The following is a 69,713-nucleotide window of genomic DNA, read 5'->3' as shown; positions in this document are numbered from 1 at the left end:
TCTGAAACAAAAACGATAAGGATACCGATACACAAACGACCTGAACCAACCAACCATGGGAAAAATACAAAATAAAAAAAATAACCACACTGACGTCACACACGCACATTTTTCTCAACGCTTTCTAAGAAAACAAACAGTTACAACTGTTAAACCGAAAATCCATCAATTTCTTGATGATATAAAATCATTCATATTTCTTGCTGAAAACAAGTAGGCTAGCTTTGAAAAACACAAATGGCTTAGCTGATATTTATAGCCTCCTGTGCTGAAACGTTCCGCTGCAAACACTCACCTTTCAAGTCGATTACGATATGCGGGACATATTGCAGTCACTCCATTCACAGGAAAGTCGCTCAGTCACGATGCAACGGGTATCCACTCGCTGTCTTCGAGTGCATTGATTTACTAGTTAATTGTTTGCGTTGAAATGCCTGCAAACAGTAGCTGTGTGTCACCTTGCTGGGTGCTGTCGCTCTGCTGCTTCAACCAGGCGTATTGCTGTTGCCCTATTGTCTCCTCAGTTTCTGGATGCCACTAATGACAGCAAGAGGGGAGGCAGAGTTCCTGCCCACCGCGCCTACTAGCCAATTGGATATTCGACCAAGAGAGAACCAAAGCAATCGCTCTGTCGGGGAGGGGTCCTCTGTCTCCATACAGATTTTTCTGTAGTGCCTCTGCGCAAAAGGAACCTGCAAGATGCGGGACGCAGTGCTTCACCACAGTAGGCCAATTAAAATCATTAAACGCTTCCCAGAAGCGAATTTGTTTCAGTGTTTATACCGTTATAACATCATTATTGTATTCATCTAATGTGCTTGTCAATTAAATCACAATAATGACTGGAAAATAAAAGCCTTCATAGAGTTCATTCATCTAAAAAACGCATGATTTTTTTTTTTTTTTAAAGATTGGGAATAATCGCCATATGCATAGTGCAATCATTTGCTTTTTTGGTAAAGGGCATGCTCTTGCCGATTTGAGTCAACAGCAGCTGTCATACTTAGGATGAGCTCACACAAGGTAAACCCAACTGAGACATATGCGAATCACCACAACAGGACTCGCGAAGGCCAAACGAACGAGAGTATGATGTGCTACCCACGAGCAATTCCTACAGATTTATCCAAATGTAGGCCTACTGCAAACAGATAAGCTGAACATAGGCATACAGTAAGATTTATCATTGGCCTGCCTCACTATCTCTTTAGGAGGATCAGAAGTTTTATGCAAGTCCCATGTTGGGAAAACCGTGATGACAGCTGGCAATGTTCTCCATGCTATGCCTGGTTGCTTCAAACAGAATGAATTCCTGGAGAGAGATGCTTTTTTGTGGACAGTTGTATAATTACACTGTTCCTGACTAAAATGTGCTCATTAATAGCATCTTGTTTGCTTTAACAGGGCGGGTAATGAACTGCCCTACATTTGGCCAAATATGCGTGGTCACTGGCTAAAATTGACAGAGACAGAGGCAGTGCCAAACGTGAATGGGATAAGGCACATAAACACACTTAATTAATATTTGTCGTTTAAAGTCGACACACTTTCTACGGGACACTAAGCAAGGTAGTCTAAAGATAAATTGGTAAGCTATGATTCATGTTCGGCCCGCTCGCTCTCCTCCCTCCGACGCAGGAACTACGTCATTGTGGAGAATTTGTATTCAGACCGTAACAGGATTTGCCTCGTGCGCTTGAACGGGACAGCTCCTCCAGAGCTACTGGACGCTGCAGTATCCTACTTCTAAAATTACATGCACAACATGCAATCCATAAGCTGTTGGGAAAAATAAGGACATATTTAATATGCTAAAGAATAGTGGTGTAGATTGTGCTTAGCAGAGGTTGTGCCATTTAAAAGAAAACATAACGGAATGCGGATGCAATCAAATGGCGTAAAAGAATGACAAATGAGCACCAGTTAGCCTACTTACTCTTCCTAACGGATGTCATTGAGGATTAATGTGTAATAACAGATATTTATTGGTGCATATTCAGTCTGAAGAAGCCACAATTAAGAGAAACATATAGTTATCTGTCGTTTAAAGATGGCTTATCTTTTCATGGATATATTCAGAGTTGGCTTTATTAATTAAAACATAATTTGGTGTGTGCATGTATATTTTTTCAGTTTCATAACACAGGCATTCACAACATGTGTGAGTCAAGTGTGTCTTTAGTCTTCATTCATGCATATTCAGCCTTTCATGTGGCAGGCTGAATATATAGGTTACAGACGTACTGTATCTGGATCAAATCTTCATGGAAGTCCCATGAAAAAAAACCTTGTAGAAAATATTTGCAAAATGCATGAGTGTTCTGAGCATCTGTAATTACATTGCTGCTGGCTTATTCTCGCTCAGTTTGAGCCCTCTTTGTTTGATCAATTCCCCAGAAGTTTGCATAATGAGTTCCCCAGGTTCTTTCCAGGGAGCACACAATGTTGATCACCCACGGGGATGGCAAATATACAGGCACAGTGCTGCAGTAAACACACTGGCAGATTCACATCCACTGCCTCTCTGTGTTGTGCACAGACAACACACTCACCAGTCAGAGCAATCACATTAATCAGATGATAGGAGACATTCGGCAAACAATCAACTATCAGAACATCAAATGAATGGCCAATGAATGGTTCCTGGAATAAAAACATCAGAGACACACATGCATTAGCCTACTTACTGGCTTTTTACAAAATAATCAGGTCGTAATGATATCAACAGGGCAACAAATCAACACATGGTTAGAATCCTTTGCACTGAAATGTTATATCAGTTTAGAGAGGTTTTTTTTATAATGTTCATATTGTATTCCTGCTGTGGGTATATAGCATATACAATACTGATCTAGTCAGCCAGCAAAGAATGGCTTATAGACAAAATAATGTCAATGTGTAGCGCAATGGTTCTCAAACTTTTTCTGTCGTTCTCCATTTTGGAGGTGGGGAATTGTCAAGCCCCGTCTGACCCCGTCAACTGGGCCATTAAGCCGATAACCCTCACCAGTGGCGATTTCAACAACACCGTTGCATTTCCTGCTGGACCAGATGCTATTTGAATTAATATGTCGGTCTGTTTATGACTCCTATGTTTGTGTGTGGCTATTTTGTTTTGAATCTGATCTTCATTATTAAAAAATAAGCACAAAAAAACAAATTTCCTCCTGTTCATCACGCCCCGCCTGACATGTCTCTATTCCCCACTATTGGGGCCCGCCCCACACTTTGAGAACCTCTGGTGTAGAGCACTGTGGGAGGTATCATATCACTCCACTCATATACCCTCTGATCTCTTGAGAGATGGAGAGCGTTTGTGTTGCTGTAAAACACAATGACATCGGGCTTGCCATTTCATTTTAACACTTTACACTTTAATTATACAATTACATTGAATCACTGTAACTCTAAATTTAAGCTATAAATTGTGGAACAGTTTGGAAAATATTCCAGATCCACCTGTAGACTCTTTCAGTGTCACAGTTGATACCATCAACTGTCTTTTTCTCTGTAGTATTCTATTTGTATTCCCGCCAGGCACATGTATGTGGTGTATAAAAACATCTACCTGTCTGTCTGACGGCTGACAGCTGAAGAACACTGAATAAACCATCTAAATGCGTCAGACATGCACTGATGTCAGACTTCCCATGTGATCCCACTACAGGGTGGGTCTCATTGTCCACTCAGACTGTGCATGCGTTTGTGTGTGTGTGTGAGAGAGAGCTGAGGTGATCCATCATCATGACTACAGACTGCTGCGAGGGCAGAAGTAGGCCTCCATTTAAGGTCCTAATAAATTAAAACCGCCTCTTTTCCATCAAGCTCTTCCATCTGACTTTGACCAAGGACTCGCATCTGTGTTAGTAACCTGTCAAAGCAGGAGTGACCACACAGGTCAAAGGTCACTGATGAAACGTTTAGCCAGTGTTCTCTCCTATCCGCTCCCTCCACCATCCACCCACTTGCAAACCAGGGCTCTGGACTGAGATCCACTCTCCCATCCCCAAATGATGTGTACATGGCATGCCCTGCTGGCCCATTGCTTTTCCCCCTAAGTCTTTATCTCCTCAGCCAGAGATCTGCTCCGGGTGATATCAGCCTGGTTCTACTGCCGTCCCACCCCTCTGTGTGTCTGTTTCCGCTGCCTGGCCGGCACCACTCGGGGAGCGATGTGATGAAGACTGATGGTGTTACATAATTGTCCTCGCGCTAATGAGCATTTGCACAGCGAGAGGGGTCCGCCGCAGGGGGGAGGCTGGAGTCAGCAGCGCCCGAGCCGCGCCAGTGTGTGTGTGTATGTGTATGTGCGAAGTGGCTGACGAGGTGTGGAGAGTTGATGAGAGGTTCTGTGGCTGGCATCCAACGCCCGCGGAGACATGAGCACATTGTCCGGGGCTCACCCTAGTAAGTCCTCAGCCCAGACCACGCTGGAGCCATGGAAGAGAACAATGGGCGACCCTTGGGACTCCCTGTTTCCGACCCCCAACCTGCTCTCCATGGTGGGGTTCTGAAGAAAGAAAATAACTAAGTAATAAACACCCCACCCATTTCACAATGTGTTATTAGAGTAGAGGAAACTCACGGAGTTACATAACTCAGGCATGCAGGGGTATGTAGTGTTCATAAACAGAGCACCCATCTCTCTCTCCTGACACACTGTCGGTAGGTACGGAGAGTTCTCATTCTCTGTAGCAGGGAGGAAAGACGAGGGGGAAAAAAGAGCTTTCGTTATGACCAATCCCATGCCGCACACAGATGAGCATCTGCCATGCAGCATATGTGCCGCACTCGCTGGAGTTCACAGCTGCCCACCGAGGTCAGAGTGACTGAATTGAATAGGCGCTTCACGTGTCGCGTGCACCAGCACATAGCCACGTGCGGCAGCGGCGCGCAGGGCGCTAAATAATAACCGAGCTGGCCCCTCTCCTCTCGCTGTCTGACCTTGGCGGGGTTTAGTTTTGTGTTATCGGCTATCATTCAGACCATCAAATTGAGCATCAGGGGCCACGCCGGGTGGCTGGTGATTCAGTGGTGCTGTGGAGGGAGACAATGACACACACACATATACCCACCTTAACATGCACACACACACACACACACAAATGGATGGGCATGTGTGTGTATGGCTGTCTGAGAGGCTGGTGGTAGTCCCTGAGTCTCCAGGTTCTGACAATTTGAATTGTTTGTTCCCAGACTGGCTTCCCTGCTTAGCTCGACTCGTCAGTCAGAATATTAATGGCGTATTTTCATCTCCAGGTTCACAGGCCTCTATTCTCTCTCGTCCTCTATCTTTCAGTGCAACTGGGAATGAGAATGCACAGCGCTCCTTGTGAAGAAATGACAGGAGAGAGAGAAAGAGACACAGTGAGAGAAAAATAGACATGAGTCTGAGAAAGAGATGGAGAGAGAGAGTTAAAATAAGACCTTGACAGACAGCTGGAAATGCTACGGTCTATCTACTTCTACCTTATTCCCAATACAGATTCTTATATTTCAAAACTTTACAGTGTGCATACCCTCTTCCTTTAATATTCTCCCTGTCAATACCCATAGATCTCTGTCTGGTACTTCTCAGCCTTGTGCTGATGAGCTAAGGGGATGAGAGAAGCCTGGGGACAATAGCTCCTTTCTGCTCGAGCCGCCGAGCCCGAGCGGTCTTGAGCACCCGTGGTGTCTGACAGCGGGGACACTGAGGAGGTACACGTGAGAGTGATGCCATCGCACCCATTGTTGCACTCCTCCTCCCTCTATGTGTGTGTGTGTGTGTGTGCCATTGTGCTTCGTGTCATATGCCCTCGTTGCGCACAATAGGCCCAAGAGATGCGGCCAGGGGACACAGCCTTCCAGGGGGGCTGGGAGCAGTCGTTCTGCAGCACGTGTGGTCATGGTCCCAGCATCGTGCTGCTGCATGGCAAAGAGCAAGAGATGGTGTCTGTCTGCGCCATCACTTTTTTAAGGAGTTGTACATCTACTTGTTATGCAGCAGTTTAACAGCAGCTGGTGTGATTGACTGTTTTTATCAGTGATGTGCTACTGACAGCTATGACTCTAATGGTCATAAACTTCTACAGAAACCACCACATCACAAACTGACTTGTTTAAGCAGGAGGCCCTCTCTTGTGTGTGAGCATATGGCTTTGGCCAGGGCGATATTAACCCAACTGTGTGCTTGGTGGCTACACACACATAAGCCATATTGGCCAAGCACCTTCTGGCTGGCTACGTCATCGTCAGACCTGCAGCTCACGCCCACTTATTCAAAAAATAGCAACCTTACCAGGACAGGGCATAATGCATTATAATGCACTGACATATTGAAGTGACCCCAGTTTGGGAGGAAATAGAGTAGCTTTTTCAAAAAGAAATTATTAGGATCCTTTTTCAGAGCCTTCTTGTTATATCCTTTCCTGTTGCTACGGGAGCACAATCACCAATCACGTGTAGTCCCAGTCGAGCCCTATTTTGTTACGATTTCATGACATGGCAAGGTGCAAGAGATTATGTCTGTCTGTGTTGGTTCTTACATGTGTAGTTTGTTCACCACCCAGGATTACAATGCTGGACTTTTGCATCACCTGTGGTCATGTTTCAAACCGCACCATTTGGCAGTTCATCCACAGCTGGTTTGAGGTATAGTTCTACAGGCCATGGCCAACAGCTATGACTGTGATGATGATCAAGAACAAAAGCCACTACATCCCAAACTAACTCATTTAGGAAGGAAGTCCTCTCTTGTGTGCGACCATATGGCTTTGGCCTGGGCGATATTAACCCAACTGTGTACTTCCTGGCCAAGCACCTTCCCTTCTGTCCTTGGCTGACTACGTCATCACCAGGCCTACGGAGGTACAGTATCCCCCCCTGCCAAATGAGCAGCTCACATATCCCAAAAAAATAGCAGCCATGTGCCCTTTCCAGGACAAGGCGAAAGGTGAAAATGTATTCTAATGTAATGCCATGTTGTAGTGAGGGAAATGGGGAAGCTTTTTTTAAACTAAATGATTAGGATCCTTTTTTGGGCCTTCCGGTTACATACCTCTCTGTTGCTACAGGAGCCTGAAATCATGTGTAGTCTTGGTCAACCCCAATTTTGTTATGATTTGGTGAAATTGCTCATAATAGCTGGTCTGTATGCATGTGATCCCTCACTGTTAAATGCAGCAGGCTAAATGTTTGCCTAATCAGCTGTGGAGAACAGAACAAGAGACAAACAGAGCTCCCCAAACAGAGACAGATTAAAGCTTTCGCTCTGCATACACGTCATTTTCCCTTATTGGTGTTTAATTGCATTTTGTCTCTCCTCAGCTCTTCGCTGTAGGGGTTGTTGTATCCATGCGCTGCCGAACAAAAGGAGCAAGGATGTACGTGGACCGCTTTTCAAGCGAGGCCACTATCTAAGACACACACACACACACACATTTAGCAGCATGCACGACCAATGCACACTGCAAAAACAGGATTATCCAAGGCGCCAGCAGGTGGCAGGAGCATGCCAGGGAGCCCAAAGCGCAGGGTGCTCCTCTTATCTCTCTCTCTGCCTTTGTTCCTCTGCCCAGGGCTGAGCTCCGGTGCCACGGTTCCATGCCTTTCCGACGCCATGCAGAGAGGCTGTGCTCCAACAGCCAGTGTGCCACTGAGCACAGCAGAAATGAAATCAGGGGAGCTGCGTGGAGGCAAGGTGTGGATATCAAGTTTTATGACTGTGGTCTGTGTGAACCAATGGCTTCTGTTTCACACCAAACCTCCAGGGGAACTGTTTTCTAGCAGGGACAACAGGGATCGCAGAATGCATAATGAACCATGATGATCAAATTTATATGAATTACATACACAAAAGACCAGAACAGAAAATCAATGCTATGGAAATGTTATAGTTCCTTTTTTACTTTTACCTGATAAACAGGTTTTATAGGGGTCAGCCAGGATGTCTAATTTGGGAAAGACAACAGAAAGAGGTTTGAGGACAGAAAGAGGACTCTTTGATGTTGGAGAGAACGACAACATCCTGAATTTTCATGAGAGAGAACACTAACCACAAGATCTATAAAGGTGCAAATATTTGGAACAGTATGAGAGTGGCCAGATCTGACTCTGACATAACCAGAACTAATCTAGATTCTAATTGGTAGATTCTATGACATTGCTTCTTTGATATAGATAGATAGATAGATAGATAGATAGATAGATAGATACTTTATTGATCCCCAAGGGCCACCCAGAGACTACATGAAATAAATCTGTACCTCAGGCTCATCTATATGATCTTGTAACAGATTCTGCTAACAAAGGTCAAGAGACACACTTGTCAAATGCTAGTGTTCTACCAATTATCCACCAGTTCTATGTTTTACAGTAAATGTTTTTGGCTATGTCTGTCATTCTGAGGGAGAAGAACAGTTAAAGTCATTGGAGGATATCATGTCAATACATGTAATTATAAAATATCAACTGTCAACACCTTTTCAACATCTGGCAACAAAGTACACAGGGCCATACCAAACGTTCTGGTATGATAACACGACCACCATGAAACTGTGCCACCTGCTGGCAATTTGCAAATAATGCATCTCACTTACATGCCAAGGCATGAGCCTAGTTCATCATTTTACAACCCTTACATATATGACACATAATCTTGTCACAGATACATTTCTATATGGGGCATTAATGGTTTCTGTTTAATTTAACAAAATATAGCTATGTGTTTACACAACACAATCACAGTATTATTGCCACTGAACATTTCTCCTGGCCATCACAGGAACTCAAAAGCCTTGTACTGCACAAGCTCAAAGGTCAGCTTTGTCATGTTGTCATTGCCTATCCTTGTGGCATATCAATCAACACAAACATACAACATAAAAGGACAGAATGACTTGCCTAGAAATCAACAGGTCAGAACACTTGAACAAGAACAGTTTGGGTAGTAGGCTAGTGGCCTAGGCTAGTTATCACCATATTCAACACCATGAATGAAGGCCCAATTTAACCCCTGAATATCATCATGTATGAAGTATGTATCATAGTCTACATATTTTCACTAAGAGCCCAAATATTAAACGTTTGCCTGGCTCTACCTTCCAAGGATGCGGGGTCATCCGAACCGCCGTCATCACAACTATCACACCACATTCTCGGACACCACACACATGCTTCAGATGCATGCTGGGTAAACGGTGTCGAGGCAGCTGCCATTTTGTTGGTGTTGTCGGAAGCACAAAGTAGTGTTTAAGTTAAATGCTGAAAAAGAAGAATTTTATGTGAATAGCGAACTATTCTCTGTCAAAATGCTTTCTGCTGCCCAGTTACTCGACGAGTTAATGGGCCGGGATAGAAATTTGGCCCCTGACGAGAAAAGAAGTAATGTCCGCTGGGACCACGAGACTGTGAGTGAGCCACTTAACGTTAACTTGATTTAGCATAGCTAACGTTAACATTTAGTTGACGAGATAGTAATATGCACGCGACAACAGAGAGTGTATTTCATGTGGTATGTTAAGTCTGAACAGAAGTGAAAATAAGTCAATCGGCAAAATATCTTTAACGTCAGTCAGGATTAATGTAAGTTTATATATTACTTAGCCATGGTTCTAGCCACCTTGCTATCGATACCTAGTTAGCAGCTAGCACAATGTGTCTATCCCTAAGACCTTGCGATTAGGGTAAGACTAACCCACGGAATTAAGATTGATGCTGTGTTATTGCTAAAATAACTGACATTGCTGTGTGTTTAATCACGTTTTTGAGTTGGTAACTTTAATCTTAGAGCACTGCTAGTTGTTAAAGAAAATTCTGCACCTCTGTTAACATTTGCTATCGCCATTAGCATGCTGTCTAACAGTTAGCCATAGTTGCTACAAGTACAAGTAGTTGCTACATAAGCTAGTAGTGATGCCGTTATTGGATAGCTCTCTCTCTCTAGCAAGTGGATTTGTTAGCAAGTTATGCTACAGTTGGGCAGGCGATTGAGTGGAGACCTAGCAACCCAGCCTTGACGACGAGATGCAGCGAAACCATCAGCCTGCCATGTTAGGCAACCATTCCCGCCCATTGTGCGACCTTTGTAAACGACCAGGCCCGTGTTCCCACAATACCGACATGTTAAACTTCCCAAGCAATAATTACATTTTACGTATGATTCGGTATCTACCATTGGTTAGCTTGCTAACTAACTACAACAGTTGGCGGTGCTGCGAATGTCGGTCGGACATGATCCCCATTTATCGTTACATGTAACGTCATTACGCTTGGCTTATGATTGAACTGAAAGTAGATAATACGCCGATATAGTATAATTATGCCAAGTTAGTCAAACTGTAACATAGCATTAGTGACACTACGCCCAGCACAGATGTCAAATGAGCCGATGCAACAGTGCATCTGTCGCTAAGTTCCTTTTAGTTTGGTTGCTCAGCGTTATGTTCATGGAAACATGTCGACTCACCTGTTATACAACCGGCTCGGTCACTCGCACGAGAGAACGCACAGATTTAAAAGTTTGGAATTGTATTGTTGGGATTGTCAGTTGTTCTTATTTACACTGATGTATTTAAAGTGGACCCAGTGTCGTATTTCATTGAGAAAACCACAGCTTTATGTGGTGTCAGGTAAATTCTTACTCAAAAGTGATTTAGGGAAATGAACACAGAATCGGTGTTCAGCAGTGTTGTATTTCTATTTGTTCGGTTGGCTAGATTTCAGGCACATTTTCCTGGTTTTCTGTAAGCACTTATGCCTAATTTGATGCTTAGTTATTCAATTGTTTTCTCTCTTGTAGGTATGTAAATATTACCTGTGTGGATTCTGTCCTGCCGAGCTATTCACAAACACCCGATCAGATCTGGGTAAGTAAAGGATTGACCTTACCGTACACAGTACAAAAGCACTCACAAAATATATATACTGAATTGAAGGGACATCAATTCCCTCATGTTTATTACTTATCATGTTACTTACTGTGCTTCACAGGTCCTTGTGAAAAGATCCATGATGAAAACCTTAGGAAATTGTAAGTGGTGTGTTGTGTCCATAGGTGTTCACATTTTAAAGAACCTCTCTGTGGGTGAATGGGAAAGAATGACGTGTATTTTGTGTGCGTCAGGTATGAAAAGAGCTCGCGGTTCATGAAGGAAGGCTATGAGCGGGACTTCCTGCGGTACCTGCAGAGTCTGCTGGCTGAGGTGGAGCGAAGGATTCGCAGGGGCCATGCCAGGCTGGCTTTGTCACAGGCACAGCAGGCCGCTGGGGTAAGTTCCCCACTTTCTCAATGTAATCTGGTGGCAAAACAAGTGTTACACAACGCAATCTTATGTCATGCTATCAAAAATAGATGGTATATAGTAGTTTGACTTTAACAACAAAAATGACGAGTGAAGGTTTTAAGATGTGTTAACTTTGCTTCTTTTTTTTAAAGAGGTTATGTGTTCTTGTATTAACAACATGCTTATGCGTACTCCTTAATAGCAGGGACCTGGTCCATCAACAAAGAATGAGGAGAAGGCCCTGGTTCTGACAGAGAAGATTGAGGAGCTGGTCCTGCAGGTAAGCCTGTGTGCTGTGTGAATGGGATGGTGCTGTTGCTAGTCATTATATAGAGCAGCTGCAGTAACAGAAACCACCATGGTGTTCCCATACTCCTCTCATACTCAGTCTTACCCCTGGACCTCCCTGTCCCGAAATATCTTCTCTCTTTCCTGACCCAATCAAATACCTTTCACTGAGATAGGTGCAACTAAAATACTTTTGGATTAATTACTGTAGATATGCTCAGCTAATGGAGATTCTAGGAGATTGAGAGTGCAAGCAGGTTTTCCAGAACAGGGAAAGATGGGAAACATGTGATGCAAGGGAATCTCAGCAGCCGGATGGAGAACCACTGGGGTGTATGATCTGCTGCAGCTGACCTCTGTTTCACTGGGGTGGGCTGTGTGATGTGCTGCATAATGGTGGGGGTGGGTGGGGGTGTGATGTGATGTGCTGTGCTGTAGCTGACATCTGTTTGTTCCCCGTGGCTTTGTGCCTGTGCTGTGCAGATTGAGGAGCTGGGCTCGGAGGGTCGGGTGGAGGAGGCGCAGGGCATGATGAAGCTGGTGGAGCAGCTGAAGGACGAGAGGGAGCAGCTCAGCGCCACCCCCTCGGTGAGTCCCACGGACGTAAGGACTCGCGCCATTCTCCTGTCTCAACACCTCTCATCCGCTCACACACACATACTCTGCGCCATTCTCCTGTTTCCAACCACCTCTCATTCGCTCCCACACACATACTCAGGCTTAAATATAGTCCATAGGGCACTACACAGCTGTGCTGATGGCGCGTACTGTTAATACCGGTACACAGTCTTACACAGGCCAACATATGCTCACCCATTCAGTATGTACAGTTTGGAGATGACTCTATATTTTAGTGTTCAATACTGATAACAGCAGATGCTAGCAAGGCTGACTTTACTTTCTAAAACCTGCCCAATAACAATACATTTATTTCAATGTTTTTATGCTTCAGTACTATTTTATCTAGCTCACCTTGACTGCCTTAAAGTATTGTTTTTGCCGACCTCTCTCCTTATTCCCCCCACCAGACGATTGAGAGCTTTGCGGCTCAGGAGAAGCAGATGGAGGTGTGTGAGGTGTGCGGAGCCTTCCTCATCGTGGGCGATGCCCAGTCCCGGGTGGATGACCACCTGATGGGCAAGCAGCACATGGGTTATGCCAAGATCAAATCTACTGTAGAGGAGCTAAAGGTGTGTGTGTGTAGATCACTTTGATGAGGCCTGCGACTTATACTGTTGGTGCAGACTAGTTGTCATCTTTCAGGTGGGATCGTATAATAATGTGGGTCACACTGCATAGGCTTCAGTCCCACAATATCATCGTGAGAAAGTGTCTGAAATAGTATAGTGAAAACTTTGCAGGCTCTCTGGAAGTAGTTTTTATGATAACCTAGGTCTAGAGTGGCTGGGCCTCTGTTCTGGTCTGGCTAACCTACTGTGTTTGGACTACACGTATGTGGTGATGTATACCCTGTTATACTGACGGCCTTCTCCCCCTCGCAGGAGAAACTGCGGAGGCGTTCCGAGGAACCCGAGCAGGACACCAAACTGCGCAAGGAGCGCGAAGACCGGGAGCGCGAGCGAGAGGAGCGTGAGAAGAAGCGCAAGGAAGAGGAGGAGAAGGAGAAGGAGCGTGAGAAGGAGAAGGAAAGGGAGCGGGAGCGGGAGAGAGAGCGCGAGCGTGAAAGGGAGAGAGAGCGCGAGCGGGACAGGGACCGCGAGCGACGGGGCAGACGCAGCAGCTCTCACAGCAGACACTCCAGCCGGGCGTCAGACCGCCGGAGGAGTCGCTCGAGAGACCGCAAACGTTCCAGGAGCAAGGACCGCGAGCGCAAACGCAGCAGGTATTACTGCCACTTGACACACAGCAAGCACTACTGTTGGCCATACAGGAACTGTTGATTTTTATTTAGATTCAGAGTAAATGTGTGAGTGTGTTGTGCTTAAGGCTGTAACGATATTCGAAACCGAAATCGCGACATTCATATCAACGATACTGTGTCGCGGTGTGAAAAGGCAGAATCGCGACACCTTTCTAGTGTTTCACGCAGTGCTTTGCATCTTACGCGGCCGCAAAAGCAACCCACATCTCCTATCGGTAGCCTAGGTTGTCCAAAAACAAACAAATAAATAAATAATAATTTCATACCTCTCCTTGCTTTCATTGTAGACTATGTGTGCAACTTTACCAAACAGTATAGAAGTAAACCCCCTCTCCTTGCCCCGCTCTCTCTCGCGCTTCCTCCCTCTCCCTCTCACTCTCCCTCCCTCTCCTGCTCAATGAACACGCACGACTTAAATAAAACATTCACAATCGTGAAAGCAAGGACGCATAGAAGACGACTAGCTAAATTACTATTAAATCAGCTTAGCATCATTAGCATGTTGCACATATTTGTTTAAAACTCTTGCATTGAAGTTGACTGATCATCTCAATACCAACGTTTCCCAAAAGGGCCTGTCCCAAGGAGAACAAGTATTACCTTGAAACTTAAACACACATGGGAAAACTGAACAGTCCAATCAGTAGATTATGATAGGCTAAGCTAGCCAACTATGCTACTTTGTTTACAATATTTCCAGGCTTCAACCAGACAGCTGAATTAAAGAGGTAGAGTTGTAAAAAAAAAATAGCAGGCCTAGGCTATAGGCTAATCTGCATAAAGTGTGCTGTCATAAATATCAGTCATTCAGAAAAATATTTTTTATATCAGGATATAAAATAATAGATATATTATATTGTAATCCTCTGGTGTTCTAAGGGAGGCTATTAAAATGTTATTTAATAAAAAATCGAGATTCGTATCGAACCGTGGGTCAAAAATCGTGATACACCAACCTCACGATTTGGTTTGTATCGTTACAGCCCTAGTTGTGCTATATAGTCAGTAGTCCAAACGCTGTATGAAGAGTATGACATCAGTGTTCATATTGCAGCAATTTAAGGTGGGACAACTTGTCCTTTTAGTTCTCGGAAATTTGCCATTTATGAGTACGGTTGGTTAATGATCTAGAGAGAAGCCAAGAGAAGTGTCACGTTGGAATAGATTAAATGAAGAGTGGTGTGTGTGTGGCCACAGGAGTCGCGACAGAGAGAGGAGGCGCAGCCGGGACCGATCCGACAGGAGGAAGCGCTCACGCAGCAGGGAAAGGAGGAGGTCCCGCAGCTCGGAGCGCAAGTCCCACAAGCACCGCAGCCGGAGCAGGGACAGGGAGCGTGAGCGGGACCGCGACAAGGACAGAGAGAAGGACAAGGACCGATCCTCCAAAGACAAAGGTCAGAACCAGCTCCAGCTTTCTCACCTTTATTTTAACAAGTAGCTGTTCCACTTCAGACAACTAGACCACACTGGTCCAGATTTTCTTAGGTAGCAATCTGATAAGCCAGATCTAGCCTAGAGACTTGAGTGTCTATTGACATGTCATTACATACATAATGTGTTGTTCAGCCACATGTGTATGAATGAATGGCCAACATAACTTAACTGTAGCCTACATCTGACTAATCTCCTTCAATAACATGACGCACAACTTCATGTTCATACATTAATTTGATTAAAAGGCCATCACCATTGTACTATTTATTTAGCATTGCAGGCATACAGTGATATATCAGTATGTTACACTTACTGTATCTGAGTTCATCAGCTGTGCTGTGGTGTGCTGTGTTGGTGTCTCCTCCAGACCACAAGGACGGTGAGGAAAGGCGCACCAGCAAAAAGGCGCCGTCTAGTGACGACAAGGCCAGCGAGCTCCCCAAGGCCGAGTCCATGGAGGTAGATGCTCCCAAAGCCGAGCTCAATGGCACGCGCGAAGACATCCAATCTGAAGGTGACACTCAGTCCAATTAAAACTGATCTGATAGGACCTCAGATCAGGCCCAGGTAAGTGCAGAGTCCCCCTCCAGCTTGGCTCTCTCCTCCCCCCCACCCCCCCCCCCCCTCCCCACCATACCCCCACTGCCATCCCTAACAACCCCCTCCCCCCACACACACAACCTCCTCCCTCCCCTCCCTTACCTTCCCTCCTTTACTTTCAGTTATGTCTTTTGATTTGTCTTCCTGTTTTTTTTGGCTAGTGCATCGTAAGTATGCACTGAAGATGGAAGAAGGTAGACAGAAACTCAAAGCCAGAGGGAAAAGCCAGTGTAGCCCTGAGAAACGTGCTCGGAGGTACTTCGTTTTGTATCGGTCATAACATACATGTGTCTCTCTAGACCAGTTTCTCTTCCAAATTTTTAACTCTTATGATATGACTTTTTGTGGCCATTGCTTTGTGCTGTCTCAGGCTGAACTGCTAATGAAAAACCCATCTATGCTGACAGTAAACAGTAGTTCATAAAGTCATATAAGCCCCATTATATCAAGCATTACAAAATGGTTTGTGTGTCTATACATGCTCAGACATATATAGGCACACAGCATTTTTTTAAGTCCCTTCTCCCATGTCAATCAGTATTTTCAAACTCTCAGTACTGTTTTTTAAAGGTGTATCTGAAAACGAGTCTTTAAGACAAACTAATGACTCATTAATTCATTAAACTGCAGTCCCGCCTCTCTTTCCTCCCAGTGACGACAGGATGTGTGCCGTCTTTTTTTGTGCTTCATTGCCTTGCATTTTAACGCAGTGTTCTTAAACTGGACAAGCCAGATAGCATTGTGGGAGTGGAAGTATAGGGCTAATGAATAATTGCAGCTGACTTCCATACCTCATACCACAGCGTTGGTGTTGTGAGCGACTCTTCCCCCCCCTCTCATGAAAAAGCCAAATTAAAAATCAAGGATACTGTCAAACTGTGCAGGTACTCACCCAAGGTACTCCTTTCTTTACCCACATCCATATTTATTCTGAATGCTGTTGCCTGTGAACGTGTTTTCAGAAGCTTGATGTACTTTTTATTTTTGTTTTGTTGTTGTTTTATTATGTTCTGTTGACACAGTTAAGATTTTACGTTGTGGTTTTGTGTTGAGAAGGCTGCCCACCAGAAGATACACAATTTTTAAACAAAGAAAAAGTTTAAAGATCCCAATTTATATCCCCAAATCTGACACTTGGGCCTTTTCCTCCTGAAAGAATAAACAGGGTGTTAAAGCTAGGGACTGTAGCTCCAGCACAGATAGAATTGTTGCCGAGGCCCAGTCCTATTTGATCAATCTATAGCTTTCAGTTTCATTATCACAGCCTCTTCCCCATCTGTGGCGTAACAAACGGCTAAATAAGTAAGTGTTTAACAATTGTCCTCTGCCACAGTAATTCACTTAGCTCTCTGCAACTGTGGGGCTGTATCGTGAGATGGATGTCTGCATGCTGATTGCACAGACGAGGGGATATTAAATGGGCTAGTCTTAACCTCCAGGTTGACATCTTCCACCTTAGTACCTCAGGCCTTCCTCTCAGCCTTGTGCTTTCCTCCAAATGATTTTAACATGGCAGACTACTTCTCTCTCTTTCTTTCTTTCTTTCGCTTGTTTCTTAATCTCTCGCTCTCTCTTCTGTTCTCTCTATATTCCATTCTGTCTATTTGTTTTACATTTTGAGCATCTAGTGCAAGCATTAAAAAAAAGGGTTGTTACGGTCTAGCTCATGATGAGCTATGCTCATCATGTTCTGATGCAGTCAGTCATGTCCTCCGCTCCTGGTTCATGGGTCATGTGGATTGCCCTGGTGTCCTTATGGTGACGCCTCTGTGAAATGCCAGTGTTCCTTTTTGAGCAGATTTCCTTTTTTATTTAATTTTTTTACTTTGAAGTGGTTTGTGGTGCATATTGAGCAGCCTGTTTGCCTGATGCAGACATGTGGCGTCTCCCGTTCTAATCTGGTTTTCTCTCTGAACGTTTGTGCACGTCAGGAACCCCTGGATCGCCCTGACAGGAGAACAGAAGAACCGAAGACCTCCCCTGACCAGAACACGCAACTCTGCTGCTTAAAACAAGGTGACCCACAGATGTGTAGTGGCCTGTTGACAGTTTAAAATAATAATAAAACCATAAAACAAAACAAAAACAGATTTAGCAAAATAAAAACATGTTTTAAGAGAGGTTGCCCTTTTTTGCAGCTACATTGACAGGACCTGTAGTGTTCATTTCTGTTAATAATGTCTTTCCCGTCTTAACTACTGCTATGAATTAAAAATGAAAGTACACAAAAACCAGGTAGAGGAGAAGTGTGTTTTAAGGTCTACACTTACTTTGTTCACCAGCATTCAGGATAAAAATGAAAGCTGTACCCGTGGCATGTTTTATTTTATTTTTATTCTTTTCAGTTTGTAAAGTAATGGTATTCATGTCACTATTTTTGCCCTTCAGTCTCGGTTTGAAGCATTTGTACAGTGTTAGGAATGGACAGCAAGAAGGTTCCATTTTTCTCTTCCCCTCTGTAAGGCATACCCCAATCAGTCACGTTTAGTTTTGAGAAGTGAGTTATTTTATTTTTTCAATTTTGTTCAAATCTTAAGAACATGTATTTGTCTTGAATAAAATGTTTGAAAATGAACAGTCTCTTAATTGTCTACTTGAGTATTAAACTGGTTTGGGGTTTGACTTTGTAATGTACCACACGTTAGATGCTACTAACGTTAATTAAGCAATAGCTTACACACACACACACACACACACATTGTGATGTCACGAGAGGCTGCGTTCGGGAGGGCCGCTACGTTCCCCTGAGATGGCTGCAGTCACGGACAGCTTTGGCTCCATCAAACACACGATATCCCAACACACCTGAGACCGATCAGGGCCTGATGAGCTGAAGGGCTTTTTAAGGCCCAGAGACACAGTTGGTGTCAGAGTGGGGTGTGGGAGACAAGCTCAAGTTGTGCTCTCAGAGGAGCTACAGACGCTCGAAGTGGCACTTTCCACGTGAAGTACTGGAATACTTACCGCCGGATTGGCCACGGGCTGCGGTGCTGTCTAAAGTAAGGCTGAAGACTTGTTTTCAAGAAGAGATTTACCTGAGGGAATCGGGACTATGACTTCACGTTTGAAGAGACATTGTTTAAGTTTTGACGGTTGAAAGATCAACCTTATCCTTAGTTACCTTTTTGAACTTGGCATACCTTTTTGTTAATTCCCAAGAACTTTATTAAAAACCTTCGTTGTACTCTAAATGTGTGTCCTTGCACTGCTGAACTGTCCCGCCGAGAGCCGTGTAGCCTCATGATATCACAACACACACACACTTGTGTGGTTGCTTTCAAGCACACTGAATTTGAAATTCAATTTTCACAACTTATGAGTATCTCAAAGCTACGTTTGCCATGAACTAGAACATGTAACCCTCTTTTAAAGACGCTCATGCCTGCTTTACCTGTGAAATAGGCCTGTGGAAGAATGGACTACGCAGCATAGTAAGCAGAGCCAGGTGGGGGGTATAGGCCTAGACCACCCCCAAAATCCATTTTTTCTAGTCCCCAGCCGTGGCGCAACTGGCTGTGGCACCTGCACCGTACGACGGCGACCCGGGTTCGATTTCCGCCCCGTGGTCCTTTCCGGATCCCACCCCGACTCTCTCCCACTCGCTTCCTGTCACTTTCCACTATCCTGTCGCATTAAAGGCAACCAAAAAAATTGTTTAAAAAAAGAAATTGTTTTCTTAGCCAAAACAAACATCTTCTGTTGATTTTATGTTGGCCAAGTTATTTAGGCTATATTTATGGATATGTATTGCGATGCTACGCATGTCCTGTGTCAGTTGGGCTGATTTCTACTATTGCAATTAAGTTCTGTCCATGCACATCGAACCTATTTATGTATATGGTGGATAACTTCATGGTAGTTGGCTACTGCTTTACTTGAAAAAAAAAAAGTATCTTTGCATTGCATATACCAAGGTATGAGCTTCAGATGTTCTACAAAAAAAATCTTTACATAAAATTAACAATTTGGTTTCATAATGTACAAGTTACTATTGAATATAAGGCTATAATATCTATTTTACTTTTTGTATGTTTGTGTCACCGCTCTCAGAGTCTGTGCCCCAACCAGGCCACCCCATCAATCTTTTAAATTATTTTCTCCAATTTTAGTGTGCATTGGCCGCCTTGATTATGGCACCTATGTGAGGCGGGACATAACATTACCATGTAGTTGATCTAATAATTACTTTGCCGCAGGTCGTGGTGTATATCCACTGGGTTTCCAATTCCAGCAACGATTTAAAACCATGTGTAGGGTTTTTCCTGAGAAGTTGAGGGACGTTGTAGTTGTGTGACCTATGTCCCCTGCCTACTGTTCACTATGAGCGCTCTCTAATTTAGCCGGCAGGGGGAGTATTTCTATTGGAGAGGGGAGCAAGTGCAAGTTCAGTGGTCACTCTGATTTACACACTTCTGTGTATTAGTAGGGTCTGCATATAATAGCAATGTTCTGGATCACTAGGAATAGTCGAGAATGAACTAGACTGCGCAGAATTTAGTCCCCGTCATGCAACTGCACTCTCACACCGGGCAAAGGAAATCCTTCCCCACCCTTCCCTTTCCTCAAGTCCTGCTCCCTCTACCCACGATGAGGGAACTGCTTATGGCATCGAATGTTGTTCTCTGTAAAATCATTTCCACAATAAGTGTTATCCACAAAATTATTTTTAGCACAGAAGTAGCCTAACTTATAAACAACAATATTGACCTGTAGCCTAATATTTGACCCGCTCAACTAATAATTCGCAAAAGATTTCCTACGGACACCGGTGTTTAAAATTATCGATTCACACTTGTGCTCAGGGTTTCTATCTTCCTGTGTTCAGTGGAACTGATACAATATTGATTAACAATAACTAACGTTTTTGCTTTGATGTTACTGAATTACAACATAACCAACGCATCACAAACTTCCCCGCGACTGTCCGTCAAGTTGTCTCCTCCCGTTCTAGAATGACGTCAGGGTCTCAGCCCGCTACTCGCAACTTTTCAAAAGCGTCCCAGTCAGATTCAGAGCAGGCTGAGATCTATGGCTGAGATTGACTGTTGACGCTGGATGACCCGGCTCCGAATGGGTGGAAATTTTGTGACTGCTATAAATTACAAAATATCCCTGTACATTCTATACAAAGGAGATGTATTGATTTTGTTCATCAATATTACGTGATGGAAAGATCTGAGGCATCTACGAAAACGTGCCTTCGTTGAAGACGTGCAACTGTGACTTGGCTAACTTTACAAGTAGCCCACTCTCAAGAGGAAGTCTTCAAATTTCTTAACTTCAAACTTACAGTTTCTGAATGTTATTGTAGTTTGCTGTTGTTTCTGGCTATGGGCTGTTTCTTTTCCGCAAGAAACGGACTTATTTCATCCTCATCGATGCCTGGATGTATCAGGGACTAACAAAATCAATTTGGATAACACAGCCTTGGGCATAACGTTACTATGGGAGAGTCCGCGTGCAAATGGGAATATAACGTTAGCCGTCTCAACAGATATGGTTCTTCGGCAAAACTGTTGTACGCTCTCAAGCTGGCATTTTGTCAATAGGTTTTATTTGTCTTTACAAGAGACAGTACTTGCGTCCTAAAATAGTTAAAGCAAATAAGTGAACGCAGTTATCACCTCAACAAGTTAACATGATTTCAGAGGAACGGAGTAACCACATCGCCAAACAGGCACTCAGTTTTCCTGTGGGTTTGTTGATCCGCTCACCGAAGAGACGCCTGGCCAAGCTCGGAAGAAAGTCAAGCAATGGCTCCTTACAGTAAGTTCAAGATTAGTTAATTAAGTTTGTACATATCAGGGCACCACAGCATAATAGAACTGTGGATCCCTAATTGCGTCAAACATTACAGAATAAACCATTCTGCGGCAGTGTCAGTTTGTCGTTTTGCAGTGGAACTCGAAATGCACTTGATCATTGATCATGTGTTAGATTTTAATATTAGATGGGCAATTAGATGTACACCTGCTCTAGTTTCAACATTAATAATACTCATTATCATGCTTGACATGTTAAGTCTATGTACCACACGTGTCTATGTACCACACGCCATGGAACTCTAGGAGTTGTCAGCTTCATATTTGAAATACTGTAGAGGCAACCTGATAGTTTTTGGATTTGTCTTCTCCCATTCGTCTCTCCTATTGAGGTCTTAAATGGTAATTTATGCATAATATGTGGTGCTGTTGACTTGAGTTTGTGTGTGGGTCCATCTACTGTCCCATGATGGAATGCTTTTAAGGGGAGATGGACAGAGATGATGCAGAAAGTCAGACAACACTGTGCAGACACACGCCACCAAGCTTTTAGGCCTCAACTGCTATCTCTCTCTTCCCCTGCTCTCTCCCTCCATCCCTCTCCCCCCGTCTCTCTCTCAGGTCCCACACGTCTGACAGCACCACACGCTCGGTGGAGAGCTCCACAGGCGTGCGGCAGCCGGCCAAGAGCAAGATCCGTCGCCACAACAACCGGCTGTCCACCGTGTTCAACCGCAGTCCCCTGCTCCGGGACGGCGGGAGCAGGAGCCTGGGCGGAGTAGGGGATAGGAGCGACCCCCACCCGGTCGCCGATGACCCCGCCGAGCTCTCCAGCCAGATGTCCGCTCCGGGCATCCTGAAGATCTTCGGCAGCGACATCTGCCAGGGCGCCAACTACAAGAGCGTGCTGGCCACGAGCCGCTCCAGTGCCAAGGAGCTCATCAAGGAGGCCCTGGAGAGGTGAGAGAGCGGCCACTGCACTGGGCTACACTCTGGACATGTCACGGGGGGTCAACCTGGCTCAGGTCTTAACTGGTCAGCTGCTACTTGTTGTGTGTCCTCCGGGTGTGCTCCCTGAAGGGCTCATGTGAAAGTGGCCTTTTTAACGAATCACTGAATACCTAATTGCTCTGGTGCTTACACACTCCCCACAGTAGCAGGCTTGCATCCTTTGAATGCCTGACTTTGCTGTTGGCAAGGGAGAGTGAGGCCAAAGGCTTTGAACTCACTTTCAAATTCAATATTGTATCCATTGCTTTGACTGGTATTTCTAAGGCTTGGTCCTCCATAACACTGAATTTGTCTTTGTCCTTTGTCTAAAACATGATTGAGCACAAAAAACGGAATGTGTTTGCTCAGTGCAATCAGGCTTATTCATCTTATCAAAACTTAAGAGCAACTTTAGCTTTGTTATGGTCTGAGTCTGCACTCCCTGGAGCTGCATTTGGGAAACCTCAAATCACAGTGTGCTCAGTGAGGGCCTTGGCTCAGCACACTGGTCCTGATGTAAGCAGGCCCTGTCGCTGACCAGCACGTTCTGGCTGCTCTAATCCCCCTAACAGGTACAGTCTGGAGAAAGAAGACTCGTCCGACTACGTGCTCTGCGACGTGATTGGCCAGACGGGCGCTGACCACCAGTGGAAGACGGAGTGCTATCGGGTGGTGGGGGAGCACGAGCGGCCGCTCATGCTGCAGGCGCTGTGGAAACCCAAGCAGGGACTGTCCAGACGCTTTGAGATCCAGAAGAGGTCCGCTGTGGAAGAGCGCAGCGCCCGGGAAACGGACGACGTCACTGCAGGTAGGCCACCTCGACTGTCTGGGCCCTCCACCTGAGTTCAACTGAGAAATGCCAAATGGAGCCTCAGACGAGAAGCCACTGGTTAGGGGATTAGCAGAGCTCCTCTTGCGTCAAACCACACCAGCCTTTTTTAACGCACTCCCTTTAAACTCTGATAATGGGAGCGCTCTCAATAGATTGTGACACCTTCTTATCCTCTTGTGTCATTGTCCCCTACAATTGGGCTGTTCAGGAAGTAAGAGGCCCCCTCATAATTGCACTTTATTGGTCGGGGTGTGTGTGTGTGTGTGTGCGTGCTTTAATGTGTCCCACGACAGTGTGTTTATCTTTCCGCTGGTGCTGGCTTCCTGAAGCCTGGGGAATGTGTGGTGGTCCTGTTGACTTTGGCTTGGGGCTTGTTGCGTGTATGTGTGTGTGAGTGTGTGTTTGACAGTGTGCGTCTAACTCAACTTTTGAGGAAAAAGCGAGTGGCCTCATTGCAGTTTAAACAATGCAAAACGAGTCAAACGCCCACTTCCATCACCGATAACATGCCCCTCACGCTCACTCAACACCCACTCGGTCCACCCCAGCCTCCGAGCAGAGCAGATCTGGCAACTTAATGGCCCTGGCTGAGGTGGGCCAAGTGAGTGTGGCGTCAGGCTAGTCCCAAACGCCTGCTCATGCGAGATAAAGAGAGAGAGAGAGAGAGAACACCTCTTGTTCTTTCACTCAGGATTTCCTCCTCAGCTTTTATTTTTTTAACCCGCTTTGGCAGGCCTGGCACTGATGAAGTCCCGCTGCCGTTTGCTTAGGAGGTGTTATCAGGTCACCCCCCCCTCTTCTCTTTCCCTCTCACTGTCTCTCTCTCTCTGTATCTTTCACCTTTTTATCCCTCAATGTTTTGCTTTGTACATAGCCCCTTGAATGATATTTCTTTCTATCACTTGGCCTTGATGAGTGTGGGAACTGAGTTTCAAACTGCTGGGAAGCCTTTCTCTGTCCAGAAAGGGGCTATCAGGTCAGATACACAGGTGGGCCTGATAGCTGTGGCTTTAATCACCTGTGGTTTGCGCGCAGTCAGCTGGCCATTGTTGTGAAGGCCATGCCTGTGGTAACAGAGCTGGGCTAGTTGTCCCTGATTGCAGGCGTCCTGTTTGTGCTCTGCCATGACCTACCATTGACATCAATGCACTCAATTCCCCCTCTTTTGGTATAGAGTTCGGAATGTGACCATGTGAGTAATAGAATGTAGTCGAAAGAATCTGCACTAATGTAACAGTATAACATCTGTTCATTGACAATACAGCAAGTTCCTGATGATTAGCGATGTAGCTATTATCAGGTTAAAACATATAATGGTTAAAGTTTGCACCATTTGCAACGTCTTTGAGTTTCAGACAGGTAGGTAGATGGAATGCTTTACTGATCCCCTATGGGAAATTGCACAGTTGGAGTACAGGGACACTAAACAAGGAAAAGTGGAATTTGAAACAATGTACTTACATCAGTCTGATAAAATGAATGAAAGAGTTCGAGTCTCCAACACTGTTGGAGAGACAAAGTTTGCCGAATTGTAGTTGTGTGTCTCCTGGTGGTACTCCTGGTCTTCTCCCTGTTGATGTGGTCTGTCTGCGGCCTCTCTCTCTCCAGGCCTCAATGCCCAGGCACGGAAGCTGCAGCACGGCCGCTCCCGCGTCACCTCCCTCTTTGTGGACGGCAGCGAGGGCGAGGCCGATGGACAGGCCATCTGGAGGAGCCTGAGCGACATGGACGTGTCGGCCATGGGCCAAGAGGCCGGCCGAGCCGCCAGGCGGGCCCTCGGGGGCCAAAAGGACCCCACCGCGGCGGCAGCGGTCAGCCCACCAGAGAGCCCGTCCGAGGCGGACGCGCGGAGCCTGCGCACAGAAAAGGAGGAGACGGAGAGCAGTGACGACAACAGCACGCAGTACTCTGTCCACCCGCCATTCGACTTCCCCTACTTCCTGCTGCTGCAGGGCTACAACTACAGACAGGTGAGCGACACTTGGGAAGTCCTCATGGAAATCCTGGAAAACATATTAGAATCCCACTTTCCACGCCTGGGAAAAGTCCTGAAATTCAGTTAATTCATTGAAAATATGTAGGTATAATAATGAAATGTTGTGTACTAGGTGGGGGCTATTTTCTCTTCTTGTTCCTCCCAACTTGTGAATGGTGTTTGTTAGATAACTTCATTTTAGTGGATGAGGTAGTGTCCTCCGTAATCAGGATCTATCCCATTAACGAATTAAAGTGCCCTCAAGGTTATCTGAAGCCTCCCAGGTCAGGCGGTGTGATCAGGAGTGAGTGGGTGGCATGCTGGCTGGCATGCTGGTTGTTTTGGCATATGGTGCATGTGTAGGATTGGACATCTATGTTTAAACTGGAAGAGAACATCCCCTGGTGCTGTTGAACCAAGGCTACTTAAGTGTGTGTGTAGTATGTTTGCCAGCGTGTTGGAGGCTATTGTTAAGGTTAGGGCATGGGGCCTTTTTGCAGAATGTGTGTGTGTGGCTGAGAGAGAGAATGTGTGTGTGTTTAAGCAGACACAAAGCCATGTGGGAACCAGGTGACCAGTATGTCCCCAGTTCCCTCTGGACACTCTCCTGCCCGCTGGAGTGGAAGAAGGGGGGAGGGGGGTGGGCGTCTCATGCGATGGCAGAACCGTCCATTAGTGGAACACGTATGCAAGAACATTCTGTCCCGCCTGCTCTAGCGCCAGAGCTGCAACTCTCTAATGAACATGCAGATATCCCAGATTACAGGCCAGCGGGAGAGCACGGAACACAACAACCCACACTGACACCCACAGAGCTCCCTCTCTCTCTGACACACACACACACACACGCACACACACACACACACACACACACTCCATCTCTCTCTCTCTCTCTCTGACACACACACACACACACACACGCACACACACTCCATCTCTCTCTCTCTCTCTCTGACACACACACACACACACACACGCACGCACACACACTCCATCTCTCTCTCTCTCTCTCTGACACACACACACACACGCACGCACACACACACACACTCCATCTCTCTCTCTCTCTCTCTCTCTCTCTCTCTCTGTAATGAAGGAAACTTAAAATATCGAAGTTTCTGTGGCTCGGCTCCCTCTGTATCTTTTACTGACTTTATCTCTCTCCCTCTCTCACTGTCAGACACACACACACACACACATAGACTCAAAACCCTTCCCAAACATCAGTGTTTCCAAAATATTATTCTTTCTCTCTCTGCCTTGCTCTGGCTCCTCCTCTGCGTAGCCGTGTGTGATGTCAAAAACAGGGCTCTTATTTGCTGCCTGTTGACGCCTCAGCCCTGCTGTGATAAAGGGGTTTGCTCAGCTTGTTCCTGCTATGCCAGCAGACCAGTCAGGCCCCACCACCTCTGCTGGGGGGCTGGGGTGAACCTGCTGGCCCTTAACAGAGGATTGATGAGGGACAGGATATAGGGGGGGGGGGGCATCCACCAAACATGTTGTTTGTCCCTCGCAACGAGCCAGCAGTCGGGATCAGGGCAGCACGTGTAGCCCAGTGTGGACACAGTAGCTCATATTAATGAACTGTCAGTGTGCAGCGCTCTTGCTCGGCCATCCAAGGTTGCTAGTCCAGTTCCATAGGAACGTGCCCCCCCTGCCCCTCCCATAAGACCCAAGTGAATGCCCTCCTGTTACTGAATAACCTGTTGTTCCTCCTAATTATCTGGTCATGTTTGTTGTCCTTGGGAGCCTTTGTCAGAGGCCGTAGTGTACATACAGTGAACATTCCAGAGGAGTGAGGCAAGTGGAGAGTGACAGGCTGTAATTGGGCTGAGCTCATGGAGGGGAGGTATCGTACCTGCTGGATGAGGGCAGTGCAGCGTGAACCAGTGACTGCTGGGTAATGCTAGAGTCAATACTGCAATAATGACATAATACTTTATGATGGTCACCTGAGGAGTCGTGTGTGTGTGTGTGTGTGTGTGTGTGTGTGTGTGTGTGTGTGTGTGTGTGTGTGTGTGTGTGTGTGTGTGTGTGTGTGTGTGTGTGTGTGTGTGTGTGTGTGTGTGTGTGTGTGTGTGTGTGTGTGTGTGTGCGCGCGCGCGCCTGTGTTCTCAGTGCTCCTGGGAAAAAGAAGAGAATACAAAAACATTTAGTCCATGTCAAAACATCCTGTTTCTGTCATGGTGCCATAAAATGTGCAATGTTTGCTTCCCCAGTTTGTAGAACAGATTATTCATTGACACAACAGGTAATTGTTAGAGGTTTCTGGCGTTCCTAGTGTTGGGAAATATTTTGCTTATTGTGAGTCTTAAAGGGAAATTTCCACTGCTGACCATAAAAAATACAATGAATGAGTCATATGGAAAGGCAACCGTGACCAACAACAGAAAGGAGCCCCAAGACTATGGACCCAATGGAGCCAGATATCCGATTTTGGGCAGAGTGATCCCTGTGTCTGTGCTCTGTAGATTGATATCAGTGCTGCCTCTGTTCTGACTGTGCTCCCCCACCCCACCCCCACCTCACCTCATCCCACCCCTACTTCCTTCTCCATCCCACCCCTACTTCCTTCTCCACCTCACCCCACCCCACCTCACCTCATCCCACCCCCACCTCACCTCATCCCACCCCTACTTCCACTACACCCCACCACACCTCACCTCATCCCACCCCTACTTCCTTCTCCACCTCACCCCACCCCACCCCACCCCACCCCAGGACTTTGTGATCTACCTGATGAGTGGGAGCAGCTGTGTGTTGGGTTGCTGCGGCGAGCACCGGCAGGGCGAGGACGAGGAGCGTCTGAAGGTGGACGTGCTGCTCTTCGCCCCGGACGTGCTGCCGCAGCACTGCCGCGTGCGGCGCCAGGACCCCGACGTCAGCGAGAGTCACGGCGGCGGGGGCGGCGCTGGTCACGCCGGGCTCACCCTGCTGGAGCCCTTCCAGGGGGCGGCGGTCACCCACAACGGCGTGCCCCTGAAGCACGAGACGCCCCTCAGCCCCGGCGACCTGGTAGGCTTGGGTCAGCATTACCTCTTCATGTTCAAGGACCCCACGGCCGGCGACGCTCCGCGCACCCCGGCCTGGATCACCTGGCTGTGCCCGGGCAGCGAGGCCTCGGACTGGCCCGGGAAAGCGGGCAGGGCCCTCGGTGGCGTCGGCGGGGGCAGGAGGCGGTTCGGCCGGCCCATCCTGCGCTGGAGGGACCTGGAGGGCCGTGAGCTCTGCTTGGCCTACGCGCTGCCGCAGGAGGACCGGCTTCTGGACCAGATCCTGGCGGCGGTGGAGCCGGTGGGCGACACGCCCAAGCTCACGCCGGCCTTCCTGCTGTGCCTGTGTGTCCAGCACTCCGCCGCCCACTTCAAAATGGCTGACCTCCGCCGGCTTCTGTTGCGCATCGCCAGCCAGATCCAGCTGACTATGTGGGTGAGTTGGGTCCAGCCGTCTCGCATTCTTTCCCCCACAGTTCCTGACCAGTCCACTCCACCATCAGTCCCCACGTGGCTCTCACTGGCCTTCTGGCCTCTGTGATGATAATAGCATGTAAAGTTATGCAGTTAAACAATAAAATTGAATCTTATCTAATTTTTTCTAATTTTTTCCCCTTACAGGAGAGAACCAAAGAATTAGCTGTGATCCAACCAGACAGGTATGCATGCTCTAATGTCCGACTTTTCATCTTCACAGACATGTAAAGCATTCCATTTTGTTTTCAACGTGAGCTTGTATTGCAGAATTACTCAAGCATAGTTTAGTCAAGAGTTAAGTGCAAGCTGGAGCCCCTCTAAAACACAGATACTTATTTGAAGGGTTAATTGAGGTTAATGTTCCACCATGATATCTACTCAGCTTATCTTAAGTCCTCTAAGCAGCCCTGACTATGGCTCATGATGTCATCTTCTCATTTCCTCTTCCTGAACGTGACAAAGGTTGTCAATATAGGAACTCTATCTATTTTTGTCCCTAATATGACCATCAGGGCTCAGGCAGTCTTAAACAAACTGTGATTGTGTGCCAAACCCCCCTCCACAATTCCGTGATTGTGTGTGTGTGTGTGTGTGCGCGTGTGTGTGTGTGTGTGAGGTGGCTATTATGGTCCCCATTATTCAGACTGGGCTTGCTGCGTGTCCAGCCGTGTTGATTAAAACATGACCTCCGAGGCGAACAGTCCCTCTTGCGCGGTGGGGAGGGAAGGCATTTCCACTCGCGCAGCAGGGGCCCAGCTGCTCTTCCTGCGCAGTCGAGTAACTGTGCAACCCTGGAACGGGTCTCTGGGAAAGCCATGTGACTTCCACCATTGCATTACCAAACTCCAAAACCAGTCACAAGACGCGTTTTATGAGGCAATTGCAGCAGTGTGAAGTGGCTAATGCAGTGGCTAACGTGAGGACCAGTGTGTGCAGCAACATTGCATAAAGGTGTTTTTTTGCTTATTGCCTTATACTGACCTGCTCTTGTTGTTGGGTCCCTGTGAGATGGGCTCTGTATAGAATAGAATAGAATAGTGTTTGAGATTCTACTATGCGAAAGCTCTGTGGTCTAAATCCAGCATATCGCAGTGTTGCAGCATATTGTAATGGTCTTATGCTACACTCCGCTAAAAACATGTGTGCTCTATGTCTAGCATCTGTTGTGCAGTTGGTGAGGGTAAATGGGGCAGTGGGTGAGGGTACATGGGGCAGTTGGTGGGGTGGGTATACTGTATAGGGCAGTTGGTGAGGGTAAATTGGGCAGTTGGTGAGAGTACATGGGGCAGTTGGTGAGGGTACATGGGGCAGTTGGTGTGGTGGGTATATAGGGCAGTTGGTGAGGGTAAATTGGGCAGTTGCTGAGAGTAGATGGGGCAGTTGGTGAGGGTACATGGGGCAGTTGGTGGGGTGGGTATATAGGGCAGTTGGTGAGGGTAAATTGGGCAGTTGCTGAGAGTACATGGGGCAGTTGGTGAGGGTACATGGGGCAGTTGGTGTGGTGGGTATATAGGGCAGTTGGTGAGGGTAAATTGGGCAGTTGCTGAGAGTACATGGGGCAGTTGGTGTGGTTAAATGGGACTCCGTGTTGTGTGTATCCTCCTGTAGGCGCTCTAGCGTGGGGCCGGAGGAGCCGGATGAGGTGCGTCCTCTGGGCATGACCCAGCTGGTCCCAGGCCTGCAGCCGCTGGTGCTGTGGATGGCCAACTCCATCGAGCTGCTGCACTTCATCCAGCACGAGGTGCCCCTGCTGCTGCCCTGGGGTCAGACCACCGCCCAGCAGCGGGACGGGGAGGAGCACACGGAGGACGAGCTGGACGGCCAGCATGGCACAGGTAGCCGTCAGAAAGCAGCCTCTTAAACGCCCTTTTCTGTTTGTCTCTTTGTTTTTGTGAGCTTGTTTATTGATCCTAATGTATTGTCTTTATCATGTGCTTTTACGTGAGTGTCATTTTCTACTGTGGAACCCAGGAAGATTAGCAACTACTTTGTGGAAACTATTGGGGATCCAAATAAAGAATAACAACAAAAGAATAGCACTGGCAGTTTGTACTACTTCAAAACCTTTTTTTAGGCCCTTATGAACAGCACCTGCTTTTCCATTTAATCAGCATAGACCCACATTATTCCCTTTATAATTCTCAATCCTCAATAGAGCTTAATGGAAGGAATAGTTTGTTGTTCAGGACATTGTATTCAACTGCTTTGTAGCTTTGAAAAAAGTGCATGTTCATAGAATGTTTCTCTGAACTGGGCTATTTTCGGGCCACTGTGTGTGTATAGCGGGCCACTGTGTGTGTATAGCGGCGTCAACAGCACCAGGTTGACCTCTTGACCCTTTTCTGCTGCCCCAGGCCTATCCGACTCCCAGATCCTGTCCACCCGCACGGCCAGCGAGGAGGCCATGACCGTGCTGGAGGAGGTCATCATGTTCACCTTCCAACAGTGTGTCTATTACCTCACCAAAGTAAGCATGGCTTCTTATTAATGATGCCCACTTGCACACCCACAAACACAAACACACACCCACACACACACTCAGACACACACACACAAATCAAAATTATCCTCCCGTTTCAATCTCTCCTTCAGATGTAGCCTTTTTTATTTCCCTACAAGGCGAGGGAGCCCATTCTGTAGATGCTGGAATAGTGCGACAGGACGTGAGACTTCTGTAAACACCATTCTTCCCTCTGCCTGCACAGGCTGCCAAGAGCAGAGAAGCAGTCCCAACAAGCCAGTGGAAACACAGTTTTTCCATGCTGCTTTTAGCTAAAGACCTGTGTGTGTGTGTGTGTGTGTTCATACTTTTGTGTGTTTGTGTGTGTGTGTTCATACATTCATACTTTTGTGTGTTTGTGTGTGTGTGTGTGTGTGCGTGTGCATGCATGTTTGCATGTTCGCACTTGCATGTGTGTGTGTGTGTGTGTGTCTTTGTTTTTGACATGCTATCTCTCTCTCCCAAAAACAATAACCAGCTATTTTCTTTGGGCTCAGACCATTTCAAGACCAAAAGTTCTCCTGTTCGTTGCATGGCATCTATTGTGAGAGTGAGTAGGGCTCTCTCTAGACACGTATATTTCAGCTGTTTTTGTTTTTGTGTGAGATTCTACTCTGGAGCATGTCTTTATGTGAATAGTGTTTGGCTTCTTAAAATGGCTTGTTTATTGGTACTGTAAACAACAATACGAGGCATTCCGCTGCACAATGAGGCCGAGGGAAAAGAGGCGCCAAGCGCTGGCCAATTACAGCCTCCGTAGACCACAGAGTGCCCACTTCTCTTCTTCTTCATCTTGTCTTCCACTCCATCCTTCTCTCTTATCTACAGGCGTCTATTCTTTCTATAATTCTTCTCTGGCTCTGGTTCTCTCTCTCTCTCTCTCTCTCTCTCTCTAACCGCGCTCTTCTTCTCTCCCCTGGTCTATTTTCTTTTTCTTTCCATTCCCCCCTTTCCTAGACACTGGTCTGTGATGCGGCCTGGGTGGAGCATGTGTGGTGGCTCGTCCCCATGGCAACCGCGGCCCCGACGACTGGCTTCCCTGAGTGTGGCGTCAAAGAGTATAGAAGTTTGTTGCAATGGAACGTTCTATTGAGTTTCGCCTCTTGTTACTTCTATACTCTTTGGTGGCGTGCCGAGATCTGTTTGTTTTGGGGTTTGCTCTGTGTCACTTTCCTGTTTCCTCCATCAAGGCCAACCGGTCGCACTGCCTGTCACAATTTCTCATTGTGACCGGCTTAGCAAACCCCTCCCCCCACACCCACCACCCCCCACAGTGGGTATGTTGTATGGTGATGACAAGTCGTGTACCTATGCAACGCCTGACTGGAACAGATAAGTTGGCTATCATTTGATGTGTGTCAGTGCCATAATACACAATGCTAAGGCCCCTACGGTGTGGCTGTGTTGGCCAGTGCTGAGAGAGAGCTTAGTCCCAGTTGCACAGGGGACACTTTTAAAGCACGCACGAACTCACGCACATGGTAAGGGGACTTGTGGGTCTGGCTCTAGCGCCGTAGGGAAACAGCTGTAGCCTGCTCTGCGTCGGACCAGAACACTGCCCTCACAGGCCCGGCTTCCTGCTCAGGAAAAGACACGTCCACTGGCAGAGGGACAGATGGGCATCCGTGGAGGAATTTGTGATGGCCAACGCTGAAATGGAAAGACACAGAAAGGAAGAACAGAGTGTAACTGGAAAGCATGGAATTCACTACGTGCAAATTCACTGAGCACGCTCGGAGGAAACCGTTACAACACCCTTTTGATAGATGAGGTCACAGGCAGCACTAACAATAAGAGACATCAGATGTGTCAGGCTTCGCGTTCACCGGAGACGTGGCTCAATAGATGGCCACCAACCCGCGGGGCTCTGTTTTTGTCTCTTTTTCAGCAACCTGGCACTCTGGCGGCCAGACCACCTCAGAGTAGCCGCCGGTGAGGCGTTGGGGTGAGCTGGCATGACCGGTGCCCGCTGCGCTGGCCGGCCCAGACTGAATGGGTTCAGAGGTTTTCCAGAATGGCGTGAGCGTTTCAGTCCATTCTTTCTGTTCCTCCAGCAGGTCACCAGCGGTGCTCTCGTGTAGAAACACACACACACACACACACACTCACACTCACACACACACACAGGAGAATTGATGACACAACCCTGAAAGACTGAAAGGGGAACTCCTGTTGTAGGGAGGGTAAAAACTGTGTGTGTGTGTGTGTTGGGGGACACAGTGGGAAGAAGGAGCTGTATTGCCCAAGTGAGGTGCCTGTCCCTCCTGTCTGCCCTCCCCAGGTCAGTGGTGTGGTGCGTTGCGGTGCGGAGTGCTGGTTTTCATCAGCCTAGTCGTATCCACACACTGGCCTCATTAAAGATCAAGGGCTGCCCTGGCCAGGAAGTAGCTTACTTACTGCCCCTCAGTGTAGGGATCAGACATTCTGGCAACTGAAATGAGATTTGGAAATGTAGCCATTATATGGTTGTTGTTATTGTTGTGTGTGTGTGTGTATGCCCATGTGGATTTATTCATGTGAAGTTTTAAAGTCCAAGTTGTTAGCCAAAGTCAGGACTTGACTTAAGACCTATTTTATGTCCTCGTTCATCTTTGTCCCAATGCTCAGTTTGTCACTTTTGGGAGAAAAAAAAGTGAATTTCCTGCTTCGTTTTTTCCGCTGTAGTCTGTGAACACACACACACACACACCAGGATCAGATCTCATTGAAATGATCCCAGAGGCAGTCTTGCTTCTAACTAAGTCACGGCTTACAATTCATTCCCTCTCACAGAGCGACCCAAACAGACGGATTAAGTTTGTGGCTAGCGAGCTTAGCCTATCATGCCTTTAATCTTCATTGTTGTGAGAATTACCTGAAGTGTACTGGAAGGCTGTCTGGAATCATGGGATAGAAGGGGACACGTCCTGCTGTCCTGTTTCTGCACCGCTTAACCGAGTTGAGAGTGCTTTTTAGGAAGGGCCTTATCTCCTTCTAGTCCCTTAAAGTCTCAGTTTCCCAGCGTCGTGGGATTCAACCGTCATGGGTTTCCCTAAGACCTCCAGTCATAGGAGTGGAATCTGCCTCTGCGTGCGTGGGAGGTGGGTTGTCAGGGGTGCCCTTTGTTTCCCAGCCTCCTCCTGTTCCTCCCGAGTGTCAGACGGGACCGCCAGCTTTGGAGTTAGGTCACATTGGCCCTTCCTGTCCCGAGAGAGAGAGAGAGAGCAAAAGACAGAGAGCGAGAGAAAGAGATATGCTGGTCAATTCAGGGATCCAGTAGGGAGCCCAGAGAAGGTTCCGGCATTCCTGAGCTGTGAGCGCTGTTCCTGTCTAAGTCTGTGCTCCTGGTCATGTAGGAGCTGAGGTATCATCCTGTCTCGTCCCGTCCGGTGTTGCGCTGAGGGAGGTGGTGTCTGACCATTGAAAAGGTGTAAAGGAGGAGTTGTCTCCCAGTCACTCGTTTGGTATTTTCCAAAGGATTCCACTGTCACGTTCACCATCCTATGAAACTGGAGACTCCTGTGTTATGTATTCGCACATAATCAGTTTTCATTTGTTCCTGTCAGAATGTTATTATATGTATTATATGTCTCCCCTTCCCTCTCTTTGTTCCCTCTGTCTTCACTGTATCTCTTTCTTTCTTAATTCCTTTCTTTCTTTCTCTCTGTCTCTCCTATGACCCTCTCCACACACCCCCCCCCCCCTCTCGTCCGTCCATAGAGCATGTACGCGGCGCTGCCGGGGCTGCTGGACAGCAACCCGTTCTCGGAGAGCGGCGCGCTGCGGGTGCCGGCGGGCGTGAGCGCCGTGCTGGAGGTCCTGCAGGGGGCGCTGCAGCTGCTGCAGGCCTTCCAGGTGCACGGGCAGATCTCCTCGCAGCTGCTGGCCTACCTGTTCTTCTTCACCAACGCCTCGCTCTTCAACACGCTCATGGAGAGAGGTGAACAGCCCTCCGCCGATCACAACGAGAAAAGAGAAAAACAAAACAAACATTTAATACAGAGAAAGGGAGCTTTGTTTTTGTTATGATGGGAATCCTCCCATAGGTGTGATCTTATCTGTTATTCCTCTTGGCTATGTCTGGGGGGACGCTTGGGGAAGTGGGTTTTCTTTTCTGTATGGTGGGAACGGTCCAACAGGCGTAATGTAAACAATGTGGTTACCTTTTGAAGCGTTCCACGCTCCTCTTGGCTACGTCTGAGGAAATGTTTGGCTAATGCTTGGCTATACTCTCGCTCTCTCTTAAGGAAGCATACAGGTTGGGTTACATCATGACCTAGTACTTGAGAGGAGTCCATGTGTGTTTTTTTTTTGTTGTTTTTTTTGTTTTGTGCATTCTTTTGAGAGGAATTTTGGTGGCTGATTGTTTGTCTTCGGTTCTCCAGGTTCTGGGGGTGGGTTCTACCAGTGGTCCCGCGGGGTTCAGATCCGTGCAAACCTGGACCTCCTCATGGACTGGATTCAGGGGATCGGATTGGGGGACCTTGCTGCCGAATTCTTCCAGAAGCTCTCCTCCGCCGTCAACCTGCTGGCCACCCCCAAGGAGAACCTCCTTCAGGTCTGCTATCCCTTGGCCCTCAACACACACACACACACACACACACACACACACACATACACACATACACACACACACTTCAAAGCCCCAAAGCTCTGGCCCCTTTACACCCACACACACTTTTAAATGCCCCTTCTTAGACCGACCAGCCGTGAAGCATTAGTCAAATCCCAAATCCCGCCACGGCACTGAGCAGAGAACATTCAGCAGAACCCAGAGAACTAAATCCACCTTAATGACCCCTTACATCATCCACCAAACCCCCCACCAACTGGGTTTCTGTCTCTCCTCTGGGAAACGGCAGCGGCAGTGTGATTGTGATGCGCAAGCATAAGCATCATCAGGATGCCATCGGAAAAAGGGAAAAAAAGCCAAGTACAGAAGCCAGGAATGTATGAGTCATGGCTTACATTATGTCAGATGGAGGAGTGATAAGAAGGGAGGAAAAGTGTATGTGTGTGTATGTGTGTGTGTGTGTGTGTGTGTGTGTGTGTGTGTGTGTGTGTGTGTTTGTTTTTGTGATGTCTCGTTCATGCAGTCTGTCAGACGTTGAAATCACCTCACATCTTAGCCTCAGGTCACCCCATCCCACCCCACCCCACCCCTACACACGCCCCGCATTATACAAACATGCCAGGCGTTGTCGGGTATCTGTTTCAGTTTAAATCTGTCTTAATGACTCGGTGATCTAATACAAGCCTGCTTAATGTCTCCCTAGTCTTAACTATTTTTACACCTACATAGCTCACCCACAACTTGGTCCAATTAGGGTACGCCTATAATGAAAAAAACTACAGATTGCTGTGGACAGTCCTCACTGGGTAAACAGTCCCAGCCGACAGCTGGAGCAGCGCTACTTCACAGGGTCCCATAAAACAGCAGTGAGCCTGAGATGAAGGGGGATGACCTCACCACTCCTGGTTGGTTATTAAACAACTTCACACTTTAGTGCACACCAGGAACTCTGTGAGGTGCCAGTGGCCAGTAGTCCGAGGCCAGTCGGTAGCGGCCGCGTCGTGTGGAGTGGCCTGGTGTTGATGGAAGCACCTTGGAAGACATGCGGCAGTCAGAAGTTAATCCCTCCTTAAGAGCAGTACTGCTGTAATCCAGAGAAGAAAGTCTCTCTATTTACTCTCTCTCCTTCTCTTCCCCGCTCACTCACTTACTCATATCTCTCTCTCTCTCTGTCTCCCTCCTCTCTCACTCTCTCACTCACTCTCTCTCTCCCTCTCTCACTCTCTCACTCACTCTCTCCCTCTCTTTCTCTCTTTCCCTCTCTCTCTCTCTCTCTCTCTCTCTCTCTCCCTCCCTCCCTCTATTTGACTTGTGTGAAGTGGAGGCCTGTCTGGCTTCATGAGGGCACTTAAGGCCATAAAAAGCCCTGACACTTGGAGAGGTACTCTCGCTCCCATCCAAACAGCGCCAAGCAGGGAACAAAAGAGGCAGCCTGCACACCAAACCCAAGGCTCTTTCCCATGAGATATGAGCGAGTAGGGAGGGAGAGGGCAGCTGTGTTCCCCCCCGAGAGAGGGAAGCTGTTGATAAGACGAACTGAGCAGGTGGGGGGAGTCTCTTAGATAAGGTCTGTCTGGGAGAGGTGGGGATGGATTGTGTATGGTAGGCCACACTGTGTTCCAACAAAGTAGAGGTCCAGTCAGCTCTTTGGGCCAATCTTGTGTGGTTACAACCATCAGGGGTTATGTTTAGAGAATAACAAGCAGCACATGGATGTAGGAATGTGTTCTTGTTGAATGCTTTGTGTGCTGCTGATCTCACTGCTGCTACACTGGGACATGGTAGGCTCATATGGCCTAATGCTGTTTTCTGTTCAGAGAGGCTGCATGTTGGTGTCATTGAGAAGATCAAGGGTTAGTTTCACTACATTACGCTACGTTACGCTTTGGTGTTGTCGTCTTTCAAATGAGCTTTGACTCTAACTCCTGCTAAACCCATTACTCAGTCACACCAAAGACAGGACAGCCACTGGGGATCCGCTTTTTTTTAATTCCTCCCCACCTGCTGTGAGCTGTCCTTATGAATGTAATCAAGATCACAAGGAATCAAGAGAGAGGACAGTCTAGAAGAGAGAGAGAAAGAGAGAGAGAGTGCAACAGAGCAACAGATGGGAAAGAAACAGAGAGAAAGAGAGGGGAGATGGGGGGTGGGGGGAGTGAGCAGGAGAGAAGTGGTTCCCAGAAGACGCAGAGACTTGTTCTCATCAGCGACTCATCTGGTGACCATCCCGTCCCTATCGTTCCCTCCCTCCATCTCCATTGTTTCTGTTCCTCTCAACTTTGTGGTTCTTGCTTTCAGAAGAAACAAAAGACGCAGACGACGTGCAAAGACGACACACAAAGAATGAGCATTTCCTCTGTCAGCATCTTCCTCTTTTGAAAGACTCCTCGAGGCACGATCTGAGTCATGGCAGCTGCAGGGCCTCCTCTGAGGCTGGCTCCAGTGGGCTACGCCTGCCCTCCCTGCAGCATTAGCTCATACTTAGTGGTCTTTTCTTCACCCCCGCTGCCTTCTCTCGCTCTTTCTGTTAAAGCCCTGTCGAGCCCTGCTCTCGGCTTGTCTGGTTATGTAGTTACCGTTTCTCCTCCTGGTCGTCGGGTGACAAGGGGCCACACCCTGATGCGATCGTGATTCTGCCGATGAGTGCCATCATCACTGATGGGCTGAGTTTGCCCAATCATCTTTAATCCAATTGAGCAGAAGTCAGTTCAGGCTCTAGTCATGGCAAACTAACTGATTCCCTTTAGACGTCAGACATAATGACTGTTTATAATGACTGTGTATTTTTACATTAGTAGATGCTCGATTAGTGGTAGATGCTTGTACCCTCAGCTGTTTTGAATAAAGTGAATCTACCTTGTCTGACACTATTTTTTTGTTTTGTTTTAGTTTGAGGCTCATCATTCATTATATTAGCTCTGCTGCACCAGAAAAGGTGGAGCACACTCAGTTCAACTAAGGCCAGTTAAGATCAGGCAGACTTGATAGTGTGACAGCTGATGACTTATGAGGCCTAGCCTACTTTCCACACACTCCGATGCCTGGAGACCTCCTCCACAGGCTCCCTCAGCAGGGGTTTTTCCACTCTGGGGGGGGTTTGGGGTGGGGTTGGTTGGAGGCGCTGATGAGCGTAGGCCTCTCCATGGCCCCTGGCTGGCTGGCTTGCTGGGTGACGTGCCAGCCCACTGCAATCAGAGCTCGGTTTCTCCTTTATCATACACAAACGCTGCTGCACACACACACACACACACACACACTAATGATAGGCTAGCTGTGCACTCAGATAGGTGGCTATTGAAGGGAGACTGCTTAGTGTGTGTGTGTGTGTGTGTGTGTGTGTGTGTGTGTGTGTGTGTGTGTGAGAGAGAGGGGGGGTAGAATGAGACTAATGAAGAACGAGCTAGAGGGTGATCATCGTGTGTGTGTGCTTATGTCTGTGTCTGATGTATAGAAAATGATAGGCAAGAGAGAGACCTAGAGAGGCTCTCAGAAGAGAGTCTTGCCAGAGGAGTCGATTACTGACGGTGGTGCCGTTCCTCCACACGACAGACAGCACATTCATTCCTCGAGTCTTCTTTCCCAACCCATTTGTCATACAATCACTCCACAGAACGACGCAAAGAAGCCTCCAATTACAGATAAATGTGGGAAGATATTTAAGCGCAAGAGGCCCGTGAGTGGAAGTAATCTTATTGGTAGAAAATTGCGCTCATTTCTCACTCTGTTTCAGGCAATTTAAGAAAGCCCAAGAGAATAAAACAGTCTGGAAATGCAGTGTCTTGTCATCGAATGCCTATTTCCATTCTGTGCTTTCTTAACTAAATTCACTGGGCTGTACTCATTTGTTCTTAGATAGATAGATAGATAGATAGATAGATAGATAGATAGATAGATAGATACTTTATTGATCCCCAGGGGAAATTCAAGAACTTACTGCTGTATGGTGGAACTTCCTGTCTTGTTCAACTCACCAGTGTTCTGATCCTCATTCTGTGTGTTCCAATTGTGTTCGAAGTGTGTATTTGAAAGGTTTGTGTTTGTGTCTCTTTTGTATGTGTGTGCGTGCGTGCGTGCGTGTGTGTGTGTGTGCGTGTGTGCGTGTGTGTGTGTGTGTGTGTGTGTGCGTGTGTTTGACTACAGGCGTCCTGGACATCCCTGAGGGCCGAGTTCCTGCACCTGAACCCGGCGCAGCTGCACCACATGCTGCGGGAGTACAACCCCGGCAGGAGCTGCCCCTCCAGCTGGAGCCCCACGCCGGACGACGCCGAGGCCGCGCTCCGAACCAGTGAGCACTGCCCCTCACACACACACACACACACACCACACCTCACCTCACCCTGTCTCAAATACTAACGGATATGTCCACTCACTCACAAACACACTCACCATCTCACACACACACCCCGCCTCACCTCACCCTGTCTCAAATTATAACAGATAAACACACACGCTTATTTATTGTTCTGTCATGTCCACTCACTCACAAACACACTCACCATCTCACACCTACGCTCACACACACAAACACACTATGTGTGTAGAATTCTCATTTTGTCTGTGTTGGTAGGCACATAAACATTCATCATTATATAACTAACTGCTCAGTACACTCGTTGTAATCCAGCATAAACATATCATCAATGGCTCTGATTGGCGTAGTATTGTCAAGTATTACCCTGTCCTAATCTAAAGATGACTTGCGTGATGTGAACAGGACTCTAATCCATGTGGAGGAGGTGGCATTGAGCACGCCAGCTTTGGAGTCCTCACCAGCGTGGCTGAGAGCCCTGGCATGGCGTGGCCTGGACACCAGGGTTAATGGGCGTGTGTCTGCACGGGGCAGCTCAGGCTGTGCCCTTGCCTTACCCTCACTGAACAGATTGGCATCAGATCTCCGATCTCTCTGTGACTCACTGCTGTAACCCCCCAGCATCCATCTCATTTGTTGCTCTCTCTCTTTCTTTACTTTATCCCTTCTTTTTAACGCCCACCACTTCTCTGTCCATCTACCCCTCTGCGTATCTCTTTTTTCCTTCTCTCCCTGTCCCTTGTCTTTCTCTCTCTTTCTCACTCCCTCTCCCTTGTCTTTCTTTCTGTCTCTCTCTCTCCCTCTTCTCTGTCCATCTACCTCAGTGTATCTTATTCCCTCTCTCTCATCTTTCTTTCTGTCTTTCTCTCCCTCTTTCTCTCTCCCCTCTTCCTTGTCTTTCTCTCTCTCTGTCTCTCTTTCTCTCTCTCTCCCTCTGTCAATCTCTACCCCCCCCTGAGGGATGCCTGGCATGTGCGTGTGTGCTCTGAGTGTTCCTGCCACGCCGCCCTGAATGACCTCCCTGTGTGCTCCGTCATCTGTGCCTTGGCTGACCTGTCCCCTGCCTTTGTCAGCGGGAGTCGGTGATCCCCAGCACAACATTGTAGATCCGCCAATAAAATAGCCCTGACCTCGGGCAGCGACCGGGACTGCTGTCATTGGTAAACTCTTTCCTCGAGATTGAGTTACCTAACAGGACCCTTGGCCCAGTCGAGTTCTCTCATTGGAGTGATCTTGAAAACAAGTCCAACCTCATGTGGTGCTGAATGGTGTTGTGTATACTGAGACCCTTCAAAGAACCTGGACCTTTTGAAAGGGCTTCATTTGGGTCTATAACAAACACACAAGACAAGAACCTGAAAGAGGTTCACGACATGGGTCTATTAGAAAGCTATGCATGAAGAACCTTCCTGGAAGGGCTTCATTTTGGTCTTAATTAATTAAAGAGCTACAGAGGCTGGCTGACATGGATTAGAGTCCTGCTCACATTATGCATGCCATCTTTAGATTAGGACAGGGTAATAGATACCCATGGCCATGGCGATAATATGCCAAATAGTGGGATGCTTCATTAATTACGGGTGTAAAGAACCCTTTAGTCTGCCCTATAGATCTCTCTGTAAATGGCGTTTAATCTCTCCTGTTCCAGGTGACATCCTGGAGAGTTTTGACAACCACCCTCCCCTCATCCTGCCCAGCCACAGCTTCCACCTGGAGCTGGGCAAGCCTGTGGTGGACCAGGGGCTCTTCAGACAGCTGGAGAGGATGCAGGAGTTCCTCCGTACCCTCCCGGTAGACGACACTCCCGTCAGCTCACAGGTAAGCAAACACACTCACACGCACACGCACACGCACACACACACACACACACACACACACACACACACACACGATGAGGATTAAGGTTAGTTTAGGACTATGCTGGGGTCTGGAATGAGATTACAGTAGATGGGAATATTTTTTCTAAAATTTAACCCTGTCTGGGAAAAGCAGCACAGGAAATGGAGTCTAGTCCCACAAGAGGTTTCAGCTGTTTTGGTGTCGTGGGAGGTTTCTGACTTCAGCTCTGAGGTGATCTTTAACGTGTGGTTTAAATCTTGGTTTGATTAACGTCGCTCTTGTCTCTCCCAGACTGCAGACGGGCACCAGTCACTGACCTCCCCCTCCGTCACCGAGTCTCAGACGTCCATCCCTTCGTCCCCGTCGTCCTGGTCGGAGGCCCACCGGCGAGCGCTGTCGCGGGGCACGCTGGACTCGCAGACGCGCGGCTCCCACATCGATCTGAGCTCGTGCGAGGCCGGCCTGCTCACCCAGAAGCTGAAGAGCCTGGAGCTCCAGAGCAGCCTGCCGGGCGAGGCCGGCCTGGGCATCCACAAGAGCCTGGCGCTGGACCCGTCCTGCCTGCTCACGCCGCCCAACACGCCGCAGAACATGGAGCAGGCCGAGCTGGAGGCCAGCCTGCAGGAGGGGGCCCAGCACAACAACGCCCGCCACCGCAAAGGTAACGTTACCTCCTCCACCACCACCACCCGCTGCCCACCTCGCTCCCCTGACCACTCGCCACAGGGAGGGCAGGGAGGGGAGGATGGCCCCTGCTAACACTTTGGTTTCTGGTTACAAATGAATCCCAGTCCGACCCACATCCTATTTCATACTTTACTACTTTATACTATTTAAACGTGGGGCGCCCTTATAAAGTTTCATTCGGCACACATGTGGCTCTTGACCCCTGTCCCGATTTCATCAAGGTAGCCGTTAGCAAAACAATGTAGGCTGCAGAGTATATCTTTGAAAGGTCCTCTAGGTATCCATCATCAGTATATACTATTAGTCTGTATTTTGTTTTATTTGGGAGTACTGCTTTTCCACAACTTCCCACATACTTTGAACTCCATAGCCATGTAATTATGGAGGGATTCCTGGAGAATTGATTGAGACGTGCGGTGATTAATTGATACTGATTGATAGAGCGGTGGTGGCTTAGGAGGTAGAGGAGTCGTTCAGTAATTGTAAAGATTGTTGGTTTGAGTTTGTCTCCCTCTGACTCTGTCAAAGTGTTCTTGAGCAAGACACTGAACCCTGAACTGTTCCCGATGTGCTGGTTGGCGTCTTGCATGGCAACCTCTGCCATCAGTGTGTGTGGGTGCAGTCTATTTACCATTTACTGTACCATACAACCGCTCTTTTGCTTTTCTGTTTCAGTGAGCTGAGCTACAGGATCCTTTACTAAGAGTAAGAACATATCAGACTTTTGCCACTAGTTTACCGAAGCAAGAGAGCATTCATACTGTTAAATCTAGTCCTTTGGACTGCAGGAAGAAGTGTTTGTTGGCATCGGTCAGCATGCTTGTGTGTGTATTTTTGGTGGTGCAGGGAGGTAGAGCCTAAGCCCGAGCTTTTGTTTCACACACGGATCTGATTAAATGATCCTAATAAGAGTGACTTTGGTGTTGCTGATGCAGAGAGCACCAATCCCAGCGTCTGCTTGTACGCCCCCAGCACCCCTGCCCTTCCCCTGTCTGCCCTGCTTTATTGCCCTGCTGCCGAGCGCTCTGATTAGCTCAGCTTTGGAGTGGGCGGGCAACTCGCCTGACTCAGACCAGACCCAGCAGCTTAGGACGGGAGGAATTGAACTTAAGATGAGCAAGATTTAGTGCATGGCACTCGCTCTCTCCTCCTCCTCCTTCTCCTCTCATCCTCCCCACTATTCACCTCCCTTTCCATCTCTACTTTTACTCTGTCTTTTGTCTCTCCGGTCCTCCCTTACATCCTCCTCTCTCTCCCTCTCTCTCCCTCCCCCTCTCTCTCTCCCTCTCTCTGTCTCTCCCTCTCTCTCTCTCTCCCCTGGCTCTTTCATCTTTTTTAATTTGTCTTGGGGCAGACCTGCCGAGCCTGACGGTGTCTCGGCCGTTTTCCCTCCCTCCCTCCGCAGGGTGGTTTCCAGGTTCAAAGTGAAGGCCACTTCCTCCTCAGTGCCGCTTCTTTTGTCCCTCTCTCAAGACACACACACACACACACACCACAGGCAAGCCCAGAACTTTATGGACTCAGGGGCCGTCTCCTCCTCAGCCAGTGTCTTAAAAAGGTCAAGGGAAAGTTCAGAAGGAAAAGGCCAGGCCAATTAGTCTCTATCAGAGTGAGTGGAGGCAGTCTCCGCTGCTCACAGGCGTACAGGGTTGAGTCTGGGAGTGTCACACTGATTGATGAGGACCTGTTTTCTGTTTAAATAGTGTCAGGAGGGGAGGCAGCTTAGGGCCAGAATTAGCTATATTACCTTATGCAGTAGCTGAATTGTTTAATTCTTCTCAATTAGGTGGGGCTTATAACCGCACACACACACACACACACACACGTTCCCATTCCCAGCACATGATACACTTTTGTTTCACTTTAAAACTCTTAGCACCCTAAAAGCAGTTATTTTTCCAGAGCAGTTTCACAAGGGATTAGCTCTCCTTTTTTTTTTACTTTAGCATAAACTTCAGCTGTGTCCACATCCAACACCCACAGGACACATGGACATCATTTAGCGAGAGCCAAAAGTCACAAGTCAAAATATAGAGGCTGCGACCTGACTTACTTCAGCCAATCCTGGCTACCGTCCACAGTTTATTGTTGTTGATAGGTCTCTCTCACACACACACACACACACACACACACACACACACACACACACACACACACACACACACACACGCACGCACATGGTGGTGCCCTGCCAAACAGTTGGGCTGAACTCCGTGGGGCGGCGGGTCTGAAACGCGTCACGCTATTTTGGTAGCTGGGCACTAATCCTATAATCTCGAGCCGGGACTAGCGGCGTGGTGGTGATGTCAGGAGAGAAAGGAGCAGCGGATGAACAGTCATGGGAATTTACAGTTGGGTTGGCGCGCGGAATCTTAATCGGGACCGCCATTGTCCTGGGCCGCTCCTGCTCATGGAGCTGGGGACTGGGGAGGGGAGGGGGGAGTTTGGGGATGGGGTCGAGGGTCAAAGTTTGGAGCTGTTTGGAACAAACCGTGTGTTTGTGTGAGTGTGTTATGACAGGACAGCGATTTCTGTTAAGGGGGTGGGTGGGTGATAAGGGTCCTGCTGTGGAGAGTAGATGATGTAGTTGTGTGTCCTGAGTAATGCCGGCCCTCAGAGCTTCACAGGTCTCAGTTGATGTTCAGATTCCTGCCCTAAAGGGCCCCAGCCGTCACTGCTGGTGAAGATTTCAAGTATGACAACAGTGCTTTTAAACTATTTTAGTTCCATTAGTCATCATTATCATCTGACCATCTTAGTTTTCTTACACAGTACTTTTCTCAGTTGATAAAAGTATGATGAAAACACTGCTGTTAAACTATTTTAGTCTAAACAGTTCCATTATCAACACATTCAATTCACATCAACAGTTCCAGCACATTCCGATCAGCATTATCATCTAGTCATCTTATTTTTCCTACACAGTACTTTTGTCAGTTGATAAAAAGATATGTGGTCAAAAAAAGCCCCTAACACACCCTGGCCTCTCATTCCCATTTCCCAATCTCTCCTGTGGTGAACCCCCGCACACCACAGTTTGCACTCCATCCCCATGCTCAACTCAAATCCCCGACCTGAAGAGGGGAACCGAAAGCCACGGTGTCCGCTGGATGAGCATGTGACTTCCACCGGGAGTGGAGACAAAGCCACAGCCACCTCACAGCAGCAACACACAGCCTAGTGTGCCGCTCCACACCGCACCGCTCCGCACCGCAGAGGAGTCATGTAACTGTGTGTGTGTGTGTGTGCTGGAACTGGTTCTTCAGCTCTCTGCTTCCCCCTTAACAGGTGCTGGAGACCAGCAGAAGGGGAGCAGAGAGGAGGAGGAGGATGAAGAGAACAGGGAGGAGGTGTTCACCGTGGAGCTGACAAGAGGGCCCCACGGCCTTGGGCTCGCCCTCGTGGATGGCATGGTAATAACACTGTGTGTGTGTGTGTGCCAGGTTTGTGCACAATACGAATTTCAATTCTGCTTCCTGTTTGCTACCTCAATTGAAATGCAAGTGAAATTCAAGATTTGAATTGGATTTTAAGAGCCAGTTTCAATTCAATTCTGGAATTTTGCACAATCCTGGTGTGTGTGTGTGACGCTCGTCCCCCATCTTGCAGTTTTCTAGTCTCTCTTCCATTATTCATCCTCAGTGTTTGTTTCTTCATGTCAGTAAAGTGAGAGCTGCTAGAACAGTAATCTTTTCTGCCATGACATGTTTAGAAAGAACAGTCATGGTTTGGGTTTTGATTAGTAGGCCATTATTATTCCTACTTAACCCTGCAGAGCATGCTGGCTGTTAATTGTCATTCCTCCCATGAAAGTTTTGTTTCCATAGCTACAAATGGTTCTTTCTGGGCTGTGTGATGTTCAGCGGATGAGTCAGACCTCTCTGTTTTTCACATAATGCCTGGGTGATACCACACAGCCATCTCCGAATAAATCCAGAATAATCATGTTTCTCTTGGATGGAGAAGGAGTGTAGGGAAACTAGGAATTTGAATGTTTAAATCTTTCAAGGGACTGAATATCTCACTTTGAGAAATTCAACCATCTCCCCCCACATATGCTTCTCAGTTAAACAGCTGTGCAGATATTCTCTGGTGCATTGCATTCTGTGGCCCACTCAACAGCTCAGCACCCCCTCTATGGGCCCTTGCAACATCGTATTTAAACGTGTGTTTAAAACAGGAACCTCTTTGTCAATCCCCTTGAGTGGTATCAGGTCCTTTTAATAGTGTTTTTGCTGCCTAAGCAAGTTAGCACACATGTGGTTATTTTTATTTTTTAAAGGTGGGTGGTATTGGTTTTAAATGGTGTGTGTGGGTGGAAGCGTTGTTTTACACAAAACATCATGATGGTGGGGGTGCAGATTAATTTTGCTGGACGTGTCCTCAGCCAGAGCTAATTTTGAAGCGCACATGTTGAAGGGGGCCACTTCAGAGCGGGCAGATTCCAGGTCCCCTCCCCAGAGCATGTCTCAGTGGTGCGACAGGAAATCAGAAGATCGAGCGCTCAGGGCACATCAACATGAGACACAGCTATTGTCAACGCACACACACTCAACACTCTCTCTCACTCTCACACACACCACACACACACACACTCTCACACACACACACACACACACTCAACATTGTCAGGTTACATTCAGTCATCTGGTGTGTTTATTGTTGTTTTGTTTTTTGGCTTTTGTTTTCTCTTTTGTTGTTTGCAAAATTACAACCTTATGGCCACCTTGAAGTTAAAGTTTTTTTTGTCGCTCTGGTAAAGAAAATCATATGTTTAAAAACAACTCACAAACCCCATGCAGGATCCCAAATCCCCTTCCTTCCTTCCTCTCTCTGGTTAGAAGTTTGACCAACAGGACCTTCCTCAGGTAGCCAAGAGGATACAGCCAAGCCCGCACCAGTTTGGATTTGCTTTGCGACCTCAGCCCCTGACCTAATCACCAGCTTGTGTTCATTTGTGGCCCTAACAGAAAACGCCCCTGAAGATAAACGGCATTTTCATCAAGTCCGTGGTGCCCGACTCCCCCGCCGCACGGTGCCAGAAGCTGCGACTGGGCGATCGCATCCTGGCAGTGAACGGAGTGAGCCTGGTGGGCATGGACTACCACACGTGAGTAACACACACACACACACACACACATACACACATGCGCGCACACACACACACACATATACGCATGCACACACACACACACACACACACATACGCATGCACACACACACACACACACACACACATACGCATGCACACACACACACATACGTATACACATACACACACACACACATATACGCATACACACACACACATATACGCATGCACACATATACGCATGCACACACACACACACATATATGCGTGCACACATATACGCATGCACACACACACACACACACACACACATACGCATGCACACACACACACACACACATACGCATGCACACACACACACACATACGTATACACATACACACACACACACATATACGCATGCACACACACACACACACACATACGCATGCACACACACACACACACACACGCACACACATATACGCATACGCATGGACACACACACACACACACACACACACACTACCACCACACACACACACACACACACACACATACGCATGCACACACGCACACACACACACACACACTACCACACACACACACACACACACACAAAAGGCACAGGCACACAAGAGAATAATGTACGTCTAGTGCTATAGTGGAAAATAGTGGTAATTGTTGAAACATCTGTTGACGTTGTCTAATAGTAAACAGATTTTGGTCAGTGTAAAATGTCTCATATCTGGTCTTATCTATTTGAATCCGTATCTTATATATATATATATATATATTATATATTTCCTTTCATATCTTGTCTGGGACGAGCAGCGGCAGAGAGCTGATCCGGACGTCTGGAGACTCGCTCCGGTTACTGGTGGCCAAGACGGAGGCCCGGTCCAGTGGCAGGAGCGCCATGACAAAGTGCTGAAACAGAACGTGAACAGCACGCACTAAATGGACATGAGGCAGCTGAGGCCTCCAAAAGCCTGTAAAGGAATAACTGTGGCTTTTCTGACTGGGACAGGCTCCTTCTCAGTCTACAAAAATGAAAGAGACTCTCTTTCTGTGTTCATCCGTTTTTTTTCATGTTCCTGTGTTCTTTAAAAAAAAAAAAAAAGCATGCATCTCTTACACCAAAAAAACTGAGAAGTCTGAACAGCCCTGAAGTTTTGGGGGGGTATGAGAGGGGGGGTGGGGGTTGACTATTAGCACTAAAGAAAGCAATACCACAACTGGAGACCTGCCTTGCCCCAAAACGAACACTCTGCAAATAGCATCATAGTGCTGATGAAGGCAAGCTATCTGCGAAACCCTTCCCTTCGGGCATATTTAAGGTTGCCTTGTGGGCTAATGGTAAGCCCACTTTGCAATTCCCCTTCACCATTCTCAGCAGATGCCCAGTGGTTCTGGTCAGGTTAGGATGACTGTGGTGAACAGAGATGCCTTCCGCAGCCGGGCTATTTGAGGACGACCAAGGTCACTTCCACTCCGACTGGCAACAGAGCAGCGCCGAGACGTCCTTCCTGGCAGACCACAAATCCTATAATAGCCCTCAGCATATTCAAACATGTTACCAAATATTGCGAGAGGGAAAGAAATAGTGTTGGACTTCACCAGGGCGGCCATCTGACTGTTTTTACCTTCCTTTTTAAAACCAACATTATGTCTCCATTATCCAGTGGCTTTCAGAAATGCAGAAATGTAGGAAGGACACGCTATCCAGCCTCGTGCAGCCGCCCAAATGAGGACTGCTTCTTGTATGGACTTCTTTAGTACCACTTCAGCAGTGTTATTGTTATTGATTTTTATGATCAACAAAGAAAAGTGTTCAGTTATAATTTTGTAATATTTGTATTCTTTAATGTTGGCATATGTATTTAATAAATATTATTTGGAAATTAAAAGCAAAGAGCCATGCATTTTTTCTGATTTACAAACTGGTTTTCCGACAGATGTTCTTTTTAGTTTATGTTATGAAATTGTAGTGTACACGGGTTTGAATATATTCCTGTCTTCCTGTGTCTGTATTATTTGTATATATGTCTGCTTGCGTGCGTGTGTGTGCATTTGTATGTGTGTGTGCGTGTGTGTGTATAAAGTGGGACTCCAGCTGCTGGACAACCACTGGCTTTTAACGGGAAAAGCAGCAGGGATCCATGGGTGTGTCCCCTGCAGGGAATGCTGCAGTGGGCAAGACTGAGTCCGTTTATAGAAGCCTGCGGTTTCCCACCAGCCAGGCACCCTGCGCTTGCGTGTCTGTGTTTCACCCGCTGCACCTCTCCAGCGCTCGCACCGACCAGCTTTGTCCTAATTGGCCAGTTAAAGCCCTTCTACTGTTGCAGAGTGCAATAAACTAGAGGACACTAGATGAGAAAAGCATGGCCACAACTGCTGACACTGACTAAGGCTGTTTAAGCTGCTTGGCTATACACTTGTGTTTCCTGTTTGTGTGTGTGTGATGCCACGAGTGCATCTGGAGTCTTGGTGCTGAAATTGGGCCCCTGGAGGTTCATTTGCCTCAGGTCAGGTGGAAAGACCGCTTGCCCAGCAAGTACATTAGCTGTTCAAATCAATTAACCGTGGGAACTTCAAACCAGAAACACATTATGAATGTGCACGTTCATAGTAAGCACAATCACAGAGTACACTACATGGTGTAAACAGCGAGCCGTCTCATTGTCCCAGAAGAGACGTGTGAGACACTCTGCTTTGTGACCAAAATAGAAAAATCATTTCACTGCAGCCTATGTCTGTCTTAATTACAAATCACCACTGCTCTTAAAAAAAAAAAAAAAATGTCCTGTGAGAGGAGTCGCCTATTCAAACTGCTGTTGCGCAGTCAACCTAACGGCCCTCTTGCGCGGTTGTGACACTTTGTGGCCAGCCTGTATGTATTTAGTGTCTGCTTGTTTGTTCCAAGTTTGACCGCGAGGACTGGAGAAACAATCCCCCTCTCAAACACAAATGGGTGGATGCCTGCCCCCTTTGCTATGCAGAGCAGATGCAGCACTTTCCATCTACATGTCTGTGATTTAGAAATTGTGGAATACGTGCACAAACTTTACACCAAGTGTAAACTAAGTGTGTTGGAAAGGAGCGTTTTTGCACTATAAGTTAACAATAACATAATTCCTGAAATGGACAAATGGTAAAATGTGTCTTGCTTTCTAGTGGTGAGTTATTAGTGCATCATACCAAAGGAATGTGCTGATTATCCTGTGAGGAAGGCTCCACTACTAAGCATGTCATAAATCACCTATTCGGTTGCCATGGGTCACGATGGATGCCCCCTTCCTCCTGTCAAAACTACAGCTCCCTTTTGTGTTTCTCCTGGCTGAATGACAAAAGGGCACTGTTATCTCTTGGAGGGGTGAGGAGGAGCAGGAAGCCTTATTAGTATTCAGGAAATGAACAAGTGCCTACTGCGGTCTGAATCAGAGCCTTAGAACTCAGTGAGACCAGGGTGCCTTTATTACAGCTGGCCTCGTCACAGGGGTCCGTACGGTTGGATGACTCAGTTTCAGTAAAGTGATCTCGCCCCAGTTCTTCTGGGCTTGGGGTCTATACGGGAGCTGGCTTAAACAGCATTGGCCTACTTGTTTCACATTTGGTGAGAAATAGCTTTCTATATTTACATACTACAAGTATAGAGATTACTCGTATCAGTGTCATAGCCACATCAGTCATTCGCCTCAGCCCACGGTGCCTGGGAGTGAAGGGAATAAATTCCTTCAGACACAGGAAATCCACTCTGGAGACTGAGGCAAGTCCAGGCCTGGCCGGGCTGTGAGTTGTTGGCTGTGTGTGTGTGGGGTCCTGCCCATCCAGAGCCCCATTCCTTTGGGGTGAGAATGGATACAGCTGCTGGGTCATGCAGGACAACGACAAACAGCAGAGGAAATGGAGGAATGCAGAGAAATGATGTGGTACTAAATGAATCATTATGAGAGAATGTGTAATTGTGTTCGGTTGGGAGGTGATGCAGCCATTTCAGCTGTCAAAAGAGACGAATGTGACAGCCGGAGCACTGTGAATATTAACAGCTTTGCCCACTTGTCCTATTTACACAAAGTGGATGACTGAGTAAATGATTAAAGTTGTAATAATATTGTTGTAGGGTGCAAGACGAGAAAAATATTCACCCAGTCACTGAAAAATTCCCGGGATTACTGATTCATCTGATAAGGTACCTGCTCAATATGCAACAAGCTGCAAATGTTGAAAACGTTAAGTCTTGCATGTAGGGAAGTCTCATGACCACACCACAGGTGTGCCTCAGGGATCAGTACTAAGGCCCCTACTTTTCTCTATTTACACAACCTCCTTGGCTGAGATCATTCGCTGCCACAGATTTGCCAATCATTGCCATGCGGATGATACTCAACTTTACCTGACCTCCCCATTTGATGACTACTGTTTCTAATTGGATTTCTGCATGTCAGGGATATTTCAGTCTGGAAGATAGATTGCATCTTAATCTCTCCAAAACTGAACTTTTGGTGTTTCCAGCTAATACAGCTATTCCCCAACAGATAAACATCCAGCTTGGCAAATCTTTACTGACCCCAGCTAAATTGGCATGTGACTTGGGTATCCGACTACATTTCTCTGCATAGCGTCAATCACAAAAACATGTTGGCTTATCCTATTCAACATCAGCAAAATGAGACCTTAACTGACACAATATGACACAACTTCTAGTGCAGGTCATGTTCTTTCCAAACTGGACTATTGCAATTTATTGTTAGCTGGCCCATCTGCTTATGTAGTGAGACCATTAGCCTACAGATGATTCAGAATGCAGCAGCATGTCTGGTCTTTATCAGCCAAAGAAAACGTAATTATGTAACTCCGCTTCATTGGCTTCCTATATCAGCCAGAATTAAATTATAATCCCTCACTCTGGCTATAAGAAACTTGCTGGATCTGCACCTTGCTATTTCAATTCCGTGATCCAGCTCTACATCCCCTCTCACTCACTGCGGTCCTCTGATGAGCACCTGCTGTGTTGACCATCCATTAATTATTAAAAAAGGTAACAGTCAAGATTCTTTTCCTCAGTGATTCTTTGTTGGTAGAATTAGTTACCTAAAGTTCTACATTCTTGTGATAGTTTTGAGACTTTCATTCTCTTATAGATAATGGTTTGTATGTTTATGTTTTTTGTTAATATTCAACTCATTATTTTCATTGTTGATATTGAATATTGTTGCTATTATTATGGTTAATGGCTTTTCAACTTAATTTGAGACTATTATTTTTAACTAATGTGGTGTTTTGTAAGTCGCTTTGGACTAAAGTGTCCCAAATACCATAAACATAAATAATTTTCGAGGTGATACTCCCTAATGTCCACAATAATATTCATGTATATTTTTTATCTATACTCCTAGGTCTAGAGCACTGTTGTCACTGTTATGTCACTGTTTTCTGTCAATGTCGTTTAATGTCATCTATGTGTGTGTGTGTAAGAAACCCACTCTTTTGACCTGCAACCAAATCTACCCTTGGGTACAAATAAAGTTACCTTACCTTACCTTATGATAAAGTACAGGTCTGGCTATAGGCAGAGGCTAAGCCCACCCAATCATTGTGTCTTGCCCACCCAAACAAAGTAGAGAAGTCAAAGTTTTTTTTTCAGTTTTTTCAGTGTGCAGTCTCAAACTTAGCTTGGATGTAGATGAGTTGGTGTTGAGTGTAATGGGAGCTAGATGGTACATACCTGTGCAGTAGGCTTAGGTAGGCCTATGTAGGTAATCCCCCTCCTGATGCCTTAAAGTAAATTTCTGGCCATTTTTCACATGGATTTCTGTTTCTTAAAGTCACTGAGTGCTGTTGATACCAGAAAAAAAAACTGAAAACAATCAGTGCTACCTAGCTTGAGTTGCTGCAGCCAACAACAACAACTTGAATACCCAGGCAGCTACAGTGCTGTACTATGGGGGGCATGGGTGTAGCACTGTAGCTGCCTGGCTGCTCTAGCTGTTGGCAGGGATGGGCAAAAATACATAAAAAAAATATGCATTTTAAAATAAAATATTAAATACACTAATTTTGAATACATCAAAATAAACTACAAAATACATAGCCACGCCATGTGTAAAAACAAAATACTGAATATGTATTTTGAAAGTACTAAACATACTCTTTAAAAGGAGCATGATATCACTTTGCAAACCTTCCACATCTATCTATTTAATCTATACCTTCATCAGTAGGCCTACACTTACTCTGTTGATTAAGTGGACAATGGAGCAACAGCTTTTCTCTGCCTACGAGACATGTCGTAACCCGCAAACAGTCAACAGATCAATATGCTGACCTGCCTGTTACATCTCATAGCCTAAATACTGTATCAGAGATGCACTCAAAAAGTCTTGTCAAGCAAAGGTACGAAGTGGAGACAGGTCATAATTGGTTAGGCCTACTGGTTCCCGGTTCCATGTGTTTCTGATTGGATGATTAAAGTTATCAAGAAACAGATCATTAAAGTTCTCAAGAAACTTGAGGTTGGTAATAGGGAGTGTACTGTGTGTGTGAGCAACTCATCCGTGTAAGTGTGTGAGTCACTCATCTTGCACTGGATCATCTTCCTGAATCTCAATATGATCACAAGTCTGGGAAAATTATGAATTAAAAGGAAATTACATTGTGTTACTTGTGGGCCAAAATGCAGATATAAAGTATTTTGATACAAAATACAAAGCCATTTTCTTCAACAAAATAAAATACAAATGACAACATAATATTTTGTATTTGAAATACTTATTTTATATATTATCTAACTATAATGGCAGTCCTATGGTGTATATGCATGCAGCCCATAGTTCGAATTACAGGGGGTACTGGGGGGTACTATATCCCCAATGAAGACCCAGTACCCTAGCCTGGCGGGCCATCCTATATCATTGACATGTACAGGCTGAGCAAATTAATTTGCTGCCGCTAGGGTGCGTCTAGATTTCTAGGCTACCAGTACCCTCAGTTTTTTTTTTGGGGGGGGGGGGTCAGATAATTTTTCTGATATTATGAAAAATATCATTACAGTTGGCTACAATACAAGTCAACTCCTATTTTCACTGTAGGAAAATTTTTAATGTTAAGCGATTTCAGACACCCCTATTATGGACCGTACCATTTTTAACCACCGTGGCGCGCGATGCAACGGAGATAGAGAACGACTTGAACTTCTCAAGCAAGTGTCAACGTTGAATGACAAAACGCTAGGTACATTTCTCAAGTAGCCTAGGCTAAATTCTGCTGACGTGCATGCTGGTAAATGTAAGTTGCTAGCAGACGTTGTTGAAAATGTGCTATTTTACAACCTTCATGTATTAACATGTTTTGTTCTTTCATAGGACCTAGCTCTTGTAAAGGTGGCTTTTTGTAAAGGTATTTCTTTTACTATACAGAATGTTATTTCAGTGCACTTAAATTCTAACTTTTGGGAGTTGATCAAAACAGTTCTCTTTTGGATATATAATAACAATGAGATATTCTGTAGCCTACTGATTATCAGTTTGTCGCATGTTTAGACCTTGTATGTGTGTTGCACAACACATTTTGCACTTGATGGTCATAGAAGAGGTGAAGGAACAGTACCCCCCCCAATTATGGTGGGGTAATTCGCACTCTGATGCAGCCCCTTTCACACTTCAATCACTTGATGCAGTTTACCAGTTTACGTTTTATAACTGGGGGTAAGCTACTCATCACTGTAAACTTTACCAAAATATAGGATGGTCTTCCCTCTATGTTAGTAGGTAGACACAACCTCCTTTTTTTGTTTAAGGCATTACTGGGAAAGTTACCTTTTACCTGACCTCTCTTCTGAACATGAAATCAATCTGCCACAATTCCTCCATGGTGATGAGGAAATATGTAGGCCTATCAGAAATATTGCCCTGCTGCAGTCAATTAGGCCTAGGCCTATGTCAATTTTGATCCAACTTGACCTTTTAGCTATGTTGCCCACCCAACATTTTTACCAGCCCACCCAAATGTAGTAGGCCTAAGCTAGAACCGGCCCTGATAAACCATAAGTCTCAAGGCCTCTCAGACCGTAGCTTGCGTTCGTAATGACAATCCAGTAGACCTAACATACATTGTAATATAACGCCACCCAAAGGCGATCAGTTGAACTGGCTCAAAGGGTAGATAAAAAAAAGAATGAAATTACTGTGGTTGTTTCGGTTTAAAATAAACGATTACTGTGATGATTATACATTTGATAAATAGTAAGTATGAGGGTACACAATTGTTGACTGCAGTTCATTACACAGTAAACTAGTTTGAAAATCTCCCAAATCATTCAACGGCGCGGAACAGAAATGATCACTGTAGGAACTCAAAAACACGGTGCAAGGTTGTTACTCTTTAAACTGCCCCCCAACATGGGAGGAGTAGTTAAAGCCAACCAACAGAGGACTTTGATAACCGGGTAAAAGTGTAAATGTTTATGTAATAGCCCCAAGCATAACAGTTATTAATTAATGCATGTTTATCACAATCTTTCAGTTTTACGGTCCGGTCAAGAATATTTAAATGACAAGCTTGTAAACAAAGCAACATATTGACATTTTATCGTTAACGTTAACTCCTCTGAAGCTTGAGGCGGCGAGCGTTATTTATAGTTAGCGTAACGTCACTGCGTTTAAGATTAGCAAGCTAGCTACACCTGCAATTCATATGAAGCGTCATACAATTTAGCTGAAATATGTCAACAACATCGTTGGATAAAGAACTGCAAGAACGTTTAAGAGAGGCCAGTGCCATCGGAGACATTGATGAAGTGCAGAGGCTGGTCGAGAGCGGAGTAAATGTCAACTCTCAAAATGAAATCAACGGCTGGTAAGTTAAGTTGAACATTTCTCATTACAGTGCTAAAAAATGCTTTACACATAAGAATGATTTCGTCATTATTGTGAGAATGGGAACTTTAGAAATGAAGCAACAGGAGAGGTGTCGAAGCTTGGTTTGCTAGCAGAATTTATCTGGTTGGCTAGTTAGCTTGCTAGCTAGCATGGGTGAAGAATGTTATCATCCATTAAACCAGTGTTAAGTTGTGTTTCAAGTGGCTGTCTTGCTTGCTAGCTGGGTAATACATAGTTTCAGTAGGGCGTCTTCAAGCATTGAGTTGTTTTTGGCATGCACGCAATTAAAGGATTAGATAATTGGCAGGAACAGTTAATTGTTGGTGTTGCCTAACACTCTCAAGCGAGGTTTAACGTTAGTGCCAGGCAGAAGCCACTGTCTAAAATGTTTGGATGAATTCAGATTGATATTTTGCTTATTATGAATGTGACCCTGAGTGTGATATTAAGTGGGTGAAATGTAAAGTCAGTTGAACTATCTTCATTACGCACGTGGAATAGAGTATCCAGACTCTTCTGGCGGAGAGACGTCATCGTTCTTCCTCGTCGTCACTTGTTTCACGGTAGTCTTACCTGCAGTTATGCCAGAGAAGATTAAAGCAGATGCTTGGCTATGCCGTTTGCTGTGCCCTGGCATTCTAAATAGTAATCCAAAGTTATTCCTGTGATATATTTAAATTAAATATTGACTCCATAGAAAACGGTGAAATGCGAAAGGATTTGTCACAAGCGTGTGTCCCTCACTTTCCTCAACCTGTTATGTTCTCTTTTCCTTTAGGACATGTTTGCATTGGGCATGCAAACGAAACCACAAAAACATAGTGGCGTATCTTCTGAACTCGGGAGCTGATCAGAATATTGTGACCGCCAAGGAAGAGTTAGCAGTACAGTTGACTAAAAAACCGGAGATCAGAAGACTACTAGGAAGTATGTTTTCATTACTTATTACTTTTATAATTAGTAAAGTAAAGTGATTAATTAAACCATGTTATTATGAATGTGTCTGAGGCTGAATTGTGAAAAATAACTCACAAGCACTTTTGTTTGTGTGCCTCAGTGGAGGAAGAGGATGAACCAGAACCAGTTAAAGAACCAGAGTTGCCAATCATCCCCAACTACCTGTCCAACCCGCCCTTCATATACACCGGGTCCGATAAAGATGATCTGATGATTGCACAAAATGGCACCCAGAACGGCTCCAGTGACCTGGAGGACCCGGACAGTGAGCCAGCCACGCTGTCCCCTACCCAGGAGCACACTCCCCAGCCACTGCCACAGCAACCGCATGCCCTGCTGACGCAAATGCATCCAAGTGCCCCGACACGAGTCACGCCTTCCCAGCAGCCACAGCATCCACAGTCACTGCCCAGTCCCCGAGATGGCCCATTCATCCCGGTTTCGGAGCAGAACGGTGTGGTGTCCACCCCGACACCAACCATGAATGGCGGCCTGCCCATTGAGATCTCGCCCGAGCCGCACCTCCCCCACATGTTGGCGCAGAATGGCACTGTGTGCCCCACCGTGCCCTCCCCGGGCACCAGCTCAGGCCAGCAGGCGCCCATCAGCCGACAGCAGTCCATCCCCCAGCAGCTCAACGGGCCCCAGGCCGCCGGCTCCATGCCCGCCTTCCAGCCTTTCTTCTTCACCAGCACCTTTCCCGTCAGTTGTCAAGGTGAGCACTCGCTTCCTCACCAGTCATCCATCAGTCATCCATCCATCCCTCCCTCATGCTTCATTCACCTCATCATCCATCCATCCCTCACTCTCTGAATTTATGCTTCATCCATCCATCCATCCCTCCCTCACTCCCTGAATTCATGCTTCATTCACCTAATCATCTATCTTTTAACCAGTTATGCAGTTTTGCTTATGTTGTCTAGACAGTGACTATTGAGCAGTTGGACAAAGAGTGTCTGTTCTGTCAGTATATTTAGTGACATTGCACTTACATGGTGTGTTCAATGAGCAAGAGATTAATTGGCTATATGGTGTGGAGGACATTTTTCAATCAGTGTATGATTGATCAATGTAATTCCTATGTATTCTTTGTTGTCCACACTCCAACACCACCCTGTCAATCCTTCTGTCTTCTCAGAGCTGGTTCTGAAGGTGCGCATTCAGAACCCCAATGCTCGGGAGAACGACTTCATCGAGGTGGAACTGGACCGGCAGGAACTGACCTACCGCTCGCTGCTGAGAGTTTGCTGCCGTGAGCTGGACATCAGCGTTGAACACGTAGAGAAGATCCGCAAGCTGCCCAACACCATGCTGAGAAAGGTACCCACTAGAGGGCTCATATGCTGCATTCCAGAAGGTTCGGAAGTCGGATATTCCCTTTTTGGGATCCGCCAGACAAACTCGGGAGGTCAAGGATTCTGAGTTCCCACTTCTAAATCTACGATCTACCCTGACGTCAAAGTCGGAATTCAAGTCCTACCTCTGATGTCCGACTGGTCTGGAATGCAGTGTTGGATCAGGGCAAGAGTCATAGCTTCTCTTTAAACAGCTCCTAATCACAATAGCAAAAAGAACTGAGCTCTTGGTAGTCGGTGTTCAGACTGTGGTTTACATATTTTACTGTCCACTTTTGCATATGGTACTAGCATCACAAGGAACCAGTTCAGATGTTTTTATATTCATTCCGATGCAGGAAAACCACAGCAATATTGAGGCACTATTTTTTTAACTCTTCCTTCAGAATTCCATCACTACTTGTAGCTTAGAAGGACCTTTGTCCACCAACATTTACACATTTAAGTCTTGGTCGCATAGATTTATAATCGACAGAACCAGTTGAAGACAACAAATACAAACTACTACTGATTTAGAGTTAGTGTTTGTTTTGTTTGTTTGTTTGTGTCTTCAAATGGAGTGTGGACATCTAGCTGAGAAATGAAGCGTTGTGAGCAAGAGCCCTTTGGCCTGTATTAGGCTGGTGATGCAGAAGACAACTTTTTGAGTGATGTTGCTGGGCACCATTCCTGAGTACTATGGTTCGTGCCAGAGCCATAGAGAGAGTTGCGACACTCTGGTGTCGTCGTCACATGGTTCACGTATGCCTCAATAGTTCCTAAAAAGCTGTGCTTTATAGCTGTTTGGCACAGACAGCAGGAGGGCGGGATATGTATTCCTGATGCTGGAGGGCGGGATCTAGTAACTCATTGGCTACTGACCAAGTTATGGCAGTTCTTGGAACTTTTACCGTCTCCATAACCCAGAAACTGGCATGGAAAAGAGCTGCCATTTTTTCCACGGTCTCCTATGGAAGTGTCACCACTCTGTTTTCTCTACCGCTCTGGTTCAGCCATGTGGCCATGTGCTCTTTGATTTAAACTTTGACCATCAAGTCAGTTTATCATGATCAGAAATGTGATTGCGCATAACATTGTTCAGACATTGCCCAATTGATTAACACCGTATGTGTGTGTGAGAGTGGTAGTTTATGTGTGTGAGGGAGAGAGTGTTGGTGTATGTTTGGTAGAGAGTGTTACTGTATGAGAGAGAGAGTGAGAGAGTGAGATTCTGCTGTATGTGTGTGTGAGGGAGAGTCTCCATCAGGCCTGAGCACCAGCACGGGGCCCTGAGGCTGCTGTATCCGGCTGGCTGCACCCATCACAGCGCTTGACCTCAGCGCTGAGGACGCTGCCTCTTGCAGGAAAACAAAGCCAGGAGGAGCTGTGAATTTCACATTTAAAGGTGCTCTAAGTGATGTTATGTGGTTTCTAATTCGAAACATTTTTTGTCACATACAGCAAACATCACCTTACCATCCGCTAGCTGCCTGTGCCCTGAATACACTGCAAAAAAAAATGCGGTCTCTGTGGACAGCCCAGGCTCCAAAAACAACTTGGTCCAGCCTGGACCATAAAAACATAAACTGTTACAGCCAATCACCGACGAGATGCGTGTTTAGGAGCGTTTCAGTTGCACAGGAGGGAGGGGGAGGGAGTAGCGAGCTAGCTTTCTGTTTTGGTTGAAAGTCAACAGAAGTGACGTTGCCCAACATCACTTAGAGCTCCTTTTATAACCCCATAGTGTAGCAAGTCTGAGCACACAAGAGACCTCTGAAGTTCACCTACAAAAAAGCCCCAAAGCTGTCGTCTTTGCCCATATAAGGAGATCCGGCTACTAACCATGGGAGCTAACCAACTGACTAATTGCAAGTTGCACTGCAAAAGTTTGCTGTCTTTGTGTCTTAATGAGCCACTCTAAATCAGATGACAAAAGTGTATAGGGCAAAACATCTGCATTTCAGAGCTGGGCAAAGATGGCAGCTTTTTTGTAGGCGAACTTCAGAGGTCTATCACCTTCACTCTGCCCAGCACGCTGTTTACCTCCACCATCATCATCTCATCTCATCTCCTCTCCTCCTCTGTGTGTCCGCAGGACAAGGATGTGGCTCGGCTGCAGGACTTCCAGGAGCTTGAGGTGGTGCTGGAGAAGTCGGAGGGCTTGTCGCTCTTTTCCACTGGGGGCGCAGGCAGTCTGGCCGACCGGCCCTGCTACAACATGAAGGCCTCTCGCCTCACCTACTGACGGCTCCTGAGGCCTCTAGGTGGCGCTCTGCCCGTCGCCTTATGCCCATCGTCGCTTGGGTTCCTTTGCAAAATTCTGTTACGATTTGTCATATAGCCTCTCCGTTAACCAGCCAAGAAGGCCCTGTTTTCCTCATCGATCTGTATCATGATATGACTCGTTTCCTCAGTGGTCTTTATCATGATTCTAAAGGTGTCTTTCTACCCATCATGTCTCCACTAGTTATTTAGCCAAGCATGGGTCCTTTGGCAGATAGCCAGATAGCTGGTAGGTCTATACATATACATACACATACACACACACACACACACACACAGAGTTCTGCTGTCTGCACGTGAATAAACCTGCTCTCTCTCTCGCTCCTTCACTCTCTCGCTCTCTCTTTCTATCTCTCTCGCTCTCTCTCTCTCTCTCACTCTCTCTCTCTCTCACTCTCTCTCTCTCTCTCTCTCTCTCTCTATCTCTCTCTCTGTGTCAGCAGTATTTACTAGTGGCTTTACTAGTCCTCCGTGTGCCATGTTAGCTCCATGTGTAGCACCGAGCGGTGGAGTGCTAACATTCAGCACTAACCCCAGTTATTTTAGGGGGGAAAGGCTGTTGGAGCACACTTTGGGTGAACCTGCTTGTCTAAGAATGCTGTGAGGAAACATTTGATTTAATGCTATTCGAGGACATTTGGGGGGGGGGGGAAACCTGGCTGCAAATTATGGCTATGTATGTTTTGTTTAGATGAGCCCTTGTGCACTTTATTGAGTTGGGTTCCCATTATATGTTATATTTGGGATGATATGACTTTTTTTTTTTCATTGTTGTGATTGTGTTTTAAAGTGAAATGTCCATAGCTGTGATGACTCTAATACCAAATACTTATATTAACCATTTAGACAGACTCTTCAGAGAAGACTACCAGTCAGAGCATAATGTTTTATTAATCTAGGCATGAGGAAACCAGTCGTTCATGAGTGGAAATGAGTCATGTAGCAGATTTGTTCTAGTTCAGAGGCTAACTAGAGGTAGTTTTAGGAGAGGGTAAAAAAGAGCTTCCACAAACACTTAGCTTCCTTCCCCAGGATCACTCTTAATAGGTAGGGGGTACGTAATACAATCACAGTTTCAAAGGATGAGTTTCATCTGACATAGGAAAATGTCATATCTTTGTTATTCATTGTTTTTGAACATCTTTATTTTTAAAAAGCTTGATTTAACGTGACAAGGTGTTTGCCTCAGTAGGAATTGTTTTCTAACCAGTTCAGTTGCAGGTTGCAGCCCTCACCGACGCCATTATGGAAAAAAAGCTTAGCCTCTCCAAAACCAAATGGTTTTTCATACCTGATCAAGACTGTAAAAGTGAATATTGAGCTTACCTTCTGCAAATATGCGCTTGCCATTGCCGGCTTGCATATTAGGAAAAAGGTCCAGAGGTGCACTATGTGTATAGGATGAATATACCACTCACATATGTTTTAACTGGTTGATGAGTGGCTATTCAACATGGTTATCGACAGACAGCTATAGAGAGAGCTCTTCTTTTTTCCTTTAATATTATTAATATTATTTCTGTTTTAGCAGTGAGTGCCCAAAACCTGTGATTTTTACTATTAAAATGTTTATAATGCCCATCTTGTTTATGTGTAAAACACTAATCTGCTTTAATATTTTTATTTACTGTATTTTGGGATAGGTGTCTTTATTTTTTAAAATACAAAACTAGATGTTATAATTTTCTCCGTTGGAGTCTGTTGCCCATGGAGAGTGTGAAACGGAGAGAGTGGAGAGGGAGAAAGAGCGCGTGGAACCACACCACAGTGGAGATGAAGCGAAGCGCGTCACCACCTCCTGCAGACGCGTGCAGAATGGCCAACAGGAAGTGCTGAAGGAAGCAGGGTTGGAGGGTGGGGTGGGGACGGCTGGGCGGGCTGCATGTCCGTAGTTTTGGCGTTGGCGGCGGCTGTTTGTTCTATTTGTGAGGATGTTGAGTGCTTTTAAAAATAAACGCTGGCCCTGGGAAAGGTGCTTGGTGAAAAAAGAAAAAAAAGCAGGACTGTGATTGGTTGTCCCTCCTCTGCTACAGATCCTTAGAAAGCGCTTTTGCTTGGTGTGATTGATTTTCCATTCAAGGGATTTTGGCAGATGCTAGGAGATGACTGTTAATGGGTATTTTGAGCAAACACAACTTGACCTGTCCATTCAGAGACTGATATTGTTCTAGTCAAGTTAGAATCCTAGAGATGTAGCATTAATGTAATATAAAGTCATTCAGCCTTGACTTTGAGAATGTGTTCGGGGCGTGGAAGCACTTGCATGTGAACAGGTCTTAACCAGAATGTCCAGATAGCATTGGCTGTTATACTGTAGCGCACCACAAGAGGGAGTAATCAAATCAGTGTTTGCTCAAATTACCTGCCTTCCAGAATCTGCATTCAAAAGAACAATACTGGAGATAGTTAATCAGAGATGGACGAGTACACAATTCCTTTACTTAAGTGAAAGTATAGATATACCTTGTCAAATATTACTCCAATACAAGTGATTAAGTTGAAGTACAGAAGTACTTGCTTTACTTAAGTATTAAGTACAAGTATTTTTCCTTTTTAATGTATTGTAATCTAATGTTTATTTGGACAATAATAAGGTATACATCTTTTGGTCGGTCAAAGGACTTGAAGAGACCTTAGTTCCTTACATCCATCAAAAACATTTTACCTATTTTCATAACTGCAACTGTTCAAATGGATGCAATAATATAATCAAAAATATTAATACTCAAGTAAAGTACAGATAATCAAATAAATGTACTTACAGTGGTTACTGTCCACCCCTGTAGTTAATTAATGCAGTTAGGACTACTTTTGTCCAGATAGCTGACAGATTTGGATTTAATAAGCTACTATCAAAGCAGGACACAACTCACAATATAACTTCATCTTACAGTCTTGGTATTCGTTGGCTTAGTTTGTGCTGCACATAGTTTAGTCCTGCACTGCATTAGGTGACACTAGTCTCAAGGCAAGCATACCAATAGGTTAAAAGGTGTGTAAACTCATTTCTTCCAAAACAGTTGGATGAGATCTAAGTCAAAAGTCACCAAGTCAACAACAGCATCTCAAGTTTCTAGTAAAGCAACAATCCCTGAAAGGAGACATAACATGCTCGCCCTCCCCGACGATTTGTCCTGTTTAGTCTGATTTAGCACAGGACCCTCAGCTGACTCGCGTAAACACAAAACACACAATCATACCAGCAGCCGGCCTGGAGCGACCAGTGAGCCAGTGGTGGTGTTGGACTGACCCGCTGCAGCCCCAGGCTGTGCCCGGCACTCGGCATATGCAGCTGGACCGTCATGGCACGTTGCCACGGGTGCTCAGAGCAGGTGGCCATCTGACCTTCTGTGCCCTGTGTTATGTTGCTGGTGTGACTATAGACATCTGAAGTGCGCCTACAAAAAGAAACCCAAAGGTGTCATCTTTTCCCATAAAAGGAGATCTGGATATCCTTATATGGGCAAGGATGGTACCCAGATCTCGATATATGGGAAAAGGTGGCAGCTTTTGGGTCATTTTTTGAAGGCGAACTTTAGAGGTTTATGTTTTGTCAGTGCAGAATGGAAGATTGAATGTTTCAACATTCATCAGTTCTGGATGGTCACCATCAGAACACTCAGATGAGCTGATGATCTTATAATCTAGTTTGGGTAGATGGACCTGCTCCTCTGCATTACATGTCTTACCTCATGTGTTGATCCTGATACCTGACTAAATTCACTCAGTTAGCTGAATGCTAATTGAACCTAATTTGACCCAAGAGCAGTACAGTTACTCCAGCAGTGTAACGACCGGTCAGATGTGCTTGGGGCCATAATGGCACCGTGCTGACACAAGTACAGAGAGTGACAACTTATTGTTCAAGTGAGCATGTGTCCACACGTCTTGACGACGTCTGACCCCTTGGACAGTCAAGGGATCAGATTAATACAACAGTCCTCTCTCCTTTGTCCCCATGCAGACAGGGCAATAATCTTATAAGCGGCCATAATCCAGTCAGTGTTTTCATACTCTTTATTAACCTCTGCCCTTCATCGGACGATGTCTATACGTTCACTTTGAGAACCCTTTCAGGCCTAGACCACAAAGGCACTGAATGTTATGAAGGCTGTATACTAAGTAGAAATCCCACAGGTTCTCATTTGGGATTGGAAAGGCCTGCATTCGTGCCACCAGGGCACTTCTCTGGGGATAAACATGCAGAGGTACTTACGGCTTTGACATAACGCCACATTAACTGGGTTTTCATTGCCAGGCTATATCAGGCATTAAGGAAAACGTTGTTCCTTTATGCCCTGGGAGTATGTAAGAATTTCACGTGTTTTCATAGTCCTTCCTAATAACTGTTCCCTTAAATTCTTCTCGTAATGCCATGGAAGATTATAACTTCCTACAACCCTGAAAAACCCTCATATAGCCAGGCAAGGGGCGCTGCTAGAAAATGTGGGCCCTATGACAGACAATAACCCCCCCATAATATATAGTATTGGGGGCCGCCTGTCAATGCTGGGCCCTTACACACACACACACACACAGTGGCGCCCCTGTAGCCAGGTCAAATTCAACCGGTATCTAATTGTGTTCCTCAACAAAAGTGTCAGGGTTGCTCTCCAATCTCCTGATTACAAAAACAAAACAAAACAGCTGCTCTTCTCTTGGGGTGTAATAGTGAAATGCCTACAACCAGCCACACAAGCTGGAGGGTGTTGGAGTAGCAAGTGTCAGCCTTCCTCTCAGTCTCCCACGAATTCCACTCAGTCTCCGATCAGTCATGATGACATCACGAATGATGGGCACTTTAACGTTAGTCCATTAACTGGAGCATGTCATATGACACTACTCGCAGATATCACATACCGCACTGTATTCATCTTATTTTCTGCTCCACATCAATTGTTCATCACCTGCAGGCCTTGCTCCTTCCCTTTGGGTTCCTGCATGAATCAACCCTTGTGACATTGATTGTGTGTGGGTGGGGGAGCAGCTTAGACCCGTGCCCTCCTGCGTTCCTTAAGCCTGTGAACTATTTCCCAGTATGTGCGGGTGACAGGCAGAGGAGGGTCCTAGTGGGGTGAGCTCGCCACCCAGCACCGTGTGCCACAGCCGGATGGCTGGCAGTCCGTGGCAATTATCCTTGGTCCACGCCTCTAATCCAGACAGGGTTGCAGCAACTCACACCCAGCGTGGTCCAGGGTAGCAGCAACTCCAATCCAGCCGGACTCACGTTTCAAGTTTTTCAGTCCCTAATCTAGATTGGTAATAAAAAAAAGCCAAATTGGGAGATAACAACAACAACATTTGGCAGTTCCAAATGAAAATGCATTTCCAAGCCATTCACTGCAATGCCAGTGTGTCCTTCTATTATGAGCGTTTAAGCTGCATTGTAAAACGAACTAAGCACACAGAAGCTTTTGATGTAAATAGTATAAACACATTATGTGCTTCACTGTTAAGAGTTCACTTAGGGGGAGAGGTTTTTTAAAGTGTAAGCCATTATCCAAATGATACCTACATCATTTTCTAAATGACGGCTACAATCTCACTTCAGTTCTTCAGAGGTGTGATAGAACAGGGCCGGAACTAATAATTTTTGGGACGCAACTGCTGCTATTACACTTGCCAATATGTCCATACGTGCATAAAATGGGTAATAATGACTAATAAGTTTAGGTAAACATTAGGAATTGATGAGAAGATAAAACTTCAAAATGTTTTGACAATACATGATTTTCACAGTCCATGGTGTGGTTGAATGATACTTACAGGGAAGCTAAATACCCTACAGGAAACACCACACAGGCATTACCAGTGCATGGGGAACCTGTATAACTTCCCATTGTCTCAGCCAATACTATACACACATTATATACGTAGAATCACTCCTGATTTGTTGCATCTCATCATGTTCCATCTGATTGATTGATTCAGTTTCATGGTTAATGATGATGTATTTTAACATCTTGTCAATGAACTGTCTTGGTCAGGGGGCTATGGGGGTCAAAAGGTCACTTTTCAAGAATTTTGAAATATCCTTGCGCGTTGAAAAGACAACTTCACTCGTACTGCATTTAGCAATCAGACAAGCTTCACAGCATATAAACCACAAGGACGGCTGCAGCTTCGCCTGCTCTCATGTAGCCATGGCAACACAGCGGAGCAGGGCTTGGCAACATTTCACAATGCACTGTAGCAAATGCATGCCTGCTTTGGTGAGGGTCTTATAGCACTGTATTTGTCTTCTTAAGCTTCGTAAGGCCAGGGCCAGCTCAGTGTCCGTCGGGCGAGCAGGGGGTTGAGCACTGGAGCTGCTATTCTGCGTTGGACACACATTCAGACCAGCCCAGCCGTGTAGCGGCGGGAATGTGAGGTCTCTGGGGCCTCGGCAGGGGTGAGGGCAGGAATGGACTGGACGCACTGGTAGTGCTAGTGGTAGTGGCGTGGAATTGGTGTGAAATGCACTTGATGAAACGCTCAGTGTAAACGCTCACACACAGACACACACACACACACAAAGTGTAAACGCTCACACACACACACACAGACACACACAGATACCGAGAACACAAACTTTGGGGTCAACTGGTGTTGGAGGGCAGTCATACTGCTTCCATGAAGGTATAACATACACTTGATGACCTTTTCCTTGTCCAGTCTAAGCAGTGTGTGTGTGTGTGTGTGTGTGTGTGTCTGCATCTGAGTGAGGTTAGGTCTGGGGAGTGTTGGGCCTCAGCTTCCCAGCAGGAGCTGTGCTTGGGAAGGAAGGCTGTATGTCGACTGCATGTGAGGTACAATGGCTCAGCACAGTTTCCCACGCTGTGTGTCGCATTCCCCTCCTGGACTATAATATACTAATATGCTGAAAGTTTTTTTTTTCATTTGCTCCTTTAAATAAGTGTATAGAACAGGTTCCTTCTACTTATGCTATTGAAATATAATAAAAAGAAACTTAAACTAATGAGCTGAAACTATTGTTAAATATTCTATTGTTCAGTTTCTTGATCATTGGCTATTTTAATATAAATACCCCAACCTGAAACTGCAGGAGGCTTTTGTTGCGGGTATAGGAGGGCCCTTGCCTCAATTTTTTCAATGCAATGCTTCATGAAATGAAGTCTTCATTTTTAGTCATTGCCAGCTCTTCCGCTTAAATGTATTAGAATTCCCTCAGTCTGTGCATTCCTACGACTGATGAGGAAATATCTTGTTCTCGATATTACAGCGCCCCCTGGAGGTATTCCAAACACATTGGTGCTGCCCTATATTTCAGCGCACGACAGGATCATGCTCAAAGTCATATTCAGAGCTGCATGACGCTCATGCAACTGTGTCTGATCATGTGGAAATTAGGTTTCCATCAAAACATCTAGGGAAGACCTTAAATATATTTTTGTCCATCAAGAAGTGCCTTGGCCAAAACAATTTGGGCAAAACATGACTTGCGGTCTGGAAAACAGGTAATAAAAACGAATAGCCTAGAACAATGCACGACAATATGAACAAAACCACTTAAAATCTTTAAAACAGAAATACACATATGTTTTATTTGTTCTCCATTTTATGACGTTAATTCTATCTTCTTTTTCGCAGCGAAAGGGTTAAAAAGGTGTTTCAATGGTTCAGGTAGCCTGCAGAGTCAGAATTAGTCAGATTTCCAAAAGTTGGTCTTTGTGTTAATCACTATGCCTGGAACAATAGTCACTGTAGTCTTGATGGAGAACAACTAGCACAATTCAATTACTATGATGAAGTAACAGGGTTGCAATGCTGCTACCTAATCTCATTGCACTATTAAATGTGGTGCAGTGCATCGACGTCCTCACTCCGTCAACACTTCGGACAGACCAGACGTCCTCCCGCTGACTGTAGACCTAGTTTTACGCGCCACCTGTTGCTGTACTCACGCATAGGACCAACAAAACTTGGTGGAACTTGAGTTTGCGTTTAGCCCAATCTGATTTTCTTCATCGCGCTTCGACACTCTGCACTGGACATGTGGTGGATGCTGTACCCGCGATGGATTTGGTTTCTTGTCGGACACCTCTGCTTTCTGCGGTTGGACTCTCTTGTCAGGGCGATGGCTGTGCCCAAGCTCGTTTATTCACACGCGGGAATGTGCCCCAATGAAATGAACCCAAACCTGTGGGTGGATGCCATGAGTACCTGCGAGCGGGAGTGTGAATCCGATCGGGTGAGACTTAAAGCGCCTGTCGCTTTTCCACAAAGTTGAATATCGGGGGGCATCACTGAACGAAAGGGGTTGATTTATGACTCGCCATTATGGAAGAATAAGGACAAACGATTAGCATGAGCATGGGATAATGAGATGTAAATTGAGCAATTGATGCAAAATAATTCAAGCCATGAGATACTCTCACCACGAAGCCTACTTGTGTGTAGATTTAAATAAGAATTGAGTGATGCATTGTTATTTAAACTACATATGTGCAATTTTACCAATCCATAAGAGAATTTGTTTTGCATTTAGTGATATTTGTGTTTTAAAAAATTATATTGCTGCCAACTTTTTGAAAGCTCATTTGTTTAGTCTGTTCGTCCCTTTCTTTTTTCCCCCTTGTCTCTCTACCAACAAAGGACTGTGAAACATTTGAGAAATGCTGTGCCAACGTTTGCGGACTCAAGAGCTGTGTGGCATCCCGCTACTTTGACATCAAAGGCAAGAAGGGGCCCGTGGGGATGCCAAAGGAGGCGACGTGCGAGAAGTTCATGTGCAGCCAGCAGGGCTCCGAGTGCGACATCTGGGACGGCCAGCCTGTGTGCAAGTGCCGGGACCGCTGTGAGAGG

The 69,713-nt window shown here is 46.2% G+C and overlaps 4 protein-coding genes across 5 annotated transcripts in view; all 4 read left to right on the top strand.

Annotated features, from left to right (window-relative positions):
* The first annotated feature begins 9,181 nt into the window (after positions 1–9,181).
* On the top strand, positions 9,182–18,043 carry luc7l3 (LUC7-like 3 pre-mRNA splicing factor). 2 transcript variants are annotated; one of them, XM_076266534.1, is made up of 11 exons: positions 9,182–9,389; positions 10,781–10,847; positions 10,972–11,011; positions 11,105–11,249; positions 11,467–11,544; positions 12,036–12,140; positions 12,581–12,742; positions 13,055–13,395; positions 14,632–14,828; positions 15,236–15,435; positions 17,400–18,043. In XM_076266534.1, exons 1-10 carry the CDS (start codon positions 9,291–9,293, stop codon positions 15,400–15,402), a joined length of 1,401 nt encoding a protein of 466 aa, XP_076122649.1. In that variant the 5' UTR covers positions 9,182–9,290; the 3' UTR covers positions 15,403–15,435; positions 17,400–18,043. The 2 variants fall into 2 exon arrangements, with proteins under 2 accessions (XP_076122649.1, XP_076122648.1); XM_076266533.1 differs by having other exon boundaries at positions 12,036–12,155.
* A 2,529-nt stretch (positions 18,044–20,572) lies between these two features.
* On the top strand, positions 20,573–49,359 carry radil2a (Ras association and DIL domains 2a). Its single transcript, XM_076266530.1, has 16 exons — positions 20,573–21,234; positions 21,852–22,190; positions 22,793–23,028; positions 24,661–25,022; positions 27,749–28,456; positions 28,642–28,679; positions 30,106–30,332; positions 30,852–30,964; positions 34,697–34,916; positions 35,362–35,534; positions 39,690–39,834; positions 41,507–41,676; positions 41,989–42,358; positions 45,673–45,797; positions 47,355–47,494; positions 48,290–49,359. The coding sequence occupies exons 1-16, from the start codon at positions 21,107–21,109 to the stop codon at positions 48,387–48,389; spliced, it is 3,594 nt and encodes a 1,197-aa protein (XP_076122645.1). The 5' UTR covers positions 20,573–21,106; the 3' UTR covers positions 48,390–49,359.
* Positions 49,360–55,854: 6,495 nt separating this feature from the next.
* ankrd40 (ankyrin repeat domain 40) lies at positions 55,855–62,853 on the top strand. Its single transcript, XM_076266529.1, has 5 exons — positions 55,855–56,311; positions 57,113–57,261; positions 57,392–58,006; positions 58,430–58,611; positions 60,721–62,853. The coding sequence occupies exons 1-5, from the start codon at positions 56,178–56,180 to the stop codon at positions 60,868–60,870; spliced, it is 1,230 nt and encodes a 409-aa protein (XP_076122644.1). The 5' UTR covers positions 55,855–56,177; the 3' UTR covers positions 60,871–62,853.
* A 6,048-nt stretch (positions 62,854–68,901) lies between these two features.
* Positions 68,902–69,713, top strand: part of wfikkn2a (info WAP, follistatin/kazal, immunoglobulin, kunitz and netrin domain containing 2a) — a 2,147-nt gene continuing 1,335 nt past the window's right edge. Inside the window, exons 1-2 of the mRNA XM_076264761.1 lie at positions 68,902–69,099; positions 69,504–69,713. The exon at positions 69,504–69,713 is cut by the window's right edge and continues 1,335 nt beyond it. Coding sequence (XP_076120876.1) covers positions 68,902–69,099; positions 69,504–69,713 — 408 coding nt within the window. The remainder of the gene's footprint in view (positions 69,100–69,503) is intronic.

This window comes from Alosa pseudoharengus, unplaced genomic scaffold, assembly GCF_046254945.1.
Source record: "Alosa pseudoharengus isolate Yale_2024_CS ecotype anadromous, Long Island Sound unplaced genomic scaffold, YU_APseudo_1.1 YU_APseudo_1.1_scf_4, whole genome shotgun sequence".
In the NCBI taxonomy this organism is placed as follows: domain Eukaryota; kingdom Metazoa; phylum Chordata; class Actinopteri; order Clupeiformes; family Clupeidae; genus Alosa; species Alosa pseudoharengus.
Note: the sequence above shows the minus strand (reverse complement) of the source record. Positions and strands in the feature narration are given on the sequence as shown.

Coding starts and splice junctions, on each gene's coding strand:
- luc7l3 (XM_076266533.1), top strand. CDS start 9,291: ATGCTTTCTGCTGCCCAGTTACTCGACGAGTTAATGGGCCGGGATAGA. Junction 11,012..11,104: donor GATGAAAACCTTAGGAAATT/GTAAGTGGTGTG, acceptor TGTGTGCGTCAG/GTATGAAAAGAGCTCGCGGT. Junction 11,545..12,035: donor TTGAGGAGCTGGTCCTGCAG/GTAAGCCTGTGT, acceptor TGTGCTGTGCAG/ATTGAGGAGCTGGGCTCGGA.
- radil2a (XM_076266530.1), top strand. CDS start 21,107: ATGATTTCAGAGGAACGGAGTAACCACATCGCCAAACAGGCACTCAGT. Junction 21,235..21,851: donor TCAAGCAATGGCTCCTTACA/GTAAGTTCAAGA, acceptor TCTCTCTCTCAG/GTCCCACACGTCTGACAGCA. Junction 23,029..24,660: donor AACGGACGACGTCACTGCAG/GTAGGCCACCTC, acceptor CTCTCTCTCCAG/GCCTCAATGCCCAGGCACGG.
- ankrd40 (XM_076266529.1), top strand. CDS start 56,178: ATGTCAACAACATCGTTGGATAAAGAACTGCAAGAACGTTTAAGAGAG. Junction 57,262..57,391: donor GATCAGAAGACTACTAGGAA/GTATGTTTTCAT, acceptor TGTGTGCCTCAG/TGGAGGAAGAGGATGAACCA. Junction 58,612..60,720: donor CCAACACCATGCTGAGAAAG/GTACCCACTAGA, acceptor GTGTGTCCGCAG/GACAAGGATGTGGCTCGGCT.